Genomic DNA, 72,089 nt, shown 5'->3' on the forward strand with positions numbered 1-72,089 from the left:
AGAACAAGGGTATGTCATCGCTTCCTGGTCAAACGAAAATAAAGCACATTGAAAAGTACCCAGAGAAAAATGACTCGTATGGAGTTCGTATTGTTTGGAAAAGCACAGTATCGTAGAGACCATTGATGTTGTTATGGTGACTGATTTAGAGCAGAGCGCTACGCTGACACGTCAGCTGACGTGCTGAGTGTCTAGAACTCGTCGAACAGTTGGTGTTTGTCACCATATTATGCGGGAATTATTTAGCAATATATTCTTCTTCGTTGGTAAATTATAACAAAATCAATGGCTGTCAGCAAAGTCTGTTATTGTATCTTACAAATAATGAATGTCCAATCTTCTCGATTAGATGCACAAAGAAGTTTTGCCAAAGCTCTCAATATTCGTGTTGTTTGTAAAGCGAATGAGAGAGTCGATTTCGCGCTCTAATCAAAAGGACACAGCTTGCTCGGAAAAAGCACACCTAGCGTGTACGACTTGCTAGAAAAAGGCACACCTAGCGTGTAGCTCACCTCTCCGTCGGTACTCCTTCGCCACCATCTGAGCCGGTTGGGGAGGTACCGACTCAGAGTGGAGACCTCGAATATAAGCCGTGAGTTGATTGGTTGAACCACGGTCATGTGACCAGGTCCATCAATCAAAATTGTTGTTGCAACGCATCCTTACAAGGACCAGTCCAGTGTATTCATTGGGCCAGTAATGGTCATGTGATCGGACCCGGTAATAGTTTATTGGTCACAAAAAGTAATAGTGTTAGTGGTGATCTAGAAGCCAAAACCGGAATCATTAAAGGAAAACACAGTTTCCGATCATTGCATGAAAACATTGCTTAACTATACAGATCGAGGGCACATAACTTGATCGCCTCATCAGTCATCAGAGAGTATATATTCAGTATAATCTGTTATTTTGAACTGGACAAATGACAGATGTTATAGATCGAAGGCATATTACTCGATCCCGTTCATTCTAATGTCTGATGTATAGTCTGTCATATTTTAGGGGGAGAGAGGACAGATCTTACAGCCTGACTCTTCATTTATATTGTAAGGATATCTTAGTAGTCTCTTGTTCCTACAGAGTGGGAGGGACAATCAGTGTTTACAAAGCATTCTAGTAAGCATGGCTATAAGGTAGACCACGGTATGTCGTCGTTAAGTCCACCTTTGTTGGTCCCCAATTTAAACACCCATTTCTGTTCCTTACGAAGAAGGAAATTGGTGTGGTCTGTTACGTGAGTAGGAATATATGGTTGTTCAAGCACAGTCCATGAAAAAGCAGTTGGAGCATGTTGTTTTTCCAGGAAATGCGTGGTGAGTTTGGTTGCCTGTCTTTTGCAACGAATCGTGCTTTTGTGCTCGGAGATTCGTGTTTTTATTTTCCGAGTCGTCATTTCCACGTACTGTAGACCACATGGGCAGGTTATGAGATAAATTAACTTCTCACTGTTGCAGTTGGTAAATTTGACCTGCTTCCAGGGTCTATTTGTGCCAATGTCAATTTCAGTTGTCCTGGTGGTTTGAGGACAAGCTTGGCACGATCCACATGGGTGATGCCCTACCACAGGTGGAAGATCCCAAATAGTGCCAAGAGCCCTTGGCATTTTAGTATGGGGTCTGGTGTGAACAATGCGATCCTTCAAGTTTGGACCCCGTTTGAAAGAAAAAAGAGGTGACTCGATGGTTTCCTGTCCTGAGTTTAGTATGGACCAGTGTTTCTTTATTATCTTTTTTATTTTATTAGATAGGGTCCCGAACGTGCTAACACAGGTCAATCTATTCGATGTCGCTTTAGGCACTGAAGGTTCCAGCAGGGCTAGTCTGTTGTTGTTTTTCTCCCGCTTCATTGATTGTTTCACCAGTTTAGGGGGATATTTCCTACAGTGAAGCTGATATTGTAAAGCTTTCGAATGTTTATTGTAGCCTTCCTTGGTGGAACAGTTTCTCTGTACCCTCAGGAACTGTCCATAGGGCAGATTTTCTCTGAGAGACTTGGGATGATGGCTATCGAAACACAGTAGGGAATTTTTCGCCATTGGTTCAGCCACCACCAGGCCGCCCGATAATCTTGGGTATTGGGTCCATTTTGGAACCACTCTCCACCTTCGTTGACCATTTCTTGCGGCCTATGGTGCAAGAAATGCCCACATACCTTAAGGACACAACAGATGTGCTCCGTCTCCTTCCTGACATTTAATTTGATGCAGATAATGACCACCTTGTATCATTTGATGTAGAGTCGCTCTATACATCTATACCACAAGATGAAACTCTAGAAGTCATCTCTTCTCTCTTGTTGGCCCGCGACCTAGATAGCATCACGCCGGTCAGTTTCATCATGGCCTGTGCCACCTTGGCCATGAAGATTTTTTTTTTAAATTTGAGGAGATAATCTACTTACAAACCTTCGGTACTAGCATGGGGAGCATTTATGCTCCCAGCTTCGCTAATTTGTATGTACATCACTTTGAGCAAGAGCATGTCCTTACTAACACCAACCCGTATGTCACCTGTATAAAAGTATGGAAAAGGTATATCGATGATATACTAGTGATATGGCGAGGGACACATGAAGATCTTGTGGCTTTTCTGAACTGGTTAAACAGTAGGAATACCTTCCTTCGATTCACCATAGAGGCTAGCAAAACTGAGATTGCTTTCTTAGATCTAAGGATCTTTTCTACACCAGAAGGTCTGCAATCGGAGCTGTACAGAAAACCAATGGCAAAAAATTCCCTACTGTGTTTCGATAGCCATCATCCCAAGTCTCTCAGAGAAAATCTGCCCTATGGACAGTTCCTGAGGGTACAGAGAAACTGTTCCACCAAGGAAGGCTACAATAAACATTCGAAAGCTTTACAATATCAGCTTCACTGTAGGAAATATCCCCCTAAACTGGTGAAACAATCAATGAAGCGGGCGAAAAACAACAACAGACTAGCCCTGCTGGAACCTTCAGTGCCTAAAGCGACATCCAATAGATTGACCTGTGTCAGCACGTTCGGGACCCTATCTAATAAAATACAAAAGATAATAAAGAAACACTGGTGCATACTAAACTCAGGACAGGAAACCATCGAGTCACCTCTTTTTTCTTTCAAACGGGGTCCAAACTTGAAGGGTCGCATTGTTCACACCAGACCCCATACTAAAATGCCAAGGGCTCTTGGCACTTTTAGGGATCTTCCACCTGTGGTAGGGCATCACCCATGTGGATCGTGCCAAGCTTGTCCTCAAACCACCAGGACAACTGAAATTGACATTGGCACAAATAGACCCTGGAAGCAGGTCAAATTTGCCAACTGCAACAGTGAGAAGTTAATTTATCTCATAACCTGCCCATGTGATCTACAGTACGTGGGAATGACGACTCGGAAAATAAAAACACGAATCTCCGAGCACAAAAGCATGATTCGTTGCAAAAGACAGGCAACCAAACTCACCACGCATTTCCTGGAAAAACAACATGCTCCAACTGCTTTTTCATGGACTGTGCTTGAACAACCATATATTCCTACTCACGTAACAGACCACACCAATTTCCTTCTTCGTAAGGAACAGAAATGGGTGTTTAAATTCGGGACCAACAAAGGTGGACTTAACGACGACATACCGTGGTCTACCTTATAGCCATGCTTACTAGAATGCTTTGTAAACACTGATTGTCCCTCCCACTCTGTAGGAACAAGAGACTACTAAGATATCCTTACAATATAAATGAAAGAGTTAAGCTGTAAGGTCTGTCCTCTCTCCCCCTAAAATATGACAGACTATACATCAGACATTAGAATGAACGGGATCGAGTAATATGCCTTCGATCTATAACATCTGTCCTTTGTCCGGTTCAAAATAACAGATTATACTGAATATATACTCTCTGATGACTGATGAGGTGATCAAGTTATGTGTCCTCGATCTGTATAGTTAAGCAATGTTTTAATGCAATGATCGGAAACTGTGTTTTCCTTTAATGATTCCGGTTTTGGTTTCTAGGCAACCGCTAACACTATTACTTTTTGTGACTAATAAACTATTACCGGGTCCGATCACATGACCATTACTGGGCCAATGAATACACTGGACTGGTGCTTGTAAGGATGCGTTGCAACAACAATTTTGATTGATGGACCCGGTCACATGACCGTGGTTCAACCAATCAACGCACGGCTTATATTCGAGGTCTCCACTCCGAGTCGGTACCTCCTCAACCGGCTCAGATGGCGGCGAAGGAGTACCGACGGAGAGGTGAGCTACACGCTAGGTGTGCCTTTTTCTAGCAAGTCGTACACACTAGGTGTGCTTTTTCCGAGCAAGCTGTGTCCTTTTGTTTAGAGCGCAAAATCGACTCTCTCATTCGCTTTACAAACAACACGAATATTGAGAGCTTTGGCAAAACTTCTTTGTGCATCTAATCGAGAAGATCGGACATTCATTATTTGTAAGATACAATGACGGACTTTGCTGACATCCGTTGATTTTGTTATAATTTACCAACGAAGAAGAATATATTGCTAAATAATTCCCGCATAATATGGTGACAAACACCAACTGTTCGACGAGTTCTAGACACTCAGCACGTCAGCTGACGTGTCAGCGTAGATCTCTGCTCTGAATTAGTCACCATAACAACATCAATGGTCTGTACGATACTGTGCTTTTCCAAACAATACAAACTCCATATGAGTTATTTTTCAATGTGCTTTATTTTCGTTTGACCAGGAAGCGATGACATACCCTTGTTCTCCGCTTCTTTTTAGTAGAGCGGTGCTTCCCTCGTGTCCTGAGCCGTTGCCAGGCGGGGTGGAGCTATTTGCTTCAACTATAATGGTAAGATGGAGTATAATATGTTACATGAGAATATTACATTTACGTATCTTCATGCTGATAAAATATAGAACCAATGTGTGATCAAGCCAAAAGTATTGGTTCATAGCTCAATGTGGATTAACCACATGTTGTTTTGTCTATATGTATGTGGTCATTTTACTTGTATTAGTCTGTGTCTTTTCTTCGTTTCATAGTGACAAATACAACTTCTGCGAACAAAGAACACACCTACAAAATCAGGTGATCTTTTTTCATGTTGCAGCAATGTCAATATTTTGTCACTTTTTAAACCTTTCACTTCACTTTTTGCAGTAGCATTTTGTTATATTCCGGTCCTGATGAAAGCAATGGACTCTACAGTCCCTTGTATATTGCTGAAACATGTTGACCATTTCTCCATCTAGGTAGATATTTGCTAAATCTACTTATGCTGCTCTTTTAATGTTGGTGGAGCGAGCATAGAACCAAATAAAGTTAGTCTTATTTCTGCTCCCTCACCCAATTTTATTTTTCACTCACTAATCACACTCTTTTCACAGCACTGCAAATCAGTCACCCATATTTTCTATTGATGGGTAGTTTGTGACACTCTACCACCTTTGGCCACTACTAGGTTCTTAAGAGGTTATACCATCTGACCCTCCATCTGAACCAGTAGTGTACCGATTTTTGTGGTTAACAGGAATGCCAAATGATGACGGGCGGTTCCGAGTGGTGACTGATGGATATCCTGCTAGTGATCACTGATATCCATCAATGCTTTTCTACAACTGTTAGATGAGTTGACACTGTTCTTTGTTAGTTTAATGAACCACACATAGACTTTTTAGACCCTTTGACACTCTTGTGTTTTTTGCAGATAATAACACCTCCAGTCCTTAGAAAGGTGTCTAGCCTGTATGGGGATTATTAAAATGCCGAAAAATGTCGATGGAAAAAAAAGCAGGGTCAATTCTGCAAGCCTCTTGTTTTAAATCGTGTGGCAGGGAGACACCAGTAAAAAACATTTTTAGCTTGTGTACACACAATTTTAATACCTGTCTGCCAGGTTATCAATGGGAGAACAAAAATGTTGGCATAAGGAATGTAACTCCATCCTTACTAGGGAAAATATAACTAGGACAGGAAACCTTTGTGTGGATTTATAGATCCTGGAAGCAGCAGCAGCATTGGGGCATACGGACTGGTGGTGAATCCCGTACCCCCCCCACGAGCCTCTTTCCATCACTTCTCGCGTTTCCCGCTTCGCGGGAAACGCTCGTACCTGTGGGCTTGTGTGCAGCAGCAGAGGGCGACTACATCGCCCAGAAGGCATTGGGGCACAGTGACATCCTCCCGCAATGCCCAGAGCAGGTGTATAAAATCACAACCTGAACCGCGGGCCGCGCGTGGGACGAGCCGGGCGAAGCCCGGGCCAAGGGCGGGCCCGTCTGAGCCCGTCAGAGACTGGACTGGGCCGCCCCCCTTGAGTTTCCCGTATCTGTAAGACTTTTTGAAACATGTTTAATTGTATCTTATCACTTTTATATATCTGTTCTTTTTGTTTGTGCATTTTAGAATTTTGACACAAGGATAGGCTTTAGTATACGGCCAATGGCACCTAAAAACCAGAAAGGGATAAAGTTGGGGAATAGGGGGGGGGGGGTATAACTGGCACCTTAGATGAATTGGAGTGGTGTGGCTCACTGGTTAGAGGCGGCAGACCCGGAAGCAGAGAACGGCCCGGGACCAGGGTTCAATTCCCGACGCAGCAGGGTCGTGGACCAGTGTCAGTGGACTCGATAATTCTCGCCTCGGTGCCTACTCTAACCAGGGATCACACTCGGCAACTCTGGGCATTAGCTTGCCTCATCTCTACAACGGCCCCCCCACATTCGCCGGGGATGCCTGGTTTCACCTTGGAGATACCCAGTAGGGACCATCTCACATGGAATGCCGGGACGGGTTCCCCAGCGGTCTACAACGCCAAGATGCCTCAGGGCAGCAGTGTGCTTTACAAGACCACATACATTACAATACATTACATTACATGCATTAATTACAAGGGCGGCTTCTGCATTGGAGAAGGAGATATCTTTAACTGAACGTCGCTTATCCCTTGACCCTATGTTTCTGAGAAGATCATCACTCGGGGGATAGCTTTAGTACCGTCTCCTGACCGACCACTTACCATTTGCGTTCAACATGATACCATACCCCAGCATCAGCAAGATCTATCTACCATATTAGATATTAGTGGGGCAGACCCCAGCATTGACTCTTTTATGGTTTATCCCAGAGCAGTTCCTGGCCTTAGTAACAGCCCGCAAATTGCGACCAAGTCAATCATTGAACAAACTACATCAGAACACGCGTTGGATTCTGCCCTTAATCTAAAACGCAAACGCGGTGGAAACCAACAGATAGGCGGAAGCTCCAAGAAGAAAAAAATTGCTTCGCCTAAATGCAGGGGCAAGATGACTGAGGACAGGACTAGCAGATCAGCCCAGGTTGAGAAAACTGGTCTTAAACGCCATAGCCCCTTGATGACATAGTAGAATTATCATATAATGATGACAGGAGTAAAGAGTGCTCGCTAGTAAACATCGAACACCTGGTTAAATCCCTTATTTTACCTCTAGTGGAAAGCACTAGAAGGATAAGTGAACAGCTGGGAACACTTGAGAAAATTACCAAGGCTAACTCTGTAATGTTAAAGAAGTTGGCGGATACTAAAACTTTGCAATACAGCACCACCACAAGACTTACAGACATGCAGTCCTTATCACCCAGTGAGAAGCCAGGTCAAGAAGTCAAGGAACTACCTAAGTTAGTTAGTGGTAATACAAATGGTAGGGCCCCCCAGGCAGTTAGATTCAGAAAAGGGGCTGGTGATGGACAGAGTATCTGAATTAAGCAGAGCACTCCTACCCAGTCCAAAGATCAGGGCTTGATCCATCACCGTTTTTAGCTCCCTGCACCATCCCAGCTCAGAACCTGGCTACATGCAAATTAGTCTGTCCCTGGCCCAGTGCATCATGGGAACAGGGCAGACCAAACTACCAAGCCAATTCTTATACTGGGAAGGAAACAAGCTTCCGGGGACCAATTTCTGGCATTTCAGCCATCTTCGGCCCTGCTTGCTTGAATCCTGATGGTGCAGTGAGCAAGGGACTCACATCTGAGTATACCCTTCCACGCTTATGGTGGACAAAACGATTCAGAAAAGGGGGTGGTGATGGACAGAATATCTGAATTAAGCAGAACAATCCTACTCAGTCCAAAGATCAGGGCTTGATCCATCACCGTTTTTTAGCTCACTGCACCATCCCAGCTCAGAACCTGGCTACATGCAAATTAGTCTGTCCCTGGCCCAGTGCATCATGGGAACAGGGCAGACCAAACTACCAAGCCAATTCTTATACTGGGAAGGAAACAAGCTTCCGGGGACTGGTTTCTGGCATTTCAGCCGTCTTCGGCCCGGCTTGCTTGAATCCTGATGGTGCAGTGAGCAAGGGACTCACATCTGAGTATACCCTTCCACGCTATTGGTGGACAAAACGATTCAGAAAAGGGGGTGGTGATGGACAGAGTATCTGAATTAAGCAGAACACTCCTACCCAGTCCAAAGATCAGGGCTTGATCCATCACCGTTTTTTAGCTCACTGCACCATCCCAGCTCAGAACCTGGCTACATGCAAATTAGTCTGTCCCTGGCCCAGTGCATCATGGGAACAGGGCAGACCAAACTACCAAGCCAATTCTTATACTGGGAAGGAAACAAGCTTCCGGGGACCGGTTTCTGGCATTTCAGCCGTCTTCGGCCCGGCTTGCTTGAATCCTGATGGTGCAGTGAGCAAGGGACTCACATCTGAGTATACCCTTCCACGCTTATGGTGGACAAAACGATTCAGAAAAGGGGGTGGTGATGGACAGAGTATCTGAATTAAGCAGAACACTCCTACCCAGTCCAAAGATCAGGGCTTGATCCATCACCGTTTTTTAGCTCACTGCACCATCCCAGCTCAGAACCTGGCTACATGCAAATTAGTCTGTCCCTGGCCCAGTGCATCATGGGAACAGGGCAGGCCAAACTACCAAGCCAATTCTTATACTGGGAAGGAAACAAGCTTCCGGGGACCGGTTTCTGGCATTTCAGCCGTCTTTGGCCAGGCAGTTAGACCCGTGGTAAAAGAAGGTCATGCCGACAGCCATGATGGTTGACCAGGCGACCATAGATCCCCTTGACCAATCATGTTTAATCAATACTAGCAAGGAGTTAATACATATCGATACGACTGGCAAATTAACCACGAGGGATCTAAGCCAGACTGAGGAGACAGTGGGTAGTGATTTGGATATGGTAGTGAATTCCCCTGGTGATCCTAACAGTAAGATTAAGGACAAATGGTCGATTATCTTCTGTGTGTTGTGATATGGATGTGAATACCTGTGGTTGTAAGTGACTGTATAAAAGTGATGTTTGTATGTATGAGTGGATGTATTTGGTGCCCTTCTTTAAATTTACATTGCGTGTCCTAGTTTTTAGACTGTCATTGTTCATTTATGATTATGTCAAAATTTTTTCTAAATGTGTTCTACTGTCTAAATGAATTTATCTAAAAGAAGTATTTTTGATACTTATATGTATAAAAAAATGAAAATTAAAAACCTTTTTGAATAAAATCATTTGTATTATTATGTTTGGGTGAGCCGCTGATGTGGGTTGAATTTTTGAATTCTATTTGTTTCTAGGGAACACCCCTTCATGTTTTTCCCTTTCGATTATCTTCTGGAACATCGCCGGACTCAGAGCTAAATTAGATAATCCACTCTGGGTTAAATTGGCTAACGAACATGATGTCATATGTGTACAAGAAACATGGGCCAAGGAAGTGTATCATCTTAATGGTTTTAAAACGATATTTACCCCTGCCGTTGGCTCAACACATGGCAGAGCAAAAGGGGGGCTCTGCACTCATGTATCAAACTGTTTTAAATGTAAAAGTTTGGAGATTTTTTATAATAATTGTTTTTATCACATAGTTGGACTGCATATGAGTAAAACTTTTTGTATTTTGATAGTAAACTTATACAATAATATCCCCTTAGCGGATATTCCCGCAGTCTTTAAAGCCCTGAGACTTGAACTTAATAGTCTAATTTGTAACGAAAGTAAAGAATTTGCTGTCATATGGGGGGGTGATTTTAATTGTGCCCTTTGCAACAGAGATGAAAAGGGGAACTGTGGCCTAACGGTGGACAGGGGTCCACACTGGCACACTTTGAACACTCAGTAACGGGGGATGTTTTAAACGAAATTCTGTTTATGAATGACTTAGGTTTTGCTAACAAACTGTGTCAGCCAGAGGTACCCTTTTCTGCCACTTTTATGGGTAGAGGGTATTCTCGACAATTGATTATATTTTGATCTCCTCATGTTATGGTGACAGTGTTTCAAATTATTGCACGTTGGAAACCCCCCTTAGTGATCATTTCCCCATTAGGGTGGAAATACTAGACTCATGTGCTGTCTCTAATACTGACGATACATCCAGGTTAAACTCGAGAGATATAGATATCTCAAGACAGAATGGATACACCTTAAAGTGGACAAAGGTCTTACCTGAAGAGTTCCTGTGTAATTTAATTTAAGCCTGTAAAACGTGTTTCAGTGTTTGTTTGGATATGGACGCTGATAACACTGAAACCATTAATAGTTTCAGGCAAATAACAACACGTATAAAGACTAGCCTATGGGTCGAATTAAAGAACTCAAAAAGCAAAAATAGGGGCTGGTTTGACTCAACCTGCACCAAGGCGTATTCCAAACTTAAACAGGCCTTGAGTAGTCACGCTAGAGAGCAGAAACAGACCAGGGAGCTTCGTAAATTGCACAAAATTGCGCTAAAAAAGAGGAGGGAGATGTTGAAGAAGGAAGCATGGGAGGCATTGATTGAAGCTTCCCAATTGAAAGACATGACAGCCTTTTGGAAGGCAGTCAATGCACCATATTTTAAGGACAACACTAAGGCACGGATGGAGATTGCCATCTCTGAAAAGGTCCATAAAAATCCAGAAAAACCTCCAGGCTGCCCAATCATATCAGGGTGTGGCTCCCTCCTTAAACCGCTGAGTAAATACGTGGATATTTTCCTCAAGCACTTTGAAAGACGATTTATTCACAGAGTCAGATGATCTCATGCTGCACCTCCTGGAGAGGGGCTACCCTAGGAGACTATTAAAAAGGGCGGGGAAAAGAGCATGGTATAACGACAGGGACACACTACTGACACCCAAAGAACGCACTCCAATGGAGGACAGGATAATATGCGTTACAACCTACTGTACCAAAAGTAACGACATAAAGAAAATAATTAACAAACATTGGGACATAATCACAGACGTAATAGAGATGCCCAAACTGCCAATGCATACTTTTAAGAAATCCAAAAACATTAGAGACTTTGTGGTTTGTTCACTTTTGGACACGCCACCTATGCCCTCAATCCAACAACAATGGAATCTACCAGCGGTGGTGGGACATTTCAGATGTACGAAATGCAAAGCATGCCCTACATGTCAAGAGACCAAAACATGGACACATAACAACAAAACAATAACTCTCAAGACATTCACTAACTGCAATACGAGTGAAGTCATCTATGCAATCAGCTGCCCTTGCGGCCTTATGTGTGTGGGTCAAACAAAACAAAAGGTTAAAAATCGCATTTTACAGCATTGCAGTAGGGTTAGGTGCCACCCTATAGGTGCTCCTCTAGTGGAACATTATGCAACATACAACCACACACCTGAATCTATGAAATGGTTGAAAATTGAGAAAATCACTTTGAGTCCACGGGGTGGCAATTTAAGCTCCATCATGAATGTCAGGGAGTTCAAATGGATGCAGTATTTTGACACTGTCCTCAATGGACTGAATGACCTAGATACCACTTATGCACAGTTGTACAAAAGGGGGTGGGGATGGACGGAGCATCTGAACCAATCAAACACTCACACCCAGTCAAAAGATCTGGGTTTGATCCATCATCGTTCTTTAGCCCACTCTGCCACCCCAGTTCAGACATGGCTATATGCACATCAGTCTGACCCTGTGCCTTATGGGAACAGTCCAGCCCGAACTGCCAAGCCATGCCTTCCCTGGACAGGAAACAAGCTTCCGAGGACCTGGCATTCCAGCCGTCTTCAGCCCGGCTTGCTTGAATCCAGTGGCAAAGTAAGCAAGGGACTCACGTCTGAGCACACCCTGCCACACTTATGGCGGCCAAAAGCGGTACGAAAGGGGGTGGTGATGGACGGAGCATCTGATCCAATAAAACACTCACACCCAGTCAAAAGATCTGGGTTTGATCCATCACTGTTCTTTAGCCCAATCTGCCACTCCAGTTCAGACATGGCTATATGCTAATCAGTCTGACCCTGTGCCTCATGGGAACAGTCCAGCTCGAACTGCCAAGCCATGCCTTCCCTGGACTGGAAACAAGCTTCCGAGGACCGGTTTCTGGCATTCCAGCCGTCTTCAGCCCGGCTTGCTTGAATCCAGTGGCAAAGTGAGCAAGGGACTCACGTCTGAGCATACCCTGCCACACTTATGGTGGCCAAAAGCGGTAGAAAAGGGGGTGGTGATGGACGGAGCATCTGAACCAATCAAACACACCCAGTCAAAAGATCTGGGTCTGATCCATCACCGTTCTTTAGCCCAATCTGCCACCCCAGTTCAGACATGGCTATATGCAAATCAGTCTGGCCCTGTGCCTCATGGGAACAGTCCAGCCCGAACTGCCAAGCCATGCCTTCCCTGGACCGGAAACAAGCTTCTGATGACCAGTTTCTGGCATTCCAGCCATCAGCTTGCTTGAATCCAGTGGCAAAGTGAGCAAGGGACTCACGTCTGAGCATACCCTGCCACACTTATGGCGGCCAAAAGCGGTACAAAAGGGGGTGGTGATGGACGGAGCATCTGAACCAATCAAACACTCACACCCAGTCAAAAGATCTGGGTTTGATCCATCATCGTTCTTTAGCACACTCTGCCAACCCAGTTCAGACATGGCTTTATGCAAATCAGTCTGACCCTGTGCCTCATGGGAAAAGTCCAGCCCGAACGTCCAAGCCATGCCTTCCCTGGACAGGAAACAAGCTTCCGAGCACCGGTTTCTGGCATTCCAGCCGTCTTCAGCCCGGCTTGCTTGAATCCAGTGGTAAAGTGAGCAAGGGACTCACGTCTGAGCATACCCTGCCACACTTACGGCGGCCAAAAGCGGTACAAAAGGGGGTGGTGATGGATGGAGCATCTGAACCAATCAAACACTCACACCCAGTCAAAAGATCTGGGTTTGATCCATCACCGTTCTTTAGCCCACTCTGCCACCCCAGTTCAGACATGGCTATATGCAAATCAGTCTGACCCTGTGCCTCATGGGAACAGTCCAGCACGAACTGCCAAGCCATGCCTTCTCTGGACCGGAAACAAGCTTCCAAGGACCGGTTTCTGGCATTCCAGCCGTCTTCATCCCGGCTTGCTTGAATCCAGGGGCAAAGTGAGCAAGGGACTCACGTCTGAGCATACCCTGCCACACTTATGGCGGCCAAAAGCGGTACAAAAGGGGATGGTGATGGACGGAGCATCTGAACCAATCAAACACTCACACCCAGTCAAAAGATCTGGGTTTGATCCATCACCGTTCTTTAGTCCACTCTGCCACCCCAGTTCAGACATGGCTATATGCAAATCAGTCTGACCCTGTGCCTCATGGGAACAGTCCAGCCCGAACTGCCAAGCCATGCCTTCCCTGGACCGGAAACAAGCTTCCGAGGACCGATTTCTGGCATTCCAGCCGTCTTCAGCCCGGCTTGCTTGAATCCAGTGGCAAAGTAAGCAAGGGACTCACGTCTGAGCACACCCTGCCACACTTATGGCGGCCAAAAGCGGTACGAAAGGGGGTGGTGATGGACGGAGCATCTGATCCAATCAAACACTCACACCCAGTCAAAAGATCTGGGTTTGATCCATCACCATTCTTTAGCCCACTCTGCCACCCCAGTTCAGACATGGCTATATGCAAATCAGTCTGACCCTGTGCCTCATGGGAACAGTCCAGCCTGAACTGCCAAGCCATGCCTTCCCTGGACCGGAAACAAGCTTCTGAGGACCGGTTTCTGGCATTCCAGCCGTCTTCAGCCCGGCTTGCTTGAATCCAGTGGCAAAGTGAGCAAGGGACTCACGTCTGAGCATACCCTGCCACACTTATGGTGGCCAAAAGTGGTACAAAAGGGGGTGGTGATGGACGGAGCATCTGAACCAATCAAACACTCACACCCAGCCAAAAGATCTGGGTTTGATCCATCACCGTTCTTTAGCCCACTCTGCCACCCCAGTTCAGACATGGCTTTATGCAAATCAGTCTGACCCTGTGCCTCATTGGAAAAGTCCAGACCGAACGTCCAAGCCATGCCTTCTCTGGACCGGAAACGAGCTTCCGAGTACCGATTTCTGGCATTCCAGCCGTCTTCAACCCGGCTTGCTTGAATCCAGTGGCAAAGTGAGCAAGGGACTCACGTCTGAGCATACCCTGCCACACTTACGGCGGCCAAAAGCGGTACAAAAGGGGGTGGTGATGGACGGAGCATCTGAACCAATCAAACACTCACACCCAGTCAAAAGATCTGGGTTTGATCCATCACCGTTCTTTAGCCTACTCTGCCACCCCAGTTCAGACATGGCTATATGCAAATCAGTCTGACCCTGTGCCTCATGGGAGCAGTCCAGCCCGAACTGCCAAGCCATGCCTTCCCTGGACCGGAAACAAGCTTCTGAGGACCGGTTTCTGGCATTCCAGCTGTCTTCAGCCCGGCTTGCTTGAATCCAGTGGCAAAGTGAGCAAGGGACTCACATCTGAGCATACCCTGCCACACTTATGGTGGCCAAAAGTGGTACAAAAGGGGGTGGTGATGGACGGAGCATCTGAACCAATCAAACACTCACACCCAGTCAAAAAATCTGGGTTTGATCCATCACCGTTCTTTAGTCCACTCTGCCACCCCAGTTCAGACATGGCTATATGCAAATCAGTCTGACCCTGTGCCTCATGGGAACAGTCCAGCCCAAACTGCCAAGCCATGCCTTCCCTGGACCGGAAACAAGCTTCCGAGGACCGGTTTTTGGCATTCCAGCCGTCTTCAGCCCGGCTTGCTTGAATCCAGTGGCAAAGTGAGCAAGGGACTCACTTCTGAGCATACCCTGCCACACTTATGGTGGCCAAAAGAGGTACAAAAGGGGGTGGTGATGGACGGAGCATCTGAAACAATCAAACAACTGATTTGTATATAGCCATGTCTGCCACTGGATTCAAGCAAGCCGGGCTGAAGACGGCTGGAATGCCAGAAACCGGTCCTCGGAAGCTTGATTCCTCATATACATTCGTTACGCAATAACATGCTGTTATCTGCCCCATCAATTTTTGATTTAACCTAATTATGTCGCTGTTGAGGAAGCAACATGCTAGGTAAATCTCTTATTCCATCTCCGTGATGCTAATCTGGTAGTTGTTTATGGGAATGATTACCCTTCGCCGCAACTATGAACTTAAAAAGAAGGATAGGTTTTTCACTCTTTTTAGACACCCCCTTGTAAGATACATGGTACAACCATCACCATTCTTTGATGACGTCCCCTCTAGGCTCCCGTCAGAGAGCACCGCGATTGGCCGTACCTGTACGAGCCTCTGAGCAGCATCCAGCGCCTGCACCTCGTGTACCTCCCTATTAAGTAACGCGATTCGGTCAGCTCATTTTGACCTAACCAGTGATGGTGAAGGTATACTGGTAGGGATATGCCATCGGCGATCCGTTTTTTATCTAGATCAAACACTGCGGTCTGGGGCAACCCTTGTTGTGCTCCCTACGCGAGCTTTAGTGGTTGATGAATCTTTTGCAATTGCGTAATGCGTTTTCTCTAGCGAGCTGGCTTTATCGTTTCTCTAGGGAGCTGGCATTTCCACGATCGCCAGACATGCTTTATGTTCCATATATTACTAGCCTATGTAAACCCCCTTTGTGCTCCCTACGCGAGCTTTAATGGTTGATGAATCATTTGCATTTACGGAATGCGCTTTACCGTTTCTCTAGCGAGCTGGCTTCCCCACGACCGCCAGACACGCCAGGTGAGTTCCCATGGATGTTGAGTCATTCAGTATGGCCATATGAGTTTTATCGTCCCTCTAAGCAAGCTGGTAGTTCGATGACCATTTGAAACGTTTTGTGATCAGGGAATATTCCCACCTTCTCCAGTCTATGCCCCCAGTCTGGGTTTGATACGACCCGTTTTGATTAAGTGTATCTCTTGACTGCAAAAATGGCCTTCAGTGACTGCTTTATACTTTCATAACTATGATAGTATAATGGCAATTGATGCACTCTTTTTCAATTTCCCCCCTTCCAGATCCACCATCAGGGCCTGACTATCCTAGCGACCCGTGCAGGCGGATTGATAACACCCCCCATGGAAACAATAATATTTTAGACTACTTGTAGAAGAACCAGGTGATTGATACCCGGTTTCATCCAGACCCCACCTCAGTAAGTCTCCCTTATTCAATACCAACGCATTCAGGAAATATGGCACCCCTTTTATATTTTTTCAGACCAACCGAGCAATGGAGGAACAAGTGTAAAGTCCAATACAGACGGCCATTGAGAGGCCGTTCTCTAATGTAGGTATCATGCTCTTCGATACCCCTCGTTAATGCTTAAAGGTTCACCTTAGACTGTCAGACTATGACACTGTACACATGTTTTTGATTTTAGGTGCTCCTATATAATTTCGTCCTGATGAAAACTCCAGAATGAGGCGCAAATAGCCCTTTAATCGAGCGGAGTCTCACATTATAGGATCCAAATATATCGAGATATCCATCCTATATGTGAAGAAAAATAGGGAACTATGGATCATATTAGACTGTAAAGGTCTTTTCCTATCGATTTTGTGATTGTGTTATTGTCACACCACCTTTACCCAGTCCCACACTTACCTCATCACCCCCATCCTACCCTAACACTTTTTTCTTCTTCACTGAGAGCACGTTCAAATTTTAATATGAGATAGATAACTTTGATTTACAAGAGTTACTTATGCATTTTGGCATTTCCTAAACTGAATTGTTTGAAAAACGTTTTTGATTCATTCTTTTGAAACGATAAAATTGCTTTGTTGATTCTCCAGAATATTTTGTCTATTAAATATGAAATGTGCCATAGCATTGTGGTGAACTTTTGAAATCTGTGTTTTTTTGCTAGTTTTGTTACATTTGATAATGCTTTAACACTGACCCATACCCAACGTACTTTCTGAAAATGATTGGGTATGCCATTTTGAAACTCTTTATAGTACTCTGGCACCAATTGTAGAATCACTGTGTGAGCCGATTGAGACGGATATGATTAATCCGTCTATGAGCAAAGAAGGGCTGAATTTTACCCTAGAAGAAGTAATTAAGGGCATTAATTTAAGCCAGGGGAGCAAGGCACCCGGCCCGGATGGCGTCCCAGTGGATATTTTTAAAAATAATATATCTTTATGGGCGCTATTGCTTACAAGAACTTATAACGCTGCCAGCTCTGTGGGACTTGTCAGTACTTGGTATGAGTCGATTATAGTACCCATTTTTAAAAAGGTCGACAGAACTAGCTGTGTGTCCTACCACCCAATATCTTTGCTTGATTCGACAATAAAAATCATTGGTAGGGTTATCCTAAACAGGTTGCACCTATGGGCAGAGGAGCACAAGATCATTAGCGACCTACAATATGGTTTTAGAGAAGGAGTTGGGACCATAGATCAACGTCTCAATCTTTTTATTCTCCTCAAGAAATATACTAAGGCCAAGGGGAGCCGGATGTATTTAACCTTTGTGGATTTGACATCCACCTTTGATTGTGTCACTCATAGCAAATTGTGGCTAATTTTAGACAAAATTATTCAATTCCTCAGAGAGTTGTACAATGGTGCCAGGGCCACGATTAGATACAGCAAAAAAGGGGAATGCACTAGAATGTTTAACATTGCGAGGGGAGTGAGACAAGGATGTGTCCTTGCCCCTTTTCTATTTAACATCTATAAGAACGATCTGGAAAAACCCTTGCTGCAGGACTGTCAAGATATGCCTATTGCATCAAATCGTCAAATTCCAGCGCTTATTTATGCAGACGATGCTGTCCTGATGGCAAGGACCCCCGTAGCAATGCAAACATTGATTTAATCTTTTCCACCTTCATGACCAACTTGGACCTGAAGGTTAACAGTGCTAAAACCTTTTGTATGAACTGTGGTAGAGGAGCAAATAAGAAAAGCAGAACCATGTTTATTGGCTCCAAACCATTAGAACATACCTCAACTTTCCCTTATTTGGGAATACTGTTCGATAGTTCAGGACAGTGGGGCAGTGCAGTGAAAAGTCGAAACCTGTTATTTGCCAAGTCAATTATGGCCCTCAAATTATTTAGTAAAAAGTTGGGGAAGAAACCAGTCAAGGAACTTTTGTGCATATATAAAGCTAGTTGTGTTGCGGTTGCAACCTATGGGGCGGGAATTTTGGGGGGATGCAAATGTCTTAACCCTACAGTTAACCGAAAAATGGTTTCCTGCGATATCTTTTATCTATTCCTGAGAGCATGTCCACCCATAACTGTCACACTGAACTTGGCTTGTCCTATTTAGAAGATGTCATCAAGGTACAGCCAGTACTTTTGTGGCACAGGGTATGGACAACTGATGAATGCCACCTAAACCGGCTCATTCTGGGGGATGCCCTGAAATTGGACTGTGTCCGTCGGGTGAAGTAGTTGAGATATATTAAGTCATTTCTTGTTAACATCGATCATCCTGACTATTATGACGACCCCTATCAATGATTCATATCCCGAGAAAAGTGCTGAAAAAGCTATGCAAAACGTATTTAGAGAACCGCAGGGAAAAAACTGAGTTCACTAAAAAATCAGTGATCTTCCATCAGTTGATACTAACACTGCAGGTTATTCAACCTTACCTAACCCTACAGATGAAAGACCATTCTAGGTTTCTACTTATTAGATTTAGATTCGGGATTTTATTTAGACTACTAAGCTTTCCCGTTACTAATGACTGGTCAAGTGGAATTAGCAAATGCCCCTGTGATGATTTGTCTACCCAATCCGACATACACATTTTATTATTTTGTAAATTGTATTTAAGACCAAGGAAAAGGTGGATTATACCCATATTAAGGTGTTTGAACCTAAGACTGTGCCGACCAGCCTTTATAGCAATACAGAAGCTTGATGATATATTTACTGTGGCATCTGTTTCATCTTTTCTTAATATTGTTTTTTATACACGAAAATCTATAATCATTTGATCTTTCTTACCTGTACTGAGCCAATGATGCTTATTTGTTTGTTTTTCTCTGTATAAAATGTGTAATCATTTTGAATGTTATATATGCTGTGATTATATGAACTTTTATGGTTATTTATTTGACATAACCGAATAAAGTCTTTTGAATTTGAACTAGGACAGTTTGGTGCTACTCTCAGATGCTCCTCAGTGCTAGAAGTGGCGTCCGGTGATGAAGTATACCTCACCATCCAAAGTACATGAATATATGTTAAATCCATAAGAGGTTTGGCTGCTTCTGTCAGGAGTTTTATACTTGCATTTATGTTTATATATGCTTATGGAGTTCAAATTAAACTCTTTTAATTCATTTCGTTCAGTCTTTAGTGTGTTAGTTACCTGTACATTTAAGAACATCTTGCTACTGACACCTGCCCTTTACTTCGTCTTTGTGATAGGGAAGGCGGTGCTGCTGCTGTCCATGCTGCGAAGTTGGGTATAAAAGTTTCCACTACACAAAAGACAAAATGATTTGCATCACCAAAGTTAATTTTAATGCATAATATGAACGAAAGGGTGAACTCTCTCAAAATATGTGAACTGAGATTACTTTTAGTTTCAAGTGTGAAAATGCAGTTTTTTTAATGGACTGAATGATTCACAGAATACATGAGACAAGAAGTTCTCTGTCAAATACAACACTTTTGGCCAGTTTCAGAATTTTAGCCAGCAACACTTTGCATGCTGGGTTTTTGTGTCCATAGTGACAAAGATCAAAGCAAAGCTAAAGCCCAACAAAAGAGTAGGCTGTGGGATGAAAAGTTCAAATGGTGATGGTATCACATCTCATTGCACCTCTTGGCAGACTCATGAAATGCAAAATAACATTTTGTTCCTCGCTTTCTAGCCCTTCTTCGTGTAAACAGCCCAGCCCACTGGGTGAGAGAACAGAGAGACCTTTGAAAAGCCAATGTGAACATCTCACTGCTAAGAGACTACATTAACACTCCTTGGAAAAACCAACCAGTGCATAAAGAGCGGCCATATATTGAACAATGCGGGTAGGAGCTGGACGTGTCTGAAGTGAGCACAGAGAAAGGAAAAACAATATGCTTGCACCTCTCTTCTTGAGCCCATATTTGTCCTGTTGGTTGGTGTGATTTAGGTGGCCTACCTGCAACCTCCCTGTGATATGCCTCACAAGAAAGAACAGGTGAAGCAGGCGTTGCTCTTGCTCAGTGGCAGCTGCCACAAAACTCCAGTATGGACGATGGTGGGTGGGGTTGGTAAGGAATATATAATAACTACATGCCGTTCCATGGAGGCCGACGTGTCAGTGCTCTCTTCTCTGCTGATGGTGTCCCAGCTGGCCCTAGGACACCAGCACAGACTCCTCACCCAATCCAGACACAGCTCTCATAGCATGAAAGCAGTACCAGGATTGGTTTGAGCAGCCTCGTTTGATGCTCAGACAGTGCCTTAGTCTTTGTGGCATTTCTCAACACAGCCGTTTTGGAGAAACCTACGTGTGCATGTCTGTTTGGCCGGCCTAAGATGGTTGGTCAAATTGACGTGTGCGCTTTACAGTACACACTACCCCCTCCTCCCTGCCATGCCAGGCCCCCTCCCTCCCAAGACTTCCTGGTACAATCAGTCGGTGGGAAAAAAACAATAATATTGTTATATTATCATTTTATTTTCCGCTAACTGACTCAGTGGGGCGACACTCCTCCACCATTACAGAGGAGCCGTCCCTGCTCTTGCACCATTACAGAGGACCCGTCCCTCCTCCTCCACCATTACAGAGGAGCCGTCCCTGCTCTTGCACCATTACAGAGGACCCGTCCCTCCTCCTCCACCATTACAGAGGACCCGTCCCTCCTCCTCCACCATTACAGAGGAGCCGTCCCTGCTCTTGCACCATTACAGAGGACCCGTCCCTCCTCCTCCACCATTACAGAGGAGCCGTCCCTCCTCCTCCACCATTACAGAGGAGCCGTCCCTGCTCTTGCACCATTACAGAGGACCCGTCCCTCCTCCTCCACCATTACAGAGGAGCCGTCCCTCCTCCTCCACCATTACAGAGGAGCCGTCCCTCCTCCTCCACCATTACAGAGGAGCCGTCCCTCCTCCTCCACCATTACAGAGGAGCCGTCCCTCCTCCTCCACCATTACAGAGGAGCCGTCCCTCCTCCTCCACCATTACAGAGGAGCCGTCCCTCCTCCTCCACCATTACAGAGGAGCCGTCCCTGCTCTTGCTCCCTGTGAGGACAGCCAGTCGATGGAATGGTCAAATGATGGCTATAGGAGTGCAAGGATAAATGGGTGAATAAATTGATGGATGGATGAAAAAGTAACTGGATGGTGAAAGGATGGATAAATGAATGGATGCAGAGAAGGAAGGACGAGCGAAAGGAACTCTTCAAGGTAGGGTCGGGCTTTGCGCGCATGATGCCATTAAATGTATCAGTCACAGTATGAGATATCATTTTATGGCTATTCCCTTAGGCAGTAGCATCCCCAACCCCAAAGCCATCAGAGCCAGACTCTACCCCTCTCCCTTCATTAACCCATTCAGCCGCTACCCTCGCTCAATGCCCGCCTCCATCTCACACATCCACCGTGCTTCGCTTCGCTTTACCACACTCTACCCTGCTGTCTCTTTTTGACTCCCAGGGCCCCCATCAGGCACTGGTTTAAACAGATCACTTTTACAAACCATCCACACCCCCCCCCCCCCATCTCCCCACTCTAAGCGCTACCATCTTCCTGTTGCCCTTTCACAATAACTATCCCTCAGTTTGGCGTCAGCTCCTTTTTATTCCTCTCTGCTGTCACTTTAGGGTCATCTCCTGCTTTTCTTAGCAGTTTTATATAGCACTAACTTCACTCGAAGGTATTGGGGCGCTTCACACGAGCGCAAGGTACATTATACCAGGTAAAATTCCTTTTTATAGGCACGTCGAGATGAAACGATTTGCCCCGGATCACAGGAAGTTGATCTGACGCCGTGATTCGAACCTGGTTCCCCAGTTACCAAGTCGGCAGCTCTGGCCGAAGTGCGCTCCACTGTTTCTTTTTACCTTTCCGTCCCCAGGTTGTCCGCCTCGCTTCCTCCCTACCCACCTCTTTTCCTCCATTCCTTCGCTTCTTCCCCGCTCAACTTTCTCCCCTCCTTCCTGATGACTACTTCCTCTCTTCCCTCTTCCTTCATCACCGCCTGTGCCCTTTATCTGCTAACTACTTTTGTATATGTGTTTTCTGTTCTTTCTTGTTCCTCACGTGCCCTTCTTTCTCTCAACCCCGCCTACCCTTTTCTTTCTCTGCTCCTTTTCATCTTCTCCTCTCTTATTGCCCCTTCCCTCACCCCTTGACCTTGGCTTCACCTCCCTTTTACCTTCTGCGAAAGGCTCGGGCTGCACCCACGCATTCCTAGGAGCTGGCACACAAAGGTTTTCATCTGTACTGTAGCTTGCGTTACTGACCCCGCCCATGTCAGTGGCCAGCCAATGGGCTGGCGGCAGAGGAGGGGCCTGCTGCTGATAAATAGAGGCTGTCAGAAAAGCTGAGTACACTCCTGCTACCTTCTAAAGCCACTATCTGTTGGCTGAAGTCCCAGAACGGTTCTAGGTTACACTCCCTTTGCTGACCTAGACTTAAGATGTCCATCAAACGTCCCACAGCTTTTACTAGTTCTAGTTCAGCAGGGTTTGGTGGTGGGTCCCTGGGGAGAGATAGCGCCTTGGGCTGGGACCACCAACGTCAAGCAGGGGCAGGCTCTGGTTTCAGAGGGGGGTTCTCAAATGGCGTTGGAGCTGGCTATGGCGGAGGGTTCACCTATGGTGGTGGATCCAACCATGGGGACTTCGGGAGCGGGTCCGGGAGATCCAGCCTGGTGGACAACGAGAAGCTGACCATGCAGGGCCTGAATGACCGCCTGGCCTCGTACCTGAACAAGGTGAAGACGCTGGAGGAGACCAACCGGGCTCTGGAGGAGAAGATCCTCGAATACCATGGAGGGCCAGGCACGGTGACCGAGCGCAACTGGAAGGCCTATGAGGACATCATCGAACCCCTGAGAGAGAAGGTAAGACGAATGCCTGGTGACTGAGGATAACCAATACCCTCCATATTTTCAAGAAGACTCAGTCCGTCTCATATTAGAATTGTACATGTTAACCAGGGCCACTGGAATTATGCGATTGTGGGGCTGCAGCGCTTTTCCACATAGTTATGGATTTGCTACATTTGCCATATAATCGATAATCTGCTGCATAATCTGCAGATTAAAATAAATGTTTCTAGCGTAAACAGTTCAAAAGGTACAAAAAAATTGCAGTGACACGTGTTGCAGTGCAGTGGAAGGCCCTTTGCAACGGTTGACTGGCCACCTTTCTGTTGCTTATTGCTATATTTGGATCTTGAAGTGGTACTAATGAGATGCAGTCAATGCCCATACAATGTAGACCAGTGTAGAAATGACAAAGTAATGGAGTAGTACTATCACAAAATGTGCCGCAATACACTGCATGATTTGCCTTTTGCTGCTGCATAGTTTGGCCCTCACCTGCCACATAATTCCAGTGTCCCTGATGTTGACCCTTCCTATACAGATAAATACATGCACACCTGTGATTCCCATGCACCCCTCAGTAAATGCATATTTTCTGTATTCTGCAGCTAGACTCTCCCTATCCACTTCTGACGACACCTATTTCATTCCAGCACTGTATAGCTGAGTAGTTCTGAGTGCATTCCTCTATACATGTAGATTTGGCTTCCCTGACACCCAGAAAACATTGGCTGAGCCTTTCCATATACACCAGAACGCATGCATAAGATCAGGACTCTGTATATAGGCCCCCTTACATCTTATCATCCACTCACATGATCAGCTCTGTACTCTGAGCTCTTCCTATCAATCCATATTCGTCAACTATATCAGAATTATACAGACCAGATCCCCTATGCGCCCGAGCCTATGGATCCTGCCACCCCTGTACTCCGGGGTTCTCTGTAGACATCAGAATCCATGCACATTATCCTGTACTTTGAGCTCTCGATAGAGGGAGAATTCATGAGCTAGATGACATCCCTACAGCATAAGCCGGCCCGCACCCCTGAATCTATGCATAATATCATCAATCTGTCCATGTATTATACCATCACCCATAGAGTAAACTCACCTTGCACCCCTGAATCCAGGTATCACATCAGCACATTGAAGCTGAGAATTCCTTATACAATCACCCTACTGCTCAGCTCTCCATGCACCCCAGACTATATGTATCATATCAGCCCTGAATACATGTATTATACCAACACTCTACAGATGAGTTCTCCTCACACCAACAACAAATGCATTCTGCCAGCACTCTACATATGACCCATCCCTATGCCCAAACAATATGTATTATACCACCACTCTACATATGAACCCTCCCTATAACCAACATACATGTATTATACCAGCACGCTACACGTGAAACTGTCCTAATATCCAGCATACATGTATTATACAAGCACTCTACATATGCCCCCTCCCTATACCTAAACTACATGTATTATACCGCCACTCTACATATGACACCTCCCTATACCCACAAACATGTATTATACCAGAACTCTACATGTGAGCTCTCCTTATATCCAACATACATGTATTATACAAGCACTCTACATATGCCCCCTCCCTATACCTAAACTACATGTATTATACCGCCACTCTACATATGACACCTCCCTGTACCCAAAAACATGTATTATAACAGCACTCTACATGTGAGCTCTCCTTATATCCAACATACATGTATTATACCAACACTCTACATATGACCCCTACCTATACCTACACTACATGTATTAAACCGGCACTCTACATATGACCCCTCCCTGTACCCAAAACACGCATCATCCCAGCACTCTACATGTGAGCTCTCCTTATACCCTACATACAAGTATTATACCAGCACTCTAAATATGACCCCTCCCTATACCCAAACTACATGTATTGTATCAGTACTCTAAATATGAAAACCTACCTGTACCCAAAATACATGTATTATAGCAGCACTCTGCATGTGAGATCTCCTTATACCCAACATACATGTATTATACCGTTACTCTTTATGTGAGCTCTCCTTATACCCAGAGGACATACATTATACCCGTAATTTAGGCACAAGCTTTCCCTACACCTTTAATACATATAATATAGCAGCCTTCTACACAGGAGTTCTCCTTATACCCAAACATACATGTATTATACCGGTACTTTACAAGCGACCACCCCGTAAACCGAGAAACCGTGCATTATACCACCACTCTAGAAACCAGCGCTCCATACATCACAGAATCTGTCAGGAAGCTGCAGTTTCATTGGGCCACTGAGAGGAGGAAGATGCCTTATATGCCTGGCCCACCCTGCTGGGGTTCAGAGCCAACCTCTCCCAAGACTTACCCTGCTGTGTGGTTGGACGTACAGATCGATGTATGGGCTCCGCTCGATCAACCCTGCTCCTGCCCTTCTGCACGACAGAGATCCTGAAGGAGTGTGTCTGGGGGGCCTCGAGGGGTGGGTCTCGTGTCCCTGTGTGTACGCGTGTGTGTGAAAGCCTCTGTGGGCCATTTACTCTAAGATTCTGTGCCACTGTGATTCAATCTGTCCGGTTTGCATCTTTGAATGTGTGTGTGTGGCTGTCTCTGTACACCTCACCGTGTGATTGCAAGTGTGTGCCTTCGTTGGTATGTTTGTGTGGGTGTTCACTTTATGTATCTGTGTGTTCATGCATGCTACTCTGAGTGTTAATGTGAGTGCATGTCTGTAGTGTGTGCGTCTATGCTTCTGTGTGTGTGTGCATGCCTCTTTGTTGAGTGTGTGCATGTGTGCACTGTTTGTGGCTGCAGGTGTCTGTGTCTGTGCATGCACCTCTTTGAATGTGTGGGTCTCCTCAATAGGCATTCTGCCAGCGGTCCAATTGAGCCACGGGCCTTCATTAATACTACTGTGGTATGTACAGCTTTGATGCGTGCTTTACTCGGAGAGAAAACCTACCTTGCGCTCACCTCCGCCCCCAAAACAGTGTTGTTCTCAGCACTCGTACATTTTTTGCTATAATTTTAGAGCAAAATGCGTCCCCGTGTCCAAAATTGGCTAAATGCTAGATTTGCATATCATCTAATTTTTCGGAAATTTTGCATAATTACACAAAAGCAAATGATACACATTTTGCACACCCCTAGGGATATCTTGTAACTTCAGGTTAATTTGTAAGCGGTATTAGTCCTGAAACCCCTGTCCCTCCCTTGCTTAAATGGACAGGAGTATGTATCAACTATGACCAGCTAGACATTATGAAATAAACATTGTCCCAGCTCTGATATTAATTGTTAAGAAACCCCCTTGGTCCAGATGGCAAACAGACAAAAAAAGCATTGGCAAAGCCAGTAGGTCTGGCTTTGGCAAGTTACTGTGACAGTTATTGATGTGTTATTTTTACGGTAATGCATATCCATACTAATATAATAAAGAGAGAGCCCAAACCTTTGAGGCGGGTAATCTCAGGAACCACAGCACCAATCACAACACCCAATACAGCGTTGGAAAGGGCAGTTGCTGCAGAAGGACATAGGCTATACAGACGCCCACCATATACATTTAAAAGGTAAAAGAACCGTGCCAGCAAAGTAGTCCTTTGTGGGCGTGTCTGCGTTGTGCTGTGGGCGTGTGCTGGGGGCGTGATAAACGCTGGGGGCGTGTGGTACGTTCCGCCCTTCATGCCATGTCTCTTATGGTGTGCTAATCCCACCCTGATCCCTTTAAATACCCCTGCACCCCAAAATCATAACCCACCCTTACTCCTTAAAATACCCCAACACCCTTAAACACTAACCCGTCTTAACCCCATAAATATACCCTGCACCCCAAAACCCAAACTTATCCCTAAACCCTAAAAATACCCATGTACCCCAAAACCCAAACTTACCCCTGAACCCTAAAAATACCCCTCTACTCCAAAATCCAAACCTAGCCCTGAACCCTAAAAATACCACTGTACCCCCAAACCCAAACCTACCCCTGAACCCTAAAATACCACTGTACCCCAAAACCCAAACCTAGCCCTGAACTCTTAAAATACACCTGTACCCCAAAATCCAAACCTACTCCTGAACCTAAAAATACCCCTGTACCCTAAAATCCAAACCTAGCACGGAACCCTACAAATAACCCTGTACCCCACAATCAAAACCTACCCCTGAACCCTGAAATACCCCTGTACCCCAAAACCCAAACCTAGCCCTGAACCCTAAAAATACCCCTGTACCCCAAAACCCAAACCTAGCCCTGAACCCTTAAAATACCCCTGTACCCCAAAACCCAAACCTACCCCTGAACCCTAAAAATACCCCTATACCCCAAAACCCAAACCTAGCCCTGAAACCTAAAAATACCCCTGTACCCAAAAACCCATAATTATCCCTAAACCCTAAAACTACCCCTGTACCCCATATCCCAAAACTATATCTGAACCCTTAAAATACCCAAACACCCCAAAACATATACCTCAGTACCCCAAAACATATACCCCTATACCCATACTTACCATATCCAAAAATAAAAAAAACATGCTTTTACGATTCATGCATTTACAACGAATTTCGTTGTAAAGGAATGCGTGGTAAAACCATATAAAATGTAATGCCATGCGTTATAGTGGCATTGTGGAGTCATGGTACTTTCGTAATGAAAGTATGCGGAGTGATGGTATGCGGAATAAAAGTTGCTGAATAATTGGTGTTTACCTCCCCCGGTTAGTATATTGGTGGCACGGCGGCCCACATCTCCAGCAACATACTCATATTTTTTCACCACCCATTTGAAAAATGCACAGGTCTGTCTCATTGATGGGCAGAACCGACATACACTTTTAGACACACCTCCCGCCACAAGTTCTAGAATTGCGAACTTTAGAGCTGGAGAGCTACGTTCGAATCTCGGCATCAGCTCAACATCCTGTGATTCCAGGCAAATCGATTTGTCTCCCCGTGCCTACCACGAATGAATATGTTCTTCTGTAATGCAAATTGTGCTCATGCCATGTTGTCGAGTTTGCGCTATATATTATTGCAAGGAAAAATAAAGTAGGGAAACTCGAGTTCACATACTACTGAACGTGCACTTTAAAGTGCATCAGCAGTACACTGTGAATCGGAGCGTTTCACAGGCCTGCCACAGATAAGAAATGCTATCAAAACGAAATCCTACAAAACAATATACTACTGGCCGGCAGCAATTCATACCTGGACAACGTCGGAACGGGGTGCTAGTCACAAAAACTAAAAGAAAAAAAGACATGCTGACACCTAAACATGGCTGCCATATATTTGCAATTAAAAAAGTTAAACCCTAAAAATACCCATGTACCCCAAAACCCAAACCTACCCCTGAACCCTAAAATACCCTTGTACTCCAAAACCCAAACCTAGCCCTGAACCCTAAAAATGCCACTGTACCCCAATATGAAAACATTCACTGATTTGATTTTGCTACTATTTTGAATAACAATTCTTTCAGTTATTATGCAGTTTATTTGTAATATTTGTAAAATAGACAAGAAGGAATCATCATCTACCAAGCCCTCAAATTGCAGGTATGGACAATGTCATTTAAGCACTTTATAATAGCAAGTTTAAAAAGTAGACATTAAATAAATCACCATTGTATTATATTGTAATTGCATTTATATAGTGCTTACTACCCCTGACGAGGCATAGAAGTGCTTTTTCGACAAGTAGAACGCTACTCCGGAACTCATAACTCAAAGTGCGGACCAATATAGTACCAGTTAATATAATCAAAGAATACAAAAAAAACACGTTAAAAATGCATGTTGTACCCATTTACTAGCTAAAGAGAAAGGTGGACATGAGGCAAATTCTAAGACACTCCCGCAAAAGAGTGAGCCACTTGCTATTCACCAAAGCTACACCCACATCTACCCAGTAGTTCTACTAACTAAACATTCCCAAATCTTCTCCAGAAAACCCTTAGTGTAAGTCACACATCACACAAGGTCAATCATTAGAAGGGCAAGACACTTTCACAGAAATCAATGGAGTCAAGGGACAGAAAATAAAAGAAAATATTTGTATGTGTCAAACAAATAAAATACTACATTTTTTAATGAATTTTAACTTTTTAATTAAAATATGACACAGGTACACAACGGTATATATAGTCACAATTAGTAAAGAACAGCAAAGCATCATTCACAATCAACACACCTGATATTGCAAGGAAGATTACATTGTAAGGACTCTACCACATCCATCAACACATAAAAAGGCAAGTCACAACCAAAACCATTTTTTTCACCATGGCAGTGAATTTTTTTGTCACCTTATTCCTCATTCTGCGGACCTATAACTTTAGGAGGAGATATAGGATTTAGAGGCAGAATATCAAGATAATCGAGCTGTCCAGGGAAGTATTCAAGGTTAGGTAGCACTTCCCTTCAGATGCCATCTTTGACATGGTTGCGATCTGTGAGAAGTTACTGACTTCACCTACAGCCTGCTCCCAGACCATCTTTGGGTGGGTCAAAATACTGAATGCCCTGCATGTGAGAGCCACTGGACCATTCCAGGGGAACAGGAGGGAGACCAAGGAACGAAATCCCTCCCAGTGGTCCCCCGAGTTAGGAAGGCCAGATGGGGTGGAAAGGCTTTCTCCCACCTTGGTCCTCTTTACTGGAACCAGCTTCCCTTGTACTTGAGACCACCTCCAATTCCGGAAACACCTTAAGACCTTTTTCTTTCTGTCTCTGATCATGTGCCAGTCCCTCAGTTTTTCATTTGCCTGTCCGCAGCGCAGAGATACCCCTTCGGGGGTCGGTTCTGGCGCTATATAAATAAATAAATAAATAAATAAATAAATAAATAAATAAGGGCATCTCATAGTGAAACCATTCATGCTCCTGTGACCAAAAAAGTAAAGTAACATTGACAAGTATTAAGTTGCATCACCAGCGAGGGTACCCGTTTATCTCTATGGCACAGTAACTGATCCCCTGCCCCTGGTGCACACCAAACTGTGGTGCACTGCCAGTACGTCTGCCCTGGAATTAGTACTAGGCACCCTCCCTCGATGCAAACATGCAAACAGAGCACCCAGCTCATTATGGCAGATCAGTAACCTAAACTCCCTTTCTCTCAGAGTTTGTCTAACACTAGGGGCCAAATTTACACAAGTGCCCCGATGCACTTTGGCATTACAGAAGGGGCCGCAAGCTTGTGCAGCACCTTCTCTAATACTGATAGCGCCGGTGCATATGTAGTGCCAGACCTATCATTTTATGGGCGCTTTCTCATCTGCATGGGGGTGTGGCCTCATGCAAATGAGGGAATCTCTTTGCCTCTGCGCCCGCGCCGTATTACCAATGTAGGCTCAGAGGCAAACATGCCTGTAGGAAGCGCATTGAAAGTTGCCACTAAAAGGTGGCGCACTTTCAATGCGCCCCCTAAAGACAACCCTTTCGAGAAATGACAGAGGGCCCCCTCGGCCCCCCAGACAACCCCTGGCAGGTGGGTCCTGTCACTCACTGTAGTTGCCTGCAAGGGGATCTCTCTCCCCTTTTGAAAGTGCAAGCAGGTTGCAGCCTGCCCTGTGGACCACGGATTGCCCTAGGTACAGCACATGTCTGCGACTGTCCTGAGTGCAGCGCATTCAACATGTAAGAGTGCACTTTCCCTGTGTGCACCTAGCACACCTGCTTAAAGGTGTGCCTTGGGGAAAACAGGAAAAGTGCACCCTATCTGTAACAGGGCCCCGGGTTTTTAAGTGGCTTTGAGGGAAACAATTGTGTATCCAGACCCTGAGTGCACCAAAACATGCTGTAGTGGCCTCAGTACTGGAGTAAGACTCTGCACCGAGTAGTCTCCAGTCTAACACCCTTCAAAATGCCAGAGCTACCACCACTGGAAATTTCTAGTCCGGTACCTCACCAACTTTTATACCTCCCACCCCCTGAGCACATGCCCATGATGGCAAGGGAGATTCCCTGGTTTGTAAATAGATTTTCCCCATGAAAACAGTGGCACTCCCACGAGAGTGCCTGCCAGTGCCCTTTTGTTGCACACAGGATCCTACATGTGTACTTTAGCTATCAGAGCGAGACCAGGTCTCAGAATTAGGTGGGATTGGGGGTGGGAGGGGGTTAGCATCAGTCGGTGTAAGGCCAACAGTCAGTGGAGCACTGTGGGTTTGTATCAGTCCTAGTGGAGTCACCTGTGTGTACCAGTGGGGTTGAAGGGGGTACCACAATCCCCTTTGCAGCTGTTTGCCTCACCTGTTCCTTTATCCCAAGTTGTGATACCGACTACAACATTTGATTCCTGATCTGGTATTGCCAGAGGGTCCTTGGCGTTTGGAGATGCGAAGAAGAAACCAAGTAGAAAGGAAGGGGCCCTGAGAGAAAGTCTTCAGGCCTCCTTTCCAGTGGGTTCAGTCAGGTGTGGGGAAGGTTTTCCAACTAGAAAATTGGTACTCAGTAGTGCAGAAATTGCACATTGGGCCTTATGGCAGGCACAGAAATTGCACTCCAATTCCTGGTTCATTAGTGAAAAACAGCAAGCAATTGGGGTGATGTGGACCCCTCACACCCAAGGCACTGGTGCTGCTACACCTGCTGCACTATGAATTTCTATACCCCTGTCAGTATCTCTGGGTTCCAACAGTAAATACCGTAAAAGATTTATGCGTTATCCCATTTGGAGGTTCTGTGGATATGTTGAGTCTGCTTATAAATTGTGCCAATGCCCCCAGTGCACTCCTCTCCATACCGCCTCGGCCCTCACAGCAGAAAAGTCTAAACAGGTTTGAGTGCATCAGCTTATTTATGGGTTTTGTGCTGTAAGGCAGCACAGCAGGCTGCCTGCTGCACTGCCCTAAGGCAAAAGAAAAGGGCAGGAATGCACCGTATCTATTAGATACAACACATTCCTATTCTTTTGCCCTGCGCCGGCGCACAATGGGCTGCTGTGCGCCAATGCAGGCACCTTTGCACCATGGTGAAAGGGTGCCTGCGTTGGGGAGATGATTCTTTAAGTGCAGGAAGGGAAACATTTCTGCATAAAAACCATCACAAGAAGCTTTTTTCTCTTTATGCAGCACACATAAAGTGGAAAAAGAGGAGAAATAAAGATATTTCTCCTCATTGTGCCTCCTGGGGGAGGCGTACTTTTTTGGCGCTGCTTCAGACTTACGATTTCTCCTAAATCTAGGGCAGTGTCAAAAAGCCATGGATGTTGCTGGGAACGTTGCCCCCATGGAATGCCCCTTTCACTCAGTTTTCTGCTGGAAGGGGCACATATTTATAAGGACATGAAATGACACGTAATGTGGCTTTAGGTGGCCTTATAAATATGCTGGTGGCGCATTGTGCCACAGGAACATTAGAAAAGGGACGTTCCGGCAGGCACAAGAGATGCTTCCTTAGGTGACCACCTCAGGTAACCCCTGAAGCACACTGTCAGGGATCGTACATATTTCATTTAAGCCAATGAGCAAGCAATGCCAAGCACTCGGTAAACACTGCGAGGAAACACAACAAAGAACAGGTCAACCATAGCCTGGCACCCTGCCAGTGAACGCCTGGCTGCATTTGGCGCTCGCTAAAAACGTTCAGGTGGCCAAGATACACCCTTTGGATTCAGAGCCTGAAATGAAGGAATAAAGTAGGAGAGAAAGAGCGCGGATGCTAAATTGAGGGAAAAAGCGTGGACGACGGGGAGGAGATAGGAAAAACGTTTCATTGGTATGGCAAGATTTAATTGGTTAATGAACACCTCACTTCAGTCCTTTTTCTCTCCCTGTCTAAAAACAGAAATCACATGTTAATGTAGTCTGCTTCTGTTGTAAAGCCCCCCAATTCCCTTTATCAAAGTTTAGCAATATCAAAAATAAATGCAAAAAATGTCGAGATGAAAAGAAACCTTCCATAGGACCTCTAGTAAATTCCACCCAGTAGTTCTCTTCTCAGTTGTCTAACACGGCCATTTGCTCGAAAAGCAGGAGACGTGGAAACATGTAGGTATAAAACATTGATTCCAACGGACATTTCAAATTAATGTTGGAATCTAAAGATTGTCCTGCTTTGAACATAGCATTTTCAATTAAAGCGGCAGAGCTAGCCAGAATGAAATTAAAGGAGAGCAAGAAAGGCATACAGAGGGTCTGTACACAGCCTCTGCATTTTGATCTGTGTCCACTTTAGTCACTGAGGGCCTCATTTATGAAAAGTGACACATTGCTGCGTGAAAACATTGATGCGTCACTTTTCATTACGCCCTCCTTGCGACATGCCGGAATTTGCGTCATATTTACAGTATGACGCATCATGTCGCATGCAGTTATAGAGACGTCAGTATTTCTGACGTATCTGTCGGCGCAGAAACGACGCATTGCTAGAGTGTATCATGAAAGTGACGCAAACCCATCAATGGGTCATTTCACATGGGCAAGTCTCATTTCAAACGTGCCTGCATCAGTCTTACGCATGCTGTGAGGCTGGTGTAAGAAATTGTCACATTTGTGTCCTAGAAGTGACGCAGTGAAATCTCATAGATTTCACTCTATCACTTCTACGAGGCTTACTTGCGTCAGAACCCCCACCCTGCATACATTATATCTGGCGCAGGTATAATGTGGTACAGGGGTTTACAAAGTGACACATCTACCTAGAAGTGAAACTTTGTAGATACAATGCAACATGGTGCATTTTTTGCCCTGCTGGTGCGTCACAAAAAGTGATGCACCGGTGGCGCAAAAGTGACGCAAGGGGTCTTAAATAAGCCCCTGGGGCTGATTTACAAGAAACTGACGCATCTGCATAGATGCGTCAGTTTCCCTGCGTCTGCGTGAAAAACCCTTGCACCACCATAGATGCAACTTACGGCGCACTATGGCGCAAGGATTGACAGATGGATCAGAAATTCTGCTGGCGAAAAGTCACGCATTGCTGGAGTCGTGTCGCAAGCAAGACGCAACTCCAGCAGTACGTGTTGCGGCCTATTCCCAAAACACTGCGTCACTCCTTACGCCTGCTTCAAGCAGGCGTAAGGTTTTGACGCAGTGGTATCCCAAATGTCATGCAGTGAAATCTTGTAGATTTCACTGTGTCACTTTTACTAGGCTTTCCTGCGGGGTAACGCCTTCCCTGCATACATTATACCTGATGCAGGTATAATGTCACACAGGGCTTTACAACGTGACTCATCTCCCTATATGCATCACATTATAAATTTGCCTCATTTTCCACGCCGCCTTTGTGTCACAAAAGTGATGCAACGGCACTGCTAAAGTGTTGCAAGGGGCTTGTAAATCTGCCCCCCTGAATTGTGAGTCAGACCTTTGCTGGGAATCACTGCAACAGTACCAAACACGGACCGCTACAGATTCTAGGCCTTCTAGACTACTACACAACTGTGCTGCATTGAATTACATTGGTGCTTGCATAGCGCTCTATTACCCCTTGCGAGGCCCAAAGCCCTTCCTGGGTTGCTGAGTACGTAGACATGCCAAGGGGCAGATTTACAAGCCCCTTGTGCTACCAGTACGTCACTTTTTGTGATGTATTGGCAGCGCATTTCACTGGCCCATATTTACAAGGACAGGAAAAGGTCCTGTTCTTGTAAATACGGCCCCATTACATGCAGTACTATGCATGAAAGGGGTGTTCCATGGGTGTTGCTATGGGTGCTTCCACACAACACCCATGGAACTATGCTCATTTCCAGATTTACGGGGAATCGCAAACCTGGAAATGCGTCAGTATGCTACGTGGAGTAGCAAGGCACAACAAGGAGAAATGTCATTTCTCCTAGTTTTTTCCTCTTTCAATGTGTGCTGCATTCTACGGCACACATTGAAACAGTGGCAATTGTTTTCGTGCAGGAAGGTGCTCCTTCCTGCACAAAATCAATCTCCCCATGACGGAGGCATCCTTGCACCATGGTGCAAGGGTGCCTGCGCCGGCGCATGGCAGCTGTTTGTGCGCCAGCTCAGGGGAGAGCACGGAAATGCGACATATCATTGTAAATATGTCGCATTCCTGTGGTCTGATGGCGCAGCCAAAGGGCTTGCGGTGCCATGCCGCGGCACATTCTTGTAAATCTGCCCCCAATTGTATAATTGTATGACGCTTCCTGCTGACAAGGTTGTGAAATACTCCGATTTGCATCACCTTACTGGTCGACCTTCAAGTTTGTTGTTGAAAAGAGTACCGGATGTAGCGTGATACGTTTGTGAACTTTATTATTGTTTTATTTGATTGTTTTTACAATGTGATCTTGTGATCAAAGGCGGCTGGAGTGTGCGCTGGAACAGGGATGAGAGTAAGGGTCACAGTTCAGCAGAGGTCACAAGCTTGGCATAAGAGGGAGGTCTTCAGAAGTTTGTAGAGGAAGCGTGCTTCATTCAGGTGTTGGGACAGAGTTACAAAGAGAGGGGATTTGTTGGAGCAGAAACCTGCCGCCCCCTCTTTCAGACTTTTAGGGGCCCATTAGGATGGCGGGCAGATTGCCCCCGCCAGGCCTGCGGTGACCACCGCTGGCCTGGGGGGGCAATCCGCCCGCCATCCGCTCCGGAATGACCCCCCGCCATATTGGTATGGCTGGGGGGGTCCGCGGCGGACGGAAAGACCGTCCGCCGCTTTTCCGCCCCTGTCGCAAAGCGACCGGGGCGGAAAAGGGTTTATATTGTGGCGGTGTCTGCATGGGCGTCTGTCAATGCCTTTAGGTGGCGGCAATGCTGCCACGGAAAGGCATGCGGAGACTCCCTGCAGTGGACCGTTGCAGGCCCCCAGGGACTCCGGGGTGGTGGGGGGTGCACATGGAGGGTACCTAGGCTACCCCCCAGCAGATGCATGCACAGTATGGCAGGCACCGCGCGGTGCCTGCCATGCTGTGCATGGAAGTGCACAGCATGCCTTCCTGCGATTGTGGGGGGTGGTGCTGAGTGCACCACCCGCCACAATGGTAGGAATGCAGGATGCGTCCACCACTGTGGCGGGCGCATCCTAATGCTGCCCACGGGACCTCCGCCCTTATGGCGGGCGGTCACTTTTACCGACAGGATGGCGGGCGGGCAAAGTTTGCCCACCATCCTAATGGGCCCCTTAGTTATGTTACATGCATGAGGTTTAAAGGCTTGAGATAAGCATGGTGCCTGCACATAGGCGTGAAGGGGTAAGCATGGTGAGTGAAATCTTCTGGCGCATAGGTGGGAAGGGATAAGCATGTTGAGTGAAATCTACTGGCGCATAGGTGTGAAGGAATAAGCATGGCGAGTGAAATCTCCTTGCGCATAGTCGTGAAGGAATAAGCATGGTGAATGAAATCTTCTGGCGCATAGGTGTGAAGGGATAAGCATGGTGAGTGAATCTTCCCTGTGCAAAGGCGTGTAGGTCTGCAGGGCCTTTTAGTATAGATGCACTGTGCATGAATGTGCTTACTATCTTTAGATGCACTGTCTTGTCTTTAGATGGACATAGGCAGAGACTACTGTTGATGAGTATTAATGTTTCCATTAGGTAGAGGCTACGATATAGTGGACCATAGACCCTCCACTATGTTCAATCCACTTGGAATCAATAGAGCATCTGACACATCGGGGGCACCAAAAGTGCTTCAAACCCTGTAGTGACTTTATTCTGTGCACTGGAGGCACCGGCAAGCCACCAGAGATCACTTTCTATAGTCAACTCAGGAGTGGATATTCCGCCAGATCTTGCTTCTTGGAGCCGGCCAGTTGCTTAATATTTTAGGGACGGGCAAAGTCTTTGTACCTTTTCTAAAGGCAAGGTGATCGCTACTGTACAAACACTGTACACAGGGTGCATCATTATACTCCCAACAAACCCATGGCAGCATGTACACTTCATGTCTAAAGCATAGATCCACTGAAGTGTGGGTGCCCTGCCAGCTTAATGGGAGCTTAATGGGTCTCACATATGCTGACAGGAATTCCCCTAAGTGCCTGACTGGGATACTTGCTTGCACAAGGTGCCCACTTCTTAACCAAGGCTCTACTAGAGGACATTGATTCAGTCTGGCACAGAGCGTCAAATTGTCCAATTGGCTTTGTGACAGGGTTGTGAATGCTGAAAAAAGATCCCAGGAGCTCCTGTCACTGAATGCAGAAAGCACCTTCTCCAAAGTCCATCAGGGTGATTGTTTGGTGTGTGCTATTTTCTTATTCCACAACCACTTCCTGTTAGGACATGAGTATCTAAGCCTGATTCACAAGAGCTGGATCTAGGCCATATTTTAGTAAATAAACATGAAATATATGTGAATAGAATTATTCTAACTTTGAACCATTGACATATTCATTGGTCACCCAGAAAATCTACAATGCCATTTTCCATATGGACCAACAAAGAACACATCTATGTTAGCAGTGAGCATGTAAGCGGTTCATAAGTTCACCCCTCCCTCAATCTATAATATCGTCCCTTCTTTTTGTTGTTCTCTTTCAGATCAAGGATGTGGTGATCAGCAATGCTCAAAGGACAGTGGAGCTGGACAACAGCCGCCTAACGGTCGAAGATTTCAAGACCAAGTAAGAGCTCATAGAAGAATTCAGGGAGAATTGATGGATGTGTGTAGGATCACTGACATATCGATCACAACAATATTGTGATGCAGAAATATTGATTACAAAGATATTGCTTCCCTATAGTTATTACGCTAAGTACTAAACTATCGAAAAAATATACTTTCACACTAATATCATTAAGAAACATACACTAATATTGTTTTTTAATATACAGTTTAAAATAGTAAATCCTAAATATTTTAATATAAAACATTAATATAATGTAAATTGAGGAAATCTAAATAACATTTAATCCAAAATATATAAATATATACTTATAGAAACATACACACTTGAATCTATATTTGTGTGTATATGTTTGTATTTACATATATATAATGTGACAGTATTACGAAAATATATTTTTCATTATGTTACATTTTTTGACTTTTTTCCATTTACTACTAATAAAATCATATATGAATATATATATATATATCACTAAAAATTAAGCAAATCAAATGCAAAATATTGAATAAATTACCAAACTAAATCAATATTAAAACAATTATATTTACTAAAAAAGATATAGACACAATATATACATTGTATATATATACTAGCAGCCCGTCCCGACCTTGTCCGAAAGCAATCAGGCCTCCCGGAACCCCACCCGCCCCTACATTGTGCAGCAGCCCGGCCCCTCGCCCGCCCTGACATTGTCAAGCAGCTCGGAACCCTGCCCGCCCCGTCCCCCGCCTGCCCCGACCCCCGCCTGCCCGGAGCCTTACCTCAGCAGCCGCTCCTCCCCCGCGCTCCTCATTTCACCGCTCCGCCGCTCCTCGCCGCTTATCGCTCATCCGCCTGTTTGCCAGTCCTCACCGCCATTCCACCGTTCGTCACTGCTCCTCCACCGCGCCGTGCCCGCCGCTCCTCTTCCGCTCCTGCACGCCGCTCCTCCCCGCGCACCTGATGTCACCACACAGGTCGCGGCCGGCGCTACTTGCAAGGGACTACTTTCTTTTTATCGTCAATTTTTTAAATAACGTATATTTTTTTCATTTATATAGCCTATGTCCATCTGCACACCCTGACGATTGCAATGATGTATCGGGTGTGTGGATTGGCGCTGTGGTTCTCGAGTTTACCCGCCTCAAAGGTGCAAAGTTCTTCCTTTATTATAGTAGTATAGATTGATTTATACATAGATATATTGTATAACATGACACCGATAAACAAATGGTAATATTACATATATTTAAAAAATGTTAATAAAAGTATTACAATCTGGGGTAAATAGATATACTATTCCCACTCCAGTCTGTGTAACAATATGGGAAGTGTTCAAGTATTTCCACTCAGGTGTGTACAACAATAGTGAAATGTTGGACATAGCAGGGATAAGATTTACTAGTACCACTCCAGTGTGAGCAACATTAAGGAAAGGGTTAGACTTCGGAGGGGTTACATTTGCTATGCCTACTCCAGTCTGTGCAACTGTAGGAACAGCGTTGGACTTTGGAGTAGTAAAATTTGCTATTCCCAATCCAGTCTGTGAAACAATAAGGAAAACGTTGGACTTTAGAGGGTTAAAATGTTCTATTCCGAATCCAGTCTGTGCAACAGAGGGGAATTGCTGGAGTCCGGAACAGTAACATTTACTACTCCCACACCAGTCTGTGCAACAGTATGAAAACTGTTGGACTTCGGAGTAATTACATTTACTATTCCCACTCCAGTCTGTGAAGTAGTAGGGGAAGCCGGTAACATTTACCATTCCCACTCCAGTCTGTGCAACAGTAGAGAAATCATTTGACTAATGGGCTTCGGAGACGTAGCATTTACTATTCCTAATCCAGTCTGTGCAGCAGTAGGGTAACTGTTGGACTCTGGAGGGGTTAAATCCACTAATCACACTCCAGTTTTTCCAACAGTAGGGAAAGTGTTGGGCTTAGGAGAGGTACCATTTACTATTCTGATTCCAGTCTGTGTAACCGTAGGAAAAGTGTTGGACTTCCGAGGGGTAATAATTACATTTCCCACTCCAGTCTGTGCAATAGTAGGCAAAGTACTTCACTTCAAACACAACATATATGAAACATATATCAAATAATTTTTAACATATATAAAACTCTTAATATGAACTTTATTAATTAGCCCCCCAAAAATATATAAAAGGGAAAAACAAAATAAACAAATAACATGATTAGTAAACAAATTAATAATTAATTATCAATTAACAAAATGTAATTTATGTATTACTTAATTAACTTACCACACTATATTCCCACAAACCTACCAGCCAACACTTAAAATATAACTAAAATAAATATATGTAACACAATTAACATAAGTAATAATCTATTAAATATTAATTAATACACTAATAATAATTGTTAATTAATTATTAATTAACTTCCCACCCTATTCTCCTATAAACCCAAAAGTTCTCACCTAATATATAACTTAAAAAATATAACTATGCACATAATTAATAATCGATTACATAATTAATCATAAATTGTTAATTGTTTCCTAATTAACTTTCCATCCCATACCCCTAAAACCCAGCAGCCTGCGCCTAATATATAACTTTAAAAAAATCCTTATTACACAAGACATATTCATGAATTCATTAAATACTTAATAATACATTATTTGTTAATTAATTATTAATTATCTTCCAACCCTATACCCCTACAAACCCAACATCCTGTACCTAATTCATAACCTAAAAATATCATTGTTACACAATATATTTATTAATCAATTAAATAATTATTAATTAATTAATTGTTAATTAATTATTAATTATCTTCCCGCCCTATACCCCTACAAACCCAGCAGCACTCACATAATATATAACTTTAAGAATATAAGTATTGCACAGTTTACATATTTTTTTATCAACTAAATAAATGGTAATACATTAATAATTAATTAGTTAGAATTATTTAACTTCCCACCCACACCTTTACCAACCTAGCAACCCGCCACAACAATATAAATAACTATTAGTAATTAAATAAGCACGTATAAATCACTTAAAATTGCAAGCTGTATTTAAACATATTATTAACAGTTATACAAACAATAACATAAAAAATTAATATATGAACTAACATACCTAAAGATAATTAAAAACAATATTTTTACAACTGCATTATTGAAAATGATAAAACCTGAAAAATCGATATTTTTGACAAAGATATTTCTTCATCATGATATTTTCGTATCACAATATTTGTTTACTGATAATTCTGTGACTTGCTGTTTCTATTTCCATATTTTGTCCAAATACCATATGTTGGATTACAGCAGACAGGACAACCAAGGAGATGGGGTGATCATGGCGTTTAAATATGAAGGAAGAAGTGTGGTACCCATGATGGATTGGGATGGGGTGCACGTAGAGTGAGCATTGTGGAGTGGGTTGCCTATTGGAGATGTACTTGTTACTGTGAGGTGTTTGATGGAATGGTCGGAGATTGTGGCATCGTAGGGTATCTCTAGAAATAGTTCAGTGACTAATTATTCTACCTCTTTCCCGCATTATGTCACATCTGTAACCTTCAGAAATGAAATCTTACAGAGACTTGCTTAGTCTTTTACAGAATTAGCTTCTACCTCCAAGTCACATGTCGGTGCAGTTTAAGAGGATTCGCCCAGAATATTCCTCCCCACTGTTAAAGAAGAGAGTGAAAGATTGTACAGTATTGCAATTCGTAGCTCTCCCTCTGCATTCATAATTGCAAAATCTGTAATTGATTGGGTATATGCAGATGCTCCACACTTGACTTACTCCAACTCATCCTATGGCTCACTGTGTGATATCCACTAATCACAGGCTGACTTACTTAAAGGTCCAGATATTGTGTGACACATGGTTACACCATGAAGTAGGCGGTTTGCTGTATGGGATCAACATAATGCCAAAGAAAATAAAGGAAACCTCATACAATATAATTTTGACAGTGCCCAGGTATTAAAATATTGAGAGAATGCCTGTAGACAATCTAAGGTCCACGCATGATACATTTAACAAAACCACATTGTAAGGCTAGGGGATCATGTATTACATTATGTAGGGAATCCCTCTGTAGAAAAAAAGGGAACCCATTATTATAATCTCTCTGGAGTTCTAGTATAAGATTGTGTGGCTCTCATATTATAAGAATGAGATTATCCCCTTATGAGATTAAGGAACCCTTCTGTTTAAAAAATGAGAGGATCTGTGTATAAATTTATAGAACTGCTTTAAATGTAGAGATTTAAGGATTTTTCTACTATAAAATGTAGAGAATTGTTACATAAGATTAAAACTACTCTCAATAATCCAAATCGTAAAGACTGTTGCATTTACTTACCCCAATGCATACATTGCAGCATTATATTTCACATTATATGCATGCTAAATAATCCTAATCCCAGCCATCTGATTCAGTACTTAATCGCCCCTTTCAATCAGGTATGAAATGGAACTCTCCCTACGGAAAACAGTTGAGAATGACATCAACGGGCTCAAAGAGCTAAAGCGCCAGGCAGAGCTGGACTATGAAATGCTGGCGCATGATGTTACAAATCTAGAGGAGGAGATGGCTCATCTGAAGAAGACTCATGAGGAAGTAAGAGATTGCGGGTGAAGGGAGTGTCTTAAAGTTCTCACTAAATGTATTCATCATGTCTGCCTTCAGAACAAGCAGAATTTACATAAAAAGAAGCTACCATGATCATTCGGTCATCCACAGTACCCTTTTGATTACTTACCCAGTAATGAAGGGAAATTTGGAGCTTCTTTCTACGTGCTCCTGATTTTCTGATGTAATGAATCATCAAATTTTTATTGCAGATATAGTATGTTGTAGCAATTTATTGTATGAAATGTTTGAGTTAGAGTGCACTAGTAAACTAAAGGATTGTCAGGCAAATTACCGTAAATCTTAAAAAATTGTGTTACCACAACTGTATAATTTACTATCATTTCTTGCCACTATATTGTATCATACATAGCTTAATTTACCACTCTTCAGGATGTCATTTATGCCCTTGAACATTAAAATAGTCCTCACAACAAAGGAATGATCCTCACGACAGGAATGTTCCCATGCCTTGGTTCTATTGTTGATAGTTTCTTTGAAAATATCTAGGTAAATGAATTAATTGTTGTTAAATGCATTCTTTTTTTAAATTGTAATTTCAAAGACTTCTTTCAGTAATTAGGCATTAATAGTCAGCCACTCTCTTTGTCTAGCAGAACTGTATTGTTAATCACTATAATTTCTAATGTCATTCTTGCAAACACATTCCTCTTTATTGCCTGGTATTTAATATTTATATTTATCTGCTATTGATTGAATCACTAAGAAGAATTGCCAGCTACGCACTAATATTCTCATTTACTGGAATTTTAAAATAAATAGCAAAAATAAAGTCTGCCCTCTAGTGTCACTATTAAGATTTTTCTTTCTCAGCACACATTCCTATCTTATATTGCACCACACTCTAGGCCCTATTTTTTTATTTCTGGTTTTTAACCTTCTTCCTGCTCTTAACCGCGTTACCATGCTAACCCTCTTTGGGTTATTCTCCTCCATTCCCTTGTAGGAGTTAGCAGAAAGGCGGAACCAGATGGCTGGCACTGTGACTGTGGAGGTTGACTCCGCTCCCTCAGTGGATCTCAGCCATACTCTCACAAACATGCGCTTCGACTACGAGCAGATCATAAAGCGGAACAATCAGGAGACGGAAGCCTGGTACCAAAATCAGGTAAAAAGCAGGGCACAGCTAGGACAGAGAATCTTTGCAGTATTTAGCTATGCTAAACTTCTGGTTAGCCTTAGAATACATTCTTTTTTGCTAGCCACTGGGCACACAATGCGCTAGATGAACTACCCATTGCATAGATGTGTGCTAATGGCTCAAAATCATTTCAGGCATGAACAGTTAGTATGCCCTTCAACAAAAAGCAAGTTAAACCTCTGTTTGAAAATCATAATTTGACAGCAATAAAAAAAAATCACCTTACATTTTAAAAGATATGGGGCTAGATGTATCAAGATACACTTTTGCGATTTTCAAATAGCGATTTTTAAGGAATCGCTATTTGAGAATTGCAAAATGGTATGTATGTAGAAATTCGCTATTTTTTAGCGATTTCTTACAATTCCTTAATTGCGATTAGCAAATTGCTAATCGCAATTAAGGAATAATTTCCCATTCATTTCTATGGGCCAGGAGTCCCATAGGAATGAATGTGAAATTATTCTCAATTTGCGATTCGCAATTTGCTAATCGCAAATTGAGAATAATTTCAAGGGTGCAAGGGTGTCCAAAGGACACCCTGTTGCACCTCTGAAATAAGCATGGGTGCACATGTGGTGCACATACATGCCCTAAGGGCATGTATGTGCATCACATGGCACTTTGAAAAATGCAAAAATGGGCATTTTTCAAGAAATTCGCAAATTACCACCAACTTCCTTAGGGACAATTAGCAATTATTTTTCGCATCAAACACTCCATTTAAGGAAACGCAAATTTTGTGATTCCTTACATGCAATCACAAAATAAGGAATCGCAAATTTGCGATTCCTTATTTTGCACTAACATTTGCTACATACATACCATTTTGCTCAAATGAGTTCGCAAACGCCGAATTTCGGTGTTTGCGAATCCATTTGAGCTTCATACATCTAGCCCTTAGTCGGGAACTGAAAATCCTTGAACACAATTGTTTTTCTGTAAACTGACACTCTCAAAAGCAGCATGAAAATATTGAAGCTGACTTCAGGGATGACATCCTCTTTGGAGGACTGAGAGACCACCAGGCTTGTCTACTAGTATACACTGACACTGCTATATGCACTCCCAGTCATGTATGGTGTTATCCTCCGATGTAATGACCTTTATGTGGTTTGGAATTCCATGTAGGAGTTCACATTTGATTAAATCACCAAAGATCAACTGATAACATGAAACGCCGCCCTCTACAATCATTGAGGAATGTGAGATAGTTCCGGAAGTGATGTCAAGCAAGACTGCTTTACTCAACATAAAGTTAGCCCGGTTGTAGTATTTTATTCCCTGACCCCTTTGCAGTGGCAAACATAAACAAGCAACACATTCATCTTATAATAATTTCTCTTCAGGCCACTTAATTCTAGTGGGGTTTACGATAGAGGTCCCCACTTACAGTTTGATGGACAGTGCTCCATCCTTCAGTGTGGGGGAGGATATGACCTATGCTATCCTGATGGACTATCGCCTACCAAATTAAATTTAGAGATGAACGTCAGAACAGTGGTCATGTCTGTACATTGAAATGGACTGCCACCATGGAAGATCCAATCAATGTACAAAAGATTTGGAGGAGGCCCACCACTGATTTTAACGGTCATCATCAAACCTTATAAATGTTTTCGTTTTTTAGAAAAAGCTTCCATATTGGGAGTTTGTTTCAGAAAAACAAAAAACTAATATCCCACTCACACCCACTCGCTGGGAGTTTTCTCCTGGTGGTGACGGACAAAAAAAAACCCATTGCACTGTTCACCTTAAATAAGGAGGTTGGTGTTATGTCCTTCCCTGACGGCCCTCACTCCATCAGGGCATCGAAGGAAGCTTCCCACAACTGAGCCAATGGGTGCTTAACGTCTGCCCATCTCTGAATGAAGCAGGTAGGTGGAGCGTTTGGCGGACAAGGTACTACATCACATTTGCAATAGAGTAGTATGTCCTAAACTCTAAATCTGGCCCAAAGTCATACATTTCTTCAGATTCATGGTATATCCTAGATTCAGAGCCTGCTCTGCAGAGTTGCTACTTTCTTTAGATTGGCTATTTACTTAAAAATATTCACTCAAGAATCACCCTTAATGCAGAAACGTGTCCAGACATACTCTTTCTTACGGAATGGTAATTTATTCCAGAATTATCTTGGTTCAAAGCAGTCATGCTGGTAGGAAGAGCTGCCTACTGTATGCATTATTACATGCTTTATCTGATGTGTTTTCTTTTCTGGCCCATTTGTAGGTGGAAGCCCACAACGTTGAGGTTACACAGACTAGACAAACTGTGCAGACATCAAAGTCAGAAACCAGAGAACTTCAACAAAAGTGCCAATCGCTGCACTCAGAGCTAGACGCCTTGCATTCTGTGGTAAGGACATGTAGGAGACAGTGTGGTCTCACAGCAGACACATATGACAATGGCTGGATCAAAAGTAGACTGTTGAGAGGCAGAGTGGTCCTTTGAGAGTTGAGGAATTTAAAAAAAGGCTGAAGTATGCGTAAGAATGTTGAAGCTGTGAATGATTCAGCTGCATTTCGGGCTTGACAGGTGGATGGTTGAAACACCATCTGGTGCGGCATTAGTGTAATCTGTGTTGGACTGCTCCTTGTGTACGTTTTCATAGAGGGTGAGCTACATCTTCTCGGTATGTCTGTGTGCATATTTCCTATGTGATGATGTAAAATCCTCTGTGGAGCAGAGGTTGTGGTGCCAATCGCTCCATAGGGTGCTGATGCCCTCCCAGGTGTTTTTGGGTAATACATATGGGTCTTGTTGTCATACCATGCAAATGTACTTGCCACTTTTGTTTGTGCTGATGTCCCTTTTTAGGTCTATCCTAGACAGCTCTTGCGCTGTCTCTTTGAGACATGCTGTATTCAGGTATGGACTTGAAGCTCCGCACATTTTCTGCCCATCTTTTCAATTGGCTCCTGTCACTGTTGTTTCTAAATGATTGCTTTTGATTCGTGGATAGGCTTAGTAGTCCCTCCTTTGTACCACCTTTTCTCCTTTTGTAATGTCCCATGAGGAATGGCCCTCTTACATGTGTTGTTACTCAGTATATTTTCTTTACAGTCTGTGAGCACTATTTTACTAATGACTTTCTCCTAGCTGCTTTTGCAGGCAAGACAAGCTCTCCCAGCTTCACCCTGCACATGTAGCAAACAGACAGAGCGATAAGAAAAGTAGCGCTAACCATGGTTATCCCTACTTTCCTTTCGCCTCCTTGTTATCTGATATAGGCATTTAATCCAAAGGGAGGTGGATTACATGGCTAAGAACACCCTGCCCTATCAGCAAGGTACCGCCGGTCGCAGTGCAATTATCGATGGATTTCCAGCAATAATCACACTGCTTTCCAGCTAACGCTTGGATTCCTATCGCATTGGAGAAATGCGTTGCTGATAGCACGCTATCTCCATGATAGGAACCAGCGTTAGCCGGTGATAATTATCCTAGCTCTAAGTGCCCTTAGCGATACTTATCGTCTGACCTTGCTGATATGCCACGTAGTTTGGTATCTTCCTACTGGATTTTTAACTAGGTCATCTAGGAGCTACATTCAATGTCCCTTCCATCCCCTGCCGATGGACTGGCTTTTCATCGGTAACTGCTGGGCCTTGGCCTTTGGATCTATCGATCTGGCACTCAACATGAGCACTTTTGTATTATATAGCGGTGAAGCGATTGGCCTTAACTTCCCTAATAAAGGATGTGGTTGAGAATAAAGGTGTGCGAAAAAGCCTAATCATTTTAAATAATAAAAAAAATTACTAATACAGTTTGCGAAATACACTTTGGGTACCTCGAAAGTAAAGTGAACATGAGGGCATACTTTATATTAAAAAATCACTTGACATACGTGCAAGTGGCTGGTATGATGAGAAAATGTCTCCTGAAGAACAATTTCAGCTCAAACCAGTATCACACAAGACCTTGAATAATTTCCCAAATTTTGTGTAATTTGCGCAAGGCAAAATTGTATGAACTACACAAATTAGATAAGTGTAAAGGACATTTCGCACAGACCTAGTTGAGAATCAGTGTGAGTCGCTGTCTTTAATCTGTGTATACATCGCACATGAGTTTGACTCCTTGTCTTTTGATATATATTATCTTCTTTCACGTGGTAGTCGCCTTTTTTTTCTCTTGCCTTTCAATTTTTGTTCAATGTTTCATATGTTCCCGTAATACAAATCCATTGAACAACTATTTCTGATCCCTATTCTTTCACGATGCCAGAAAGCCTCTCTGGAAGCTGCCGTCGGTGCCACTGAAGCCAGATACCAGGAGAAGCTGCACGGGATTGTGGTGCTGGCTTCCCATATGGAGGCAGAGCTTGCTGGTCTGCGGGGAGACATTATGCAGCAGTCCCAGGACTACAAGAACCTCTTTAACATCAAAGTGAAGCTGGAGGCCGAGATCGCCACCTACAGACAGCTCATGGAGGGCAACGACATTGGGTAAATACCAGCTTCACTCGGTTTCAGATCACACAGCACCGCCCAAGAGGGTACTGTGAAAAGGCTGGCTTGGCTGGGTAGTGTCAGCTCCACTCCCTCCTCGCCTGAGGACTATAGAATTCTAGACACGCTTGCACAGTATATATTTAGATAGAATTGTGACTTTACGTATAGAAGAAACCAAAATATAGTCTCTATTTCTAGTTTATAATATGTTCTCTTTCTTCACCTCTAGTATGAAAGGGGGTAATCCGCCTCCCCCAGCAGTGAAGAATGAGGGAGGTAAGAAATGAATATGTATTTATGAGGTTTTTTTGGTATGGTCATTGGAACATGGTTAAATTTACCTGTTTGTGGCGAAGCAGGACCCAGTAACCCACTGTTTTAGCTATGATGCCTTTATTTCTTTATTTTCTTGACCTGGGATGTGTGTTCAGATTCTTCTCTTTGGATATAGACTTGCAGCTGAGAGGTGATGGGAGAAATTGTTTGTATTATGCAATATCTAAATTCACAGCGATAAAAGACACACGCACGTGGCATAAAACATGGTCAAAGTGGGGAAAATGTTGCATATCTGAGAATGGAATGTAGCAATATTACTACAGTAATAGCAAGACTGTTCTCATTACGGTCCTCTTACAAAGTAATTCCCACTACAGGTGAGAAGAGAGGTTCGGGCCAAATCAGAAACGACAAGTGTTGCAGTAGTAAGGTTTTTTCCGCTAATCCCCATAGCCTCAAACAGTTCAGCAGCTTAAAGGTAGTGATATTCCAGGGTAGGAGATAGCTGAATGATTTTTGAAATTACTGTGTGTGAGGAAATGGCTTTTTGCAAGTTCACCCCCACTTTTTAGGTCGAGCCTAGCGCAGCGCGCATGCGCTGCTCTAAGAAAACGACCTCTTGGAATCACTCTGAACTTTTCACACGCTCGTGCATATGCATTTTTATGTAGCATTTTTTCTATTGGGCTTTGCATGCGTCTTTCTAAAAAAACAGCACGCAATTGGCCAAAGGCGGGTGCATGTCCCACCTTTCCCAGGAAATGTATCTGTCCACGGCCTACGTTTTGCGGTTACAAGCAGGGGCGCCATCTGTTCGGGGTCATGTTACCATCGGTTTTTATTTAGCATGTTCACGTTCACCGCGCTGCCGTGCTCATTCGCCCCCACTTCTCTCTCGCGCCATGCACACGCACAGCTCTGCTAATACTCTGTTATGCTGTTTCTATGGGGGTTTCATTATAAATTATCTTATGTTTTGGCCTTACACAACAGTGACCTCACTGGGAACTATCATGTGCGAGTAGTTTACTTCTCTTTCTGTGCCAGTACCAGAAAACAACTATAACATGAATAAGCCTGTGCGAGCTCCTGGCTCGTTAGCCGCTTGAGTTCCATAAAGCTCTGAGTCAACACTACAGCAGCCGAGCCTCGTGCTTGAGCACTCCCAGCCTAGCACGGGCCGTCAATGCCATTAGAGCGTGGAAGGCTAGTCCCATAGCATCGTGCAGATGACCCACAGAAACACTGCCATCAATGTCTACCGACTACCGATACTGGTCTCCCTTACTCAGTTCTGCACTTATCCAACCCTTGACCTCGGACTGTTGTGCTCTGTATCCTCACTCCGCCCCCCCTTCTCCAAATGACACCCCCCTTTTTTTCTTGCCCACTCCAGGCCACTCGGGGACCCCCTCCACACCATGCTCCTCACCATTACTCTTTCTCTCCCCCATCTTGTGCCCTTGGTCTGAAAGCACTCTGACGTCCAACGCAGCAGCATTATTATGAATTTGAAAAAATAAAAACGTACAACTTGAGTTGGAATAGCCAAATTATCCGTTGTACATTACATACAACTGTCTCGGTGGCGCTTTTCTGATGTCGTTCATATTTTTAACCCATTTGCTGTCATGCTAGACCAATTGCTGTTGACTTGTAGAAGGAGGAAGGCAGCAGAATTGTGTTTTGACAGTGGCGGCCGAGGAAGAGGTAGCAAGGCAGAGGTAGCAAAGCCTCTGCTTACACACACCACCCCCTTCGTCCAGGCAAGAGCTTTTAAGTGGCTCTTGGAGACCTTCCTCGGCCCTCACCCCTAGCTGCTCTGCAGTCCGAGAGAAGACTGCACGTTCACACTCAATGTGCCCGCCTCACAAGGCACATACAATATTATAAAATATAACTAAAAATGTATAACATCCCAAAGGTGAGACCTATTGGCTATGCCAATGCTTGTTGACTATTAGGTATTGGTGTAAAGACTCTGTGATGCACTGGACCCTGCAGACCAGGCCTCAGTGCATGTGCTCTGACCCCCAAAACGGTATGTTCAATTGGCTTATACCAAATTTCCACAGGTTAACCTACTTATAAGCCCCTAGTATATGCTACTAGGGGTACCTAGGGCCTGTGAATTAACGTGTCCCTTGTAGACTGCAACACTCACTGTCCCACCATGAGTGTGACAAAGTAAAGCATGTCTCACAGCCTGCCAGAGGAAACTGGTAGAGTACTTGTAAACTATTAACTTGACTTTGAAGTTTAAAGTAATGACGAAGCCTAAGCCTTCCTTACTATTATAAATAAGTCACTGCTAAAGCAGGCCTAACAAGCCCTAATGCCATGTGCAGAATATTAGAACAGAATATTAGAAAGTAGGACATGTGTGTTTACATGTTCTACCCCTACATTGTCATTTTTGCTGTAGAAAGGGTAGTAGCCCGGTTGGTGATTGCAGGGTTTAACACTGGCAACTCAGCGGTGCTAACTTCTGAATGGGACTACTAAAGTTGGTACTTCAAAGTATCAAATGAATCATTACATTAAATACGACCTGTTGCTCAAGTTGGATTTCAGCCCTCCTGGGAAAGGTGAGAACGGCTTTTAGGAAGGTACTCAAAGGATCTGCCAAGGCAGAAACTGTGACCTCTCTTCAGCAGGAAGGCCAAGCAAGGTGAGAGCCCAAAAAGCGAGCTTTGTAGGGGAAGCTGCCTTTGAAGGGCAATATTGATTACACAGAGGAGGAGCTGCTCTTTTTATTTTTACAGACAAGCTGGCATCTTGGGCAGAGAGGGAAACGCCTTTGCCAAACCTTTTTTTTCAAGGGGAGTGAAGCCCCCAAGTAGCCACACCTCTGGGATGAGCTAGGGAGTTCCACACACCAAGAAAAAGTTTTTGAATGTTGAAGGTACACAGAATATTGCATTCTGGGAGACCTAGCTGCCACACTTGACAGGAAGTTGTCATTAGGCGAGAGAAGATCTATTAGCCCATAGACTAATATCCCTGCATCCCAGAGGGCAAGTTTTGGTCATAAAAGTGGCACTCCTGGCACTGAGACCTCAGATCATGTCTTCACTGGAGAGGGTACCAAAGAGGGACTGCCCTCCTGTTCTCTGGAATGGGCAAAGACAGGCTGCACCAAAGACCGGACTGCACCTGCTGATCCTTAGGCTAGCACTGAGAGGACTGTGCCTATGGTACCCTGCTCAAGGAAAGGCAGTCCACGAGCCCCAGACAGAAGAAGTGACTCCAAGAGCCAGTTGGCCGACTTCCTGTTACAGCTACAGGGCCATAAAAGCTGATGAAGTCTGCCTTGGTGAGTTGATAGCCAAGATTGCCTGACCACTGCTGTTCGCTGAAGTGCAGCCAGGGAAATCAAGTCTCAACACTCAAAGGTTGCACCTGAGCCTTCTGTACACAGGAGAGTCATCGGAGTGCAGTTTGATTGCCCAAGTCAGACACTAGCCTCATTTAAAGGGAACTCTGGTTTGCTGTAACCAGTAGTAACAGTTTTTTGGCTGGACTTCAATCAGACTTCGAGGGACATCGACCACTGTGACGTAAGTCGCCCCACCATGTTTGTGGACTGAGTGGTGGCCCCAGGAAGACCCCCATCACCAGATCAGCATACTCAGCATCTTCAGCATCCTGCATCCCTTGCATCAGGACTACTCCATTGTTGTCTCTGGTGGCTCCCCCGTAGAGCCTGGAACTGGACTAGCGACTGCTTTCACTGCAAGGTAACTGTCCTCCAAAACCTCATTGCCTCCTGTGACTCACTCCCTGCTGGAGATGGTCACCCAGAATGGACTGGAGTAGTCATGCACAACTTAACAAAAGTTTTCCAAGTAATCACTAAATATGGTAGTTGCCAATTCTTATTTTAGATTTAAACGAAAAGCAGTGATTTATTATTTGCTTAATAATTTATAACACTGGAACCCTCGGTTAAATTCTACTCATTTTGGTGTCTAGAAATTCATAAAAATAAATGCTATTTTTATAAATTGGTGTAGGATTTTGCTTTTTCAACTGTTTTGGTACTTCTAAATGCTTTGCGATTGTTCCTTTGACAAAGCCTGACTGCTCAAAACCAGAGCTACCCAAGGTTGAGCTAAGGGTTTGCGAATGAGCCTGACTTGACCAAAGGCAGGTTTGTGAGTTTATTACATAGTGAGGTTGCACAACCACACCATGTAATAAACTGCTTCCCATCACACTGTAAAACGTTGGTGCAGTAACTCTGGTTCTCATATTAGCTGCTGCTCAGAACCAACTCAGAATACTGTAATGTTCCTACATCCTGAAATTATTGATACATGTAGCATTGCCATTTTAGGAAGGGAAATATCATAGCACAGTGGGGAGTACATATTGATACATTATACATTCACAGATTTGCTTGTTATTGTATATCATTCCAGTGACAACACAATGGATTTGAAAAGTATGTATTGCAATGATTGTACCAAGTTCTTGGCACAGGGATCTGGGCTCTCCCGGGTGTGATTATGAGAATGTGTCACAATATAATGGTTGTTAGATTGAATGTGTTCAATTGTTTCTTTCAGATATCACAGACCAGGACTTAGTGGTGAGTATGGGACTAGGTCACACAGTCTGAGGGTTCGTGTAGGCTCTCTCTTGCAGGGTCACCAAGCTCTCCAGGGCTTCCTCTTCTCTGCTCAATTTCCATCTTCTATGAAGGAGAATACATTGTTGTGTGGGCTTGGAATACTGGACAACTGAAGGTAACCTAGTAAGAGAAAGGGCATGAGTGGCATGATACAGCGACTGAAGTCTCTCTTTTCAAATCAGTTGCTGTTCCTTCAACAAGGAATACCAGAATAAAATAAACACTGAGGTCATACTCTCTAGTCACTCAGTGGAGAGAATGGGGGTTTATTTTGGAGCAGTGAGAAAGTAAAACATATAGGTTTATTGTTTACTAATAATACTGAGTAAACTGCAAACATTTATTTGGATTTTGCTAGGAGGAAAATTAATTGGTCTGCATGCAGGATGATGCCTTTCAAACTTGAAAATAGAAAAGTCTGGGATTAAGTGGTCCCTCATCACCTTGTTTTTATACACAGCATAGTGATTATATGGCAGTTTGAGTTCCCCTCAGTGAGGATTATTCCATATAAGCTGTAGCCCATTGGTGGGTCAGCTCAATGTTGCTTTCTCTGTATACATAGAGTCTGTACTGATTGTGTGTGTTGGTATTTTTATTATCATTATAAGTAGTAGTAGTAGTAATAGTAGTAGTAATAATACTCATGATAGTATTTAGAGGGTGTACCCATTTGTATAATTATTAATAGGAACAATAAAATAGAGGATAAGGTACCCCCTTCCGTACATTGTAAAGATATTGCAAGTCACAGAGGAGATCTATAACCATATAGAGGAAAAAGGCCGAAGGCCGATTCCTTTATAAGGTTGCTGAACTACGAGGTGACTTGCCATATCCTTATAATGGACAGCAAGGAGTATTTTATCTCATATAATGCATAGTTACACGCTATCATCTTTCCTACAAACGACTTAAAACCTTGGTGCATAGCTCTTTTGTTTGAAAGTGACAGCATGTTTGCATACACGAAGAATAAAAATAGAACCTCAAGTGCAAAATTAAAAACATGAAGAACCTGTAAGGTATTTGTTGAAAAAAAAATATTAGAAACAATCCAATACAAGTCAGTTTAATAAAAAAAGTTAAAGTAGTTCGGAATGTGTAGAAACATGCAGTAAGATTCAAACTTTTCCGTAAATATCTAAGGAGTGCCACAAATAAAGATGTTTTTTTTGCTAGTCACTCTAAGCATGAAAAATAAAGCAAAAGAAAGAAAAGGAATGTTTCATTTTTGTGGCTTTAAACAGCTGCTCTGTGACCTGACCTGCCTTTCACCTCAGCTGTTGGTTCTGGCTGCAGGCATAGTGACATCAGAACTCAGCAATATTGCTTTATCGCTAGCAACTGGGTGCATCTTAAGCTGTCTATTAAAGAATTTAAAGACAGGAGTTTATACAGGGATTGCAGAATGTCCTGTATTATATATGGAATAAAAGTACACCCTGCCATGCATTATAATGATAATGTAAGTCACAGAGGAGTTCCATGACCATATAAAGGAACAAGGCCAAAGTCAGAATTTCTTCTTCAAGTTGTGGAACTCTAAGGTATCTTGAAATATCCTTGTCGTTTATGGCAGAGGGAATTTTATACCTTATAAATACATCCTCATACCATCATTTTTCCCACAAACCACTTAAATTCCTGATGTGTAGCTCTTTTATATGTAAGCGAGAGCATGTATGTAAACATGAAGAATAAAAGTAGAATCACAAATGCATACTTAAACGGATAAAAAAACTGTTAGATATTTGTTAAAATTATATTAAAATCAGTTTGATAAAAGCCAATTTTTTTTAACATAAAAAGGCATAGTAGTTCGGAATTTGTAGAAGCATGCAAACAATTTCTAACTTTTATATAATTACCTAAGCAGTGAAAAAATAAACATATTGCTATGAATATCTCCTATCTCTTTCTCACTTGTAAAGCCAATGTTATGCTCTGTGTCCTGACGTGCCTTTCCCCTCAGCTGCTGGCTCTTGCAGTAGGCATTGTGATATCAGAGCTCAAATGTAATAACTTACTGCAAATGAGTTCTGACCTAATTTCTTTTATAATAGGCAACTGAGTCACAGGTTACCGATTATAAAGAAAGTAGAGATGTGTTTTTATACACGAATTCCAGAATCCCATGTATTATACTGATGATAATATTGTTGATCTTGGCCTGTTTTATAGGAGTCAAACTCTGGATTGCCTTTGGGTGCTTAACAATAGGTGTTATGATACCATTCATGTTTAATAACTGGGTGGTTGTAAGGCTAAGTTCACTCCAAAGGCGCTTCTTTTACTAGATATTGTGAGAACCAATTGATAGGCACACCATGAAATTAGAAAGGTAAACGTTTAGTTGTGAACCTTAGGGCACACCTTGAAAACATGCACTTAGTTTTTTGTTTTTATTTATTATGAGGCAAGGCATTTTCGCAGGCCTGTAACTAGGGACAGTGGAATTATGCGATTCTGTGGCTGCAACATTTTCTGCATAATTATGGATTTGCTGCATTTACTATTTAATCCATCATCTGCTGCATAACCTGCATATTAAAACAAAACATTTTGTTTCTAGCTCAAATATTTGAAAAGTTGATAAAAACATGGCAACATGTGTTCCAACGCAGTGGAAGGCCCTTCACAAATGTTAACTAGTCATCTTTCAGTTTCTTAGTTATATATATTTAATTGTCAAACTGGTACCAATAAGGTAAAATCTGTGTCCAGACAGTGGGCTAGATTTAGGTTTTGGCTGATGTAGTAGTCACCATTGACTTGGCGGGGGACTTCACTTATTCCAGGCTGTGACTACTCCGTCCGACACATGTATAAATGTCCGCCTAGCAGGCGGCAATTTATAAAGGCATTGTCAGGAACTGCCATCACAGTTGTTCCACTTTCTATCTGACACACCCCTGTAATAAACAGTAATCTTGTTTTCAAAAAAGAAAATCCCCAACCCACGATTTTCTTTTTGTAAAGAAAAAAAGTAATGCTCCATGGCAGGGGAGTACTAAAATGTTAAGGAACAGAAAAAAAAGACTAAATATCTGCCCTTCCAAATTAGGTGGGCAGACGTAGTTATTTCTCGGACAGCCCTTTTTTCCCCAGGGCCTTTGGAGGGGATTAACTACTGCTGAGACTGAGTAGTCTCCATAGTGATTAACTCGAAGGTCCACCTGCATCTAAATGTGGCGGGTGGACCACATTCTTGGTGGTGAGGATACTCGATCACTGTTGCAGCGAAGTATCCTTCCTGCCAAGAATTTAATCCAGCCAGAATGAATGAATGAATGAATGAATGAATGTTGGATTTATAGAGCGCGTGGTTACCCTGGAGCGTCCCAGCGCTGTACCAATGGGGAACCCGTCCTGGCTTTCCCTGTGAGATGGTCCCTTTACTGGGCATCCCCAAGGTGCAGCCAGGCATCCCCGGCGGTGATGGGGCCAGTGTGGCGATTAAGCAAGCTATTGCCCAGAGTTGCAGCGTGGGACCCCATGGTTAGAGTGGCACCGAGGCGAGATTTATCGGGCCCTCTTATATTGATCCTGCACCCGACCGCGTCAGGAATTGAACCCTGGTCCCGGGCCGACCTCTGCCTCCGGGTCTGCCGCCTCTAACCGTTGAGCCACACTTCTCCGCCAGTGTTACCATTTGTAAAAATGACAAAATAATGAAGTAATACTATCACAAAATGTGACGTCTTACACCACAAAATTCGCCTTTTCTTGCCACATTGTTTAATCAACCCTGCTACATTATTTAATCCTCCCTTACAGCATAATTCCAGTGGCTCTGCCTATAAACCCTAGAAGCTTTAGAGGCTATAGGTAGTATAATTGCCTGATCCCTGGATTAAATTGGCATTATATTGTGGGGAAAGCACTTGGCCCAGAAAATCAAGGGAATTAATATGGGAATTGATAATGAGAATGTCTTTTTACTGCTATTACAGTGAAATAACCCCTCAGCCTAGGACAATGAAAGTTTAGGTTCGAACTTTCTTAAAGAAGCTGCTCCTAGCTATGATTCTGTTTTTTTCTTTTCCTCAGAGTTAAAGAAAATCGGTGCACGTTTCATACCTCTGTGGGCAGTGCACATCTGGGCCTTCCTCCCTCGCATTCTGTTATTGGAGAACACATATGCTACTGCTCTGCACATTTCCTATGTGGCCCCTCCTCATGCGGTGTGCTCCCCCAGCACTGCCTTTCTCTGGTTTTGAGGGGAAATCCATGCTTACTTGCTTTATATATTGTAATAAAAGATGTGCTTGTTCAGCTGTTGTTTCTTAGTCCTTAAAAACAGAAGATAGAACACGCGTTGGCAAATTCAGTAGGCCTGGCTTGTAATTAATTTTCCTTGTACTGTGTGTTCGAACTGTAAATAAAGTTGGTGAAAGACACGGATAGTGTATCTTCATTTTTATATATTCTACAATATATTGGAATTGGCGTAAAGAAAGAACCCTTATTTTGGGAATAAATTATGCCCGATATTCAGCATTTAAGGCTAAATGACATTTTGCCCCCCTCTTCTGTGTTTCAGCCTCTCCTCTCAAGCAGCTTTACCTAGGCACATGGCTCACATTAGTTATCTAAAGTGGCAACACTAAATACATCTGGGGAGCCGCAGCGTCGATGGGGTTGTGTGCGGATTTCTACTGCCTGACAGACGGAGTATCTGGGTCTTGTCATTGCCCAGCAACGAGTGATTAGCAGTGAAGGACATGCGGGGATAGCGTGTGGTAGACCGGGGACGAGCCATACTGTTCCTCAGCAGCGGTCCCATGCATGTAAGTGTATATGAGACAATAAATACAGACAGAATCAGATCTATATTAGGAGCGACATATCCAGCCGGACAGAGGTCCTCAAATTTACTCAAAGAACAAATGATTCATACATAAAGAATACCTTCAACAATTCACCAGTGTGGTGCACAAGCCTGTGCCCAAACACTATCAGATCAAATACAGAAGGTAGATTAAGAACATAGGAGGGCTTTTTAAGGCAAAAGTAACGTTTTCTGTTTAAAATTCAATTGTACAGAAGTATCAAGAAAGCACCATTACATCACATATAAATCAAGTTTTGTATAGGGTGCTAGACAGGTCGACGGCGTTTCGGTCCCCCTACTTAGGGTGAATAGTGAGCCTATTTACATTATTTACACGTGGATCGTGTCAGCGCACTTTAAAAGTGTCATTTAACATAACATAACATGATTAAGGGTTTGGAGGTCGCTATTTATTTAATTCAGCATGGTTAAGACCAAGTGGAAATTTCTCAATTGTGTCGGTATAGTGAATGGCTCTATAATCCTGGCAGAGCAAGGAAGTGAATCCTTAATTATGCCGATATTGTGGCGCAGTAGTACGCAGTAATCCGGGCAAAGCGAAAAAGTGATTCCTTAATTGTGCCAATATTGTGGTCGGCGCAGTGGTATGGGCAGTGATCCGGGCAGAGCGAAGAAGTGATTCCTCAATTGTGACGATATTGTGGTAGGCGCAGTGGTACGGGCTGATCGAGTGAAGCCGAGAATGCTATGGACAGCTGAAAGCATGTGCATATAGGATAATAATGTGGCGAGTGCGGGTGGTTGATTAAGTGATTTCCGTAGTTGCGAGGGGTGGTTTGTGCAATTGGAGTGCGTGAATTTAATAACAGACTTACCAGGGCGATACAGTCAGCCGTAGCAGGCAAGGGGGTGGTAGCCTAATGAAGGCAGGTAAGCCCTGTAAAATAAGGGAGTTGTTAGATATGGAAAACCATCGTCAGCTGGGAGGATCGAGTGACCGCGAGAGAATTCTTACCAGAATCGGGCAAGTTTTACTTGAACCGCATTACAATAGCGTAATCCGATGGTGCCAGGATTCTACTTGTCGGAAAAAACGGACCATTAGAATTGTGCCGGTTTAAAAAAACGATGTAGGAGAGCTACGGGCTGCTTGAAACTTACCGGGTTAGTCGGTAGTTCGGTCTGTTCCCTGGCGTACTCAGGTGGGGGAGGAGATGGGAGATGAATGAACGGGAGGAATCTAATTGGTCTACTGTCGCAGGGCGTACTAGGGCATAGAAATAAAGGACGGACAAGTACCTAAGCGGCCATATTGGGTGAGACAGGGTGCACTTAACCTCAGTGAGTGGTGCACAGTGCATAGTGAGAGTGACTTTAACATAATTCACATTGATTCAACAATCAACAACACAACAATTTAACCTAGAGAGGAAAAGTCTTACAAGGGTGACACTGTAAGCGACTATTTAAGCCAGGTCAGAGTTTTTCAGTTCAAAAAATGAGTCAGACTTCAAATAAGTCTCACACAAGAAAAAGTGCCCACTTCACAGGCTACTTGCATTATACTTTCAGCTATGACCAAATAAACACTTTCATCTGGTCGGGTATATTTATTTATACCTCTTAGTCATATAGTTTCATACAAAAAGCTTTTTTTAAATGGCAGGGAAAGAATACACAATTCAACAGATTATTTACAGTCTTACTCAGACAACAATTAACATAAGAATTTACAAAAATAACCAAGAAAATGACGTAAGACAAAACATCCAACATATAAGTGTAAAATACAGTTCATCAATTTTGCAACACATTAGACCATTTCCATAGTCACAATTATTTTTTAACAATTATTTTTTAACAAAAAACAGACTGATTCAAAACAAGAGCAACAAAACATGTATCGTTTGATCAAAAAGACACTAGGGGCCGGATGTAGGTCGGTCGGTAACGGCCGAAAATCGGTATTTTCGGCCGTTACCGACCGAGATTCACAAAATGGTATGTAGGGCCACATATTTTACAGATTCGGTAAATTTACCGATCGGTAAATTTACCGATTCTGTAAAATACCGAATCGGTATTTTTACCGATTCGGTAACAATGAGATGTAGGTGGGACTCTTCTGAGTCCCACAAGCCTTACAGAATCGGTATTTTACCATGAAATCCAACTTCATGGTAAAATACCGATTCCGGTGTGCATGCACATGTGTGCATGCACACCTGTGCCATATGACAGGCAGACCTGCCCTTAGGGCAGGTATGCCTGCCACATGGCCCCCGAATCTTTTTTGGGGGTGCTAGAGGGTGTCAAAGTGACACCCCCTGCACCCTTGTAAAAATCGGTATTTACAGATTCGGTAAATACCGACCGGTAATGCCCCATTCATTCCTATGGGCTTCACAGCCCATAGGAATGAATGGGGCATTACCGGTCGGTATTTACCCAATCGGTAAATACAGATATTTACCGATTCGGTAAAAGGAACATCTGGATGTTCCTACATATCCACCCCTAAGATTTACGGATTTTTAATTACCGAATCGGTAGAATTCGGTAATTAAAATTCGGTAAATCTATTTTACCTACATCTGGGCCTAGATGTACTAATTTGCTCTTGGTGAATTTGCCGACGCGTTTCAAGTTCGGGCCATGAATCCCCAAACCATCATCAGGGCTCTGTTAGTCGTCTGTATCTTCCTATGTGCGTGACTGCTGGTAGCTTCTAGTAATGAATACACTCTTTTCTTCAGATCTCAGGAGATAAACCTTATCTCCGTCTACGCGAGATGGCGCTGCAGGGGGGGGGCGGAGGAATTCTTTGTGTCTGTGTCACTTTGATCCTGTCATGTGTTCCACTGTAGTGAAGTGGGTGAGCTGGGTCATCTATTCGTCAGCGGCAACCTCGTTCCCCTGTTTTATTATTAAACAAGATGGAACTTGCAGCCCCCGTCTGTGGCCCCGTCCGGGGCTCGACGTGTGTCGCGCTCGCTTTTATTTCTACTCGGGAGTGCAGATTTCCACAAGGAATCAATCGCTCTCTGTAAGCGTGGTTTACTCTGCTCCGTGAAGCCGGTGCTGCACGGTCACTCGATACTCAAATCATCCCACCCAGAGGTGGTGACTTGACCCAAATGCTCAACAGAGAAGAGCTTAAATGGATATTGAAAACGGACAGCCTGAATTCTGGACTAAACCTTCAGGAGGAATGGACTGCCCTTGTAAAACTTTTCCTCTCTAGGTTAACTTGTTGTGTTGTTGATTGTTGAATCAATGTGAATTATGTTAAAGTCACTCTCACTATGCACTGTGCACCACTCACTGAGGTTAAGTGCACCCTGTCTCACCCAATATGGCTGCTTAGCTACTTGTCCGTCCTTTATTTCTATGCCTTAGTACGCCCCGCGACCGTAGACCAATTAGATTCCTCCCGTTCATTCATCTCCCATCTCCTCCCCCACCCGAGCACGCCAGGGAACAGACCGAACTACCGACTAACCCGGTAAGTTTCAAGCAGCCCGTAGCTCTCCTACATCGGTTTTTTAAACCCGCACAATTCTAATGGCCCGTTTTTTCTGACAGGTAGAATCCTGGCACCGTCGGATTACGCTATTGTAACGCGGTTCAAGTTAAACTTGCCCGATTCTGGTAAGAATTCTCTCGCGGTCACTCGATCCTCCCAGCTCACAATGGTTTTCCATATCTAACAACTCCCTTATTTTACAGGGCTTACCTGCCTTCATTAGGCTACCACCCCCTTGCCTGCTACGGCTGACTGTATCGCCCTGGTAAGCCTGTTATTAAATTCACGCACTCCAATTGCACAAACCACCCCTCGCAACTACGGAAATCACTTCGTCAACCACCCGCACTCGCCGCATTATTATCCTATATGCACATGCTTTCAGCTGTCCATAGCATTCTTGGCTTCACTCGATCAGCCCGTACCACTGCTCCTACCACAATATCGTCACAATTGAGGAATCACTTCTTCGCTCTGCCCGGATCACTGCCCATACCGCTGCGCCGACCACAATATCGGCACAATTAAGGAATCACTTTTTCGCTTTGCCCGGATTACTGCGTACTACTGCGCCACAATATCGGCATAATTAAGGATTCACTTCCTTGCTCTGCCAGGATTATAGAGCCATTCTCTATACCGACACAATTGAGAAATTTCCACTTGGTCTTAATCATGCTGAATTAAATAAATAGCGACCTCCAAACCCTTAATCATGTTCTAACGATCCACGTGTAAATAATGTAAATAGGCTCACTATTCACCCTAAGTCACCTGATTAAGTATGTAAATAACTCTATGATTATGTTTCTAAAATGTATATATGCTTTTCTGCCAATCTCTCCCTTAGGCAATTAGAGGCTTAATAACGTTAAGGCATTAATTGAATGTCCTGATGATGGTCCCCATGATTAAGTAGGGGGACCGAAACGCCGTCGACCTGTCTAGCACCCTATACAAAACTTGATTTATATGTGATGTAATGGTGCTTTCTTGATACTTCTGTACAATTGAATTTTAAACAGAAAACGTTTCTTTTGCCTTAAAAAGCCCTTCTATTTACTTAATCTACCTTCTGTATTTGATCTGATAGTGTTTGGGCACAGGCTTGTGCACCACACTGGTGAATTGTTGAAGGTATTCTTTCTGTATGAATCATTTGTTCATTGAGTAAATTTGAAGACCTCTGTCTGGCTGGATATGTCGCTCCTAATATAGATCTGATTCTGTCTGTATTTATTGTCTCATATACACTTACATGCATGGGACCGCTGTTGTTCTAAAAAGTATGTTCCCCGAGGTCCCCTGCTGGCTGAATTGGGGTCCCTTGTTGTTGTTAATATATACTGTTCCTCAGGACTCGCAGTCCCAGAACCCCCCCTGTCCGCCTTCACCTGCACCGTGCTTCTGAGGACCGTCCCTGCCGACGGCTTCTAAACCACCTCGCCTCTCCCGCTCCGCGGGAGCCGCAGCGTCGGTGGGGTTCTGTGCAGATTTCTACTGCCTGACAGACGGAGTATCTGGGTCTTGTCATTGCCCAGCAATGAGTGATTAGCAGTGAAGGACATGCGGGGATAGCGTGTGGTAGACCGGGGACGAGCCATACTGTTCCTCAGGACTCGCAGTCCCAGACCCCCCCCTGTCCGCCCTCACCTGCACCGGGCCTCTGAGGACCGTCCCTGCCGATGGCTTCTAAACCACCTCGCCTCTCCCGCTCCACGGGAGCCGCAGCGTCGGTGGGGTTCTGTGCCGATTTCTACTGCCTGACAGATGGAGTATCTGGGTCTTGTCATTGCTCAGCAACGAGTGATTAGCAGTGAAGGGCATGCGGGGATAGCGTGTGGTAGACCAGGGACGAGCCATACTGTTCCTCAGGACTCGCAGTCCCAGAACCCCCCTTGTCCGCCCTCACCTGCACCGGGCCTCTGAGGACAGCCCCTGCCAAAGCCATTTAACTGGTCGTCACACCCGCTGCGCGGGAGCGCACGGGAGAAGCCCGGGAGAAGCCCGGGACAATGGCGGGGCCATCTGTGGCCATCCGGGGCTAGCCGAGGCTGGGCTGGGCCATCTCTTTTAACTTTTGTATTTGACGTGGACATAGTCGTACTGAATAAGAGGGATCGCCTACATGGGAAAGCTCCTGCCATTCCTGCCAAGATCGTTATACCACAAACAAGGAAGAACTGAGACTGATTTGTGCATATGGACTCATTTGAAACGTTAGACTTAACTAATTGGTAGTATTCAGTGAAATGGGGAAGCGGAAAACAATGGAAGGTGGTGGAGGGGCTCCTGTTAACCCTCCGAAGCATAGAAAGGGTAGAAAAACCAAAAATGCAATTAATCACGCTGCCCCTAACTGCGTGATTGATCGAATTTCCTCTCTTGTTGATGATTGTCATGAGATTCTTGTGGAAAGTTCTGTCACTGGTAATCGTAACGAGTATAGTGAGCAGAGCGTAGAACAACCTGGGCTGGCCACTGAGGGTGAAACACCTGTAATTCATGACATGTTCAAAGCTAAACGTAGAGTGAGCAAGAACAGCACTATAGAGGGTAATAGGTTGGCTAATGTAACGGGTGTGTCGACTTCACAAATGGGCCAGGATGTTTCCTTAATACCATGTTCAAACAGATATGAGGTACTGGCTGCTGTTCACGATGAACCCCCTGTCATTCAAGTCCCACAAACACCGGGGGGTTGAGTTACCACTGTGGGGAATTCACTATCCAGTTTAGTAACTGACATTGATATCATGAGGGGGAAACTGGCATTAGAAGAAGTTAGTACCCTAACAAATCTAGTGACCCTTTTACGTGATGAAATTGAGGTCATGAAGTCCCTGATCGCAAATCTAACCTCTATGGTTGGCAGCGTCCTCAACGGGGGGCCAGGGATCTCATCTAACAACAGTACATTCCCAAAAAATGACACTACTAGCACCAACAGCTCTTTCCCCTTGAGACTTTGCTCAGCCAAGAACGCCCAGCAAGGGGGGGACGGAGGAGGCTCACATATGGTACCTGCCTCAGTCGCTAGGGCAAGCCCTGACCTAGCCCCCAATGGTCCTAACAACCGGCCATTAGTTACAGCAAGAAGACCAATAGGCCCAAATACAAAAAATGGTCAAAAACCCGGATCTAATATCGTAGGAGGAAGTAACACTTCATGCAAGACGTCCACCACTGCAATACAAGGAACTACGGTCATAAGTGGTAGCAACACTAAATTTGGGGCACCCTCAAGCACGGGCTCATACATAAAACAGGGGCAGACACCAGAGCCTACTAACACCGGGGATGGAAAGCCTCAGCTAGGGCATCCACTAGTGCGGTGGTGCCAGATAATCAAGCTACTAGCTGGAGGGGGAATGTGCACATAAAAAATGATGCCTACAGCCCTAACAAAAGCTATATGACTAACGTTCTCAAATTAGTTGGCCTTAGTGGTCACAGAGAAAATGTTGACTCCCTAACCAATAAGGTAATTCTCTGGTTGCGGCATGTTAGAGGGTGTCGCTCTGTGATCAGGGAAGACATAATTAAGGCAATAAGATTAAGTTCCCCCATTGATGAATTTGATGTTATTGAATTAACATTAATTTCAACATCCCTTGCTGACAACCTTTTTGCCCTGGAGTTTAGAACCAGCCCTCCAGTATATTCACAAATCCAACTAAGAAAGGTGTGTTCTCCCCCTCAAGGCCAGGTTTTCAACGCTCAGTCACATTGGGGTGAGAGGTATGAATCTGGGCTTGAAAACAATGATTGACTCTTATCTGGCCAGACCACAGGATCATTAAGTATCATAGGGGATGGCCCTATTGATGAAATGACCGGGGCAGTAGAACCGGTTGGATGTATAAATGAAGGAGTATCTGAACCTAGAGCTGGGTATATAAGCACAAGTAGGGTGAGTGAGACGCCCCCAGTAAACGATCCTACCGTCGTATTAAATGAAGGTATAGTGCAGGAGCATCTTATAATTTCAGCCCTTGCGGTACCCCTCCACACTTGCAATAGTAATGGATTGGGTGGGGGCAAGCTAATCTTGTGGAACATAGCAGGTTTGCCCTCCAGGCTGGATTCTCCGGAATGGTTAACTTTCATATTGATGTAGGGGAGGAGCTTCGCGGGCAACCAAGATGGCCGCGTAAGCTCGGAGCTCCGAGGACCTTCCGATCCTCCTCATATATCCTGTCTGAAATCCTGTTCCACGCGGGTGGATTCTTATTGCTGATGGTCTACTGAGGCGGGAGCGGCTTTCCGCCTTCGAATCAGTGGTTCCTACGCTGAGCTACGTCGAGTTGAACTCCGTGCCAGGGCAGTGCCATTGTCTCTCCGGTCTCCGCCACTCCGCACGATTGGACTGCAGAGTGACTGCCTGTTGTCCCTGCTGGCGGAGTGCTAGTGCCTACAGTGCGTCCCTCCATCGGCCTGATCTAACTGTCTAGCCCGGATTTTCTACTTGGCTCGCTGGGCTCGGGCTTGGCTGGTGCAGCCCTTTGTCCTCATCGGAACCAACATGGCGGGCAGAGGGGACCCCGACAAGACATCGAACAAAGGCGTCCGCGGAAAAACACAGTCGCAACAGAGTAGAATTGAGCGATATGTCCAGCCGAAGACGCCGCCTGTCACGGGATCCTCTGCCAAGAGCTTTCCACCTGCGAGCTCGCCTGACGGCTCCGAGCCCACTCTGAGCGACATCATGGGAGCCATCACCAGTTTTCGGGCTGACATGCAGCAGCAACATGAGATCTTGACCCACAAGGTGGACACTATGGCTGTTGATCTGACTCTCATTAGAGCCGACCTGGGCAAGACTAATGATCGAGTGAAGACACTGGACATTAAGACCTCCAGCCTGACGGCCGACGTCTCGGACCTGCAAACCGAGGTCCGGAACCTGCGGATGACTGCGGACCAATTCTCGAGGAGGCTGGAGGACTTTGAAGGACGTGCCAGGCGACAGAACGTCCGCATTGTCGGTGTCCCGGAGGGATCGGAGGAAGCGGCGACGGACCTCTTTGTGGAGGAACTGATAAAAACCCATTTGGCACCGTCTGGTCTTAGTAACTTTTTCTCTGTGGAGCGTGCCCATTGGGTGCCGGGCGGCCCGCCGAAGTCGGGCGTGGCGCCTAGGCCCATCGTGGCACGGCTTCTCAACTTTCAGGACCGAGATGCGATCCTGCAGGCATCCAGACGGCATGGGCCGCTTAAGTATCAGAACGCTGAAATACACTTCTACCCGGACTTTACCAGGACTGTTCAGCGGCAGCGCCAGAGCTATGCAGGAGTAAAGCGGAGACTGCGAGATATGGGATATAAGTACTCTATGATGTTTCCTGCCAAACTCCGGATAGAGCATGAGGGCCGTGCCCTGTTCTTTGACTTTGCCGAAAATGTGAGTGAATGGTTGGACACTTTGTCGCCACGTCGGGACGCTCAAGATGAACAAGGTGGAGGTGTGGCCGGTGACTCGGGTCTATGAGACTTGGCTCTACTGTGTAACATTGGCGTTTGGTCAGGTGGCCCCGCTTCCTGAGACTGTTGGTATTATTTCTTAAGTGACTCTGTTGCCTTTCCTGTCGTTACATGGAGGGTGGCGGGAGGTGTTCGCGGAGATTCCTTACTCCTCTGGGACTTTTTGTAGAGTAGTTTATGGGGCGACAGGCACACTGCTGGTTGGGGGGGCTTTTTAGTCTGATGCAGGGGTGCAGGGTGGGGGGTGCAATTATACAAGTTTATTTGTTTGTTCGTTCTTTCTCTCTTCTTTCCTCTAGGCAATGGGTCGTGTTTACTGCTGTTTTCCACTTGATGATTGGGTTGGCTGGGGTTGGGTGGGAAGGGTTGCGGGACGATGGGGGGTAGGAAATTAAAAGTGATCAGTTGGAATGTTAATGGGTTGGGTGACCGTGTTAAGAGAGGGGTGGTGATTCAACTGATTAAGAGACATATGCCCGATATTGTGCTTTTACAAGAGACGCACTTAATAGGAAACTCTTGCAAGGCTCTTAACCGCAAAGGCTACAAGATGGTGGCCCACTCTGGGTTCTCTTCGGGCTCCCGGGGGGCGGGTATCCTGGTGCGCGTGTCCCTTTCTCTTGAGATAGACGTCACTGTGATTGATGAGAGGGGGCGCTACGCTGCAGTGGCGGGAAGATGGGAAGGGCGTTCCCTAGCGCTACTTTTGGTTTATGTTCCCCCAGGCCTACAATCTAGTACCTTCCAGGACCTTGGTGGCGCCATTTTGTCCCTGCCTGATGGTTTATTGATAATGGGGGGTGACTTCAATTAGGTCTGCTCTTGTACCCTGGACCGCCAACCGCCGAGAGATCTCCGCAATTCCCAACTGTGGTTGCCTTCCTTCCTTGACTCCATGGGTCTGGTGGACAGTTGGCGACTACTGCATGCCGCGCTCCGCCATTTCTCCTTTCTTTCGAGTGCCCATGGAAGTCTCTCCCGTATAGACTATGTTTTTACCCTAGAAGCACATGCGTCTGCCGTGTCTGAGGCCCGTTTTTTGGCGCGGGGTATTTCCGACCACTCCCCGTTGTGGGTCTCGTTTGATTTTAACATCGTCCTGTCTGACCGGCCGGTGGCGGTTAACCCATGGTATTTCCGTAATTTCAAGACTCGTGCGCTCCTTGCTAAGGCCATCGACCTCTACTTCTCGGAGAATGTGGGCTCGGTTGGCTCGGCTATTACCTTGTGGGAGGCATTCAAGACTGTGCTAAGGGGTGAGGCTCTTGCTCTTATTGCGACGGCCAGGCGAATCAGAGATGCCGACCTCACGTGTATTGAAGACGAGGTTTTGCGCCTTGAGTCCCGACTGGGGCCCGAGCCCGACCCCTCTCTTTTGCATGACCTTTCCCTTAAACAGGCGGAATACCATGATCTCGCTACGAATGCTGCCCTTACCCTAGCCAAGGAACAGCAAGGTCGTATCTACGACGTTGGGGATAAAGCTGGGAAACTGCTGGCTTGGTTGGACAGACGCGAGATGGCTAGCCGCGTGGTGCCTGAGATCTTGGGCGACGACGGAGTCGCCGTCACGGACCCAAGTGCTATTGCCGAGTCTTTTGCTGATTATTTCCGGGGTGTCTACACTTCCAACTCAGACCGCTCCGAGGCTGACTCGGCTGCGTTCCTCTCTTCCCTGACCTTCCCTGTCTTTCTGAAGAGGACCGTGCCGACTTAGACCGAGACATATCCGCTGACGAGGTCGCCTTGGCGATCCGTGCGCTGAGGTCGGGTAAGGCGACTGGCCCCAATGGTATCCGGTTGAGTTATACAAAATTCGACCGGACGTGGTATCCCCGCACCTGCGGACTATGTTTTTGAAGGCACTGGACGAGGGCCTCCTCCCCTTAGATCATAGGCTGGCCACCATCGTGGTTATTCACAAAGAGGGAAAACCAAGAGACGTGTGCCGGTCCTATCGCCCCATCTCTCTCCTCAATGTGGAGCCTAAGATCCTAGCCAAACTGCTCGTCAATCGATTGGTTGGAGTCATCGGTGATTTGGTGCACCCGGACCAGTCGGGTTTTATTCCCCGCCGTAACACTGCCCTTAATCTGCGTCGGCTCCATGGTGTTATGGCCAGAGCTCACACCCTCGAGGAACCGGCGGTACTTGCTTCCCTTGACGCCACGATGGCTTTTGACTCCCTTGTGTGGAGTTATCTTTGGGCGGTGCTGGCGAAGCTTGGATTTGGACCGGTCTTTCTGAGTTGGGTACAACTCCTTTACGCTTGCCAGCTGGCTAATGTCACAGTTAATGGCCGCGTGTCTGCGTCCTTTACCCTTCACCGAGGTACCAGGCAGGGTTGCCCCCTGTCACCTCTCCTGTTTGCCCTGGCTCTTGAGCCGCTTGCGGCCATGCTACGTACACACCCGGACTTACATGGTATAACCTGGGCCCCGGGCTTTGAAGATAGAGTTTCCCTGTACGCAGACGACATTCTGCTCTACCTTACTTCCCCCTGCAAGTCGCTCATTGTGGCGTGCGACGTGCTCAGACTGTTTGGACGCCACTCTGGCCTGGTCATCAACTGGGCCAAGTCTTCTCTTTACATTCTAAAGGGGGACACACCGCGCCTCCCCAGAGGCTGCAATATCCAGATGGCCGGACAGGGCTTTAAGTACCTGGGAATATATATTTCCGGTAGTTCTAAGGCACGATACGATAACAATCTGCTCCCCCCTCTCCAGCGGCTGCGGAGAGACGTGGATAGCTGGCGCAGGCTCCCGCTCTCTCTCCTGGGCCGGGCAGCATTGTTCAAAATGATGTCCTTGCCCAGGTTTCTGTACGCCTTACAGAACACTCAGGACCCGGTTCCGGCCCGCTATTTTCGGGAGATTGAGTGCTTGCAGCGGGCCTTGCTCTGGGACGGTCGACCCCGTGTCGCCATCCAGAAGCTCACATTGCCATGGTACGACGGGGGCATCGCCCTACCGGATGTACGTCGGTACTATTGGTCCTCTCAGCTCACTGCTATCAACCACGGCTTCTATGGCCCTATAGATAGCCCAGGCTACGCAATGGACAGGTGGCTCTTCCGCGGTGGCAACTACTATCGTGCCCTGTATTCCAGATCCTTCGATCGGCGCCTATCAGGCCCGACCAAGGCAGCGGTTCACATTTGGCGGACGATCACTAAAGCGCAGGGTTGGCAGAGCGGACTGACTAGGTTTACCCCACTGTATGACTCTGATATCTTGGGCAGGCTGTGGCACACCAAGGGCTTCGACAAATGGGATCTCATAGGCATCTCCAGGGTGGACGATATGGTTACTAAGGGCGAAGTCAAAACCTTTCCTCAGTTGCAGGCCGAATACCATTTGGGCGCTTCGGAGTTTTTCCGCTACGCCCAACTGAGACACGCGTTGCTCTCTGCCAAGCCGACGGAGGGAGAGATCCCCGAGAGCTCCCCCTTAGAGGACAGGATTCTGGATGGCCATATGCCCGACAGTGCTATTTCCCTGTCCTATAAGAAATTGATTAATGTTCGAACTGATCTCCTCCTGTGCTTGCGAGACCAATGGACGGCGGACGGCCTGGAACTTGACAATGAGGACTGGCAGAGTGCAGTGTCCTCCCCTAAGGAGGTCGCTATCTCCTCACGTCTCCGATTGGGACAATTCAAAATCCTTCACCGGGTGTATGTTACCGGCCCCCGGCTCGTACACATGGGATTCTCGCCCGATGGCCTTTGTCGTCGAGGTTGTGGGGCCCTCGCAACCTTTTTACATATCCTGTGGGAATGCCCCGTCATTGCCCCTTACTGGGTGAGAGTGCACCGGATTATGGGAGAGGTGACTGGTGTGGTGTTGGCAGCGGAGGCGCGGGGGTGCCTTCTTAATGTTTGGGAACCGTCTGATCACAACACGGCACAGACTCGTTGGGTGACATTGGGCAATATGGTTGCCAAGCGGGATATTGCTCAAAAGTGGGGTGCTGCTACAGCTCCCCTGGTGGTACAATGGAAAGCCAACATGGATTGGTGCATGTTCCGAGAAAAGACGGTCTATGTTGCTAGGGGGAGGCCTCAGACATGGAATAAAGTGTGGGGGGCATGGAATGCGTACAGGGGCGATGTGTGCCTGCCGCCGGAACCTGTCCCTCTGGACGAACACTTATCACCGTAACCTGTGACAACAACTGTTTTATACTGCTTGTACTTCTCCTGCTTTTTCCTCCCCCCCCTCCTTATCCTACCATTCATTCTTTTTATCGGTTCTCTGCCTTTCCTCGTCTGCCCTCAGCCGACTCCTTTACGTCTCTGTTGCTCCATTGCCAATCTCATGCGCCTTTTGGCGTTTCTTTTCTTGGTTTAGTTATCTTTCTTCAAAAAATAAAAAACAACCTGCAATGTGCTGATGTGTATCACCTAGCACTTTTCTCCTCCTGAGTCTATGCTGCCTTGCCTCCGGGATGTTAGGCTGAATAGCTGTGTGCTCTTTTATAATAAAGGTTTTAAAAAATTAAAAAAAAAAATAATAATATTGATGTATGCATCTTCCAGGAGACCTGGTTGTGTGAACCCCAGTATGTCCAGGGTTATTTGAACTATTTTGTTCCGGCTGTTAAAGGGCCCAAGGGCCGACCGATGGGGGGTCTGGTCATCTGGGTCCGTCATAGTTTAGCACTTACTATTAAGGAAGTATCTACCAGAAACATTGACACCCAGCTCATCAGAGTCGTATTAGGCTCTCTAGGTTGGTTGGACATTTACAACGTCTATGCCAGGGGCAATAAGGGTAGCAGGTCAAAAGTTATAGCTGATCTGGACCAGCTTTTGGAATTGCATTCCGTTGATAATAACATACTTATAGCTGGAGACCTAAATCTAACCTTTGAACCCTTGTTTGCCATTGATCAACACCCTGGGGATGAGGAAGATAGGCAATGGGGTGTACCCAAATTAGATCTGCAACCCATAACTAGATGGACCAAGGATGTTATATCCCTAAATGCGATTTGTTGTAAAAGGGGATTAAGGGCACTCAATGGGAGAACCCCAAGTGACAAGATTGGGGCCAACACTTTTGACAATGGGAGACATAGCAGCAGGATTGATTATGTCTTGTGTAATATGAAGTTGTGGAAACTTGTAGTTGACATGGAGATAAAGGTGCGAATCGAAAGTGACCACAATCCTCTATGCGTAACACATAAATGGTGGGATACAGAAGTGGTAGACAGGGATGCAATAGTTGACCGTTTACCTCCAAGTCTGCTCTCAAACGATCTTCATAGGCTAAAATGGGTATATGTCATGGAAAACCAAAATGCC

At 44.9% G+C, this 72,089-nt stretch overlaps 1 protein-coding gene across 1 annotated transcript; it reads left to right on the forward strand.

Moving 5' to 3' along the window:
- Positions 1-22,784: 22,784 nt before the first annotated feature.
- Positions 22,785-57,370, forward strand: LOC147748336 (keratin, type I cytoskeletal 19-like). The gene is made up of 9 exons (XM_086936412.1): positions 22,785-23,285; positions 37,735-37,817; positions 42,262-42,418; positions 43,398-43,559; positions 45,825-45,950; positions 47,826-48,046; positions 48,282-48,328; positions 52,903-52,925; positions 57,021-57,370. The coding sequence occupies exons 1-9, from the start codon at positions 22,860-22,862 to the stop codon at positions 57,024-57,026; spliced, it is 1,251 nt and encodes a 416-aa protein (XP_086792538.1). The 5' UTR covers positions 22,785-22,859; the 3' UTR covers positions 57,027-57,370.
- Positions 57,371-72,089: the final 14,719 nt, after the last annotated feature.

This window comes from Lissotriton vulgaris, chromosome 1_1, assembly GCF_964263255.1.
Source record: "Lissotriton vulgaris chromosome 1_1, aLisVul1.2, whole genome shotgun sequence".
In the NCBI taxonomy this organism is placed as follows: domain Eukaryota; kingdom Metazoa; phylum Chordata; class Amphibia; order Caudata; family Salamandridae; genus Lissotriton; species Lissotriton vulgaris.

Coding starts and splice junctions, on each gene's coding strand:
- LOC147748336 (XM_086936412.1), top strand. CDS start 22,860: ATGTCCATCAAACGTCCCACAGCTTTTACTAGTTCTAGTTCAGCAGGG. Junction 23,286..37,734: donor TCGAACCCCTGAGAGAGAAG/GTAAGACGAATG, acceptor GTTCTCTTTCAG/ATCAAGGATGTGGTGATCAG. Junction 48,329..52,902: donor AGCAGTGAAGAATGAGGGAG/GTAAGAAATGAA, acceptor TGTTTCTTTCAG/ATATCACAGACCAGGACTTA.